We start from the raw sequence: 72,089 nt of genomic DNA, 5'->3' as shown, positions 1-72,089 counted from the left end.
AACTCGGGTACTGCATGGGCTTATATATGGTTAGATACAGCTCCTGCCACATTACCCTGACAGGGTGATCTTACTAGGTGTGTTCTACTGATCAGACCTTCCTGTGATTAAACCAATTTTGGCCCTCACTCCCAACATGGGGTCCAACCAGATGATGGGGCTCATATATGGAGTTGCCTCATGCTCAAACAATGTGTGCCTCAGTCTCATTGTTGGTTAAATTATCCACTTGATACTGTGGGGCATTTGGTGACATGTGGTTCAATGGTTTGGTCTGGAGGCATGCAATCCAATTGTCACACAGTCATAGAGTCATCGAGGTTTACAGCATGGGAACAGGCCCTTTGGCCCAACCTGCCTATGTCACCCTATTTTCTGAATTGAACTTGATCCATTTGCCTCCATTTGGTCCTCATCTCCCCATACCTATCCAATTCACGTACCTGTCTAAATATATCTTAAATGGTGAAATTGTACTCGCCTCCACCACTACCACTGGCAGCCCGTTCCTGACATTCACCACCCTCGGTGTGAAATAATTGACACTCTCGATCCTTTTGTACCTCTTCTTCTCACCTTAAAACGCAGCCGTCGAGATTTGGATTCCCCAAACATTGGGAAAAGCAATTTGCTATTTACCTTATCTATGCCTCTCATGATTTCATAAATTTCTACTAGGTCACCCCTCTGTCTCCTATGCTCTAATGAAAAAAAGTTGAACCTATCCAAACTCTCCTAATAAGCAAACGGTCCAGTCCAGGTAACAACCGAGTAAATGTTTTCTCCATTCTTTCAAGTTTAATAATATCATTTCTACTGTGGGACAACCAGAACTACAAAGTTAATAAATGTGTGGTCAATCATCTTGGTAGTTATAACAACAGATTGGAATATAATTTAAATGGTGAAAAATGGCAGTATGCTGCTGTGCAGAGGGACCTGGGTGTTCTTGTGCATGAATCACAAAAAACATTGGTTTGCAGGCCACACCTGAGGTACCGTGTACAGTTTTGGTCTCTTTACTTGAGAAAAGAATGTACTGGTACTGGAGGCAGTGCAGAGGAGGTTCACTGGATTGATTCCAGAATTGAGAGGGTCAACTCATAAGAACATAGAGTAGGTCATCTGGCCCTTCAAGCTCACTCCACCATTCAATAAGGTCATGGTTGATCTTTCTGTGGCGTCCGCTCCACTTACCCACCCTCTAACTATAACCCTGAATTCCTAACTTCTCAAAACAAAAGTCTATCTTAGCTTTACAAACTTTCAATGAGGAAATCTCAACTTCTTCATTGGGCAAGGTATTCCACAGGTTCACAACCCTTTGGGCGAAGACGTTCCTCCTCAATGCAGTCCTAAATCTGCTCCACCTATTTATGTGTTCATGTTCTAGCTTTACCCACCAGTGGAAACATCATGAGAAGAGATTGAGTAGACCAAGACCATTCTCATTGAAATTTAGATGAGTGGGGATCTTATAGAAACATATAAAATTTTTAAAAGTATAGATAAGACAGAAGCAGGGAGGTTGTTTCCACTGGTGGGTGAAACTAGAACTAGGTGAATAGCCTCAAAATAAGGAGAAGCAGAATTAGGACTGAGTTGACAAGGAACTTCTTCATTAAAAGGTCATGAATTGGTGGAATTCCCTGCCCAGTGAAAGCAGTTGAGGCTACCTTATTGAATGTACTTTTTAAGACACAGATAGCTTTTTGAACAGGAAATGAATTAAGGGTTAAGGTGAGTGGGTGAGATGGTGGTGCTGAGTTAATGAATAGATCAGCCATGATCTTATTGAATATTGGAGCGAGCTACATGGCCCACTACTCCTTCTATTTTCTTCTGTTCTTGTTTCATAACCGTCAGTCAATTTATATCACAGCAATACCACGCACAGGCGCAGTTCTACACCGCAGACACTATGCAAGTATACTTAAACACCGCTGAACCAAGTTCAGTGTCCCAATTACGCCAACACTGGATGCAGGCGCAACTCAGCACAGCAAAAACCGCGTTAGGTGCAGCATGCCACTGCTCAGCCAGTGTCGTGGACTGATCCTGCAGACAATGCGTGCAGGAACAAGTGAACAACAATCAACTGGTTCGTGGGCTGCGACTACTGACACCAAGCGCAGTTCCTAATGGCAGACCGCACAAAGGCGCACTGCTGCACCCCACTGGCCATCTGGGTATTTGCATGACATCATCACGCTGACGATTGGGTATATTTGGCACCAGATAAACTCAACTCCAAGAACTTTTTGCTGAAACAGCATTTCCTTGTCCACATTTTTTCAGCTATTTTTAGACTGGCCTCTGTGGAGATTCCTCTACATTTTACAGCTCTTCTCTGAACTTGTTCTGGGTCACTGGATTACATGTGCTCTCCAGCAGTGACTGTTTTATCCGTGTGTCAGCTCCTCCAAGAGATATGGGAGCATGTCTCTCAGGGTACTGACGAAAAATCTATCCATCATATTGGAAAATCACAGCCCCACTTCTCAAAGAGGAGTTGTGATCAATCGTGAAGGCCACTTGCTACAAACAAATTGGCACGTTGGTTCCCAGTATCTGTTTATAAATCAGACGTAACTGCTGTAGTCCATTGCTTTGAACTTTGATCCACAAGTGCTGTCTTTGAAGGAATAGCCGATCTATAAGATGACAATAATTAATCATAACGAACAAAAAATACCAAATGAAATATCCGATAGAAAATATAAGGAATGGATGTGCAAAACCATTTTCTTTACTGTCTCAGAGACTAATTAAATTAGATTATGTACAGTGTGGAAACAGGCCCGTCGGCCCAACAATCCACACCGACCCTCCGAAGAGCAACCCACCTAGACCCATTCCTCTACATTTACCCCTTCACCTAACACTATGGGCAATTTAGCATGGCCAATTCACCTAACATGCACAGTTATCGACGGTGGGAGGAAACTGGAGCACCCGATGGAAATCCACGCAGACACGGGTAGAAATATGCGAAGTCCACACAGATATTTGCCTGAGGTGGGAATTGAACCCAGGTCTCTGGTGCTGTGAGGGAGCAGAGCGAACCACTGTGACACCGTGCCGCCCACGAATGCAGGTTCGATTCCCCACACTATGGAACCATGCCATTCGTCCCAACAAGATAAGACCCCTGGTCCTCATGGCTCGAATCCTAGGATGTCAAAAAAAAACAGCTACACAGACAATAGATGCACTGGTTGTAATTTTACAAGACAACTTGCATTCGAGAGAAGTACTGGAGGATTTGAAAACTGTCATTATGTCGCCCAGTTCAAAAAGAGAGTGGGGCAAACATTGATAAATATAAGGTGACGAGCTGAATATCTCTTGTTAGAAGACACCACCTGATTCCCCAAAGCTTGAACACCATCGACAAGGCACAAGTCAGGAGTGTGTTGGAATATTCACTCCTCATTTGGATGGGTGCAGCTCCAACAGCACTCAAGAAGCTTGACACCTCGATAAAGCAGTCTGATTGATTGGCACCATATCCAAAAGATTCCTCTCCCTCTAATCACCAAAGCTCAGTACTCTCTGCAAGATGCACTGCAGAAATTTAGCAATGGTCCTTCGACAGCACCTTCATGAACAATGAACACCATCATGTATAAAGACATGTACAACATATAAAACAGAGCATTTACACCCTCTAGTTCCCCTCCAAGCCACTCACTATCCTAGATTTGGAAGTGTATCACTGTATGCAAATCCTGGAACTCCCTCCCTATGTGGGTCAAGCTGCAGCATGCAGATTGGAAAAGTTCAACGCAGCTCACCATCACCTTTTCAAGGGGAAACTGCGGACAAGCAATAAATACTGGCCTATTCAGTGAAGTCATAAAAACTGCTTTCATGACTCTTCTGGAATATGCACCTCCTCACTGTTGTAACTGAATTCTTTATAATGCAACAGCATCTCCTCTTTTCACATCTCCCCCAACCCCCGTCCTGCCTGAATATCCCATACCCAGAATGATGTTAGTCCTGCCTCACTCTCTATCCAGTGTCTGTAATGGCAATAACATCGCAGTTCTGTATATCAATCATCTTAACTCATCTGTCTCACGTCTGATATGCTCAGCAATAAAGTCAGGCCTTTCAGCCACACCTTACCCTTTGAATTTCAACATTTCCAGTGCGAGCAGCAGCGAAGGTAAGACCGTTTGGTTTTAAAAGTACTTACCGGTAGCGGGCAGCGGTGTTTTTTTTTTCTCTTTCACTCTCTCTTCACAGAAAGAGCGGGGGCACCAGGGGGAAGTGACGACGACCAGAGGGGCATCCGAGACCCGGAAGCAGTTAGTGTAAGCTTACCTGGGTAGGTTTTTTCCCCCTTTAAAAGCGCGAAGGAGAGGGAACTGGAGCTGGAGTTGGATGAACTTCGGATCATTCGGGAGGCAGAGGGGGTCATAGATCAGAGTTATAGGGAAGTAGTATCTCCAAAGATGGCAGATAGATGGGTGACAGTGAGGGGGACTGGGAGGAAGCAGCCAGTGCAGGGACCCCCTGCGGCCGTTCCCCTCAAGAACAAGTATACCGTTTTGGATACTTGTGGGGGGGATGACTTACCAGGGGTAAGTAACGGGGCTCAGGTCTCTGGCACGGAGCCTGTCCCCGTTACTAAGAAGGGAAGGGTGAAGAAGAACAGAGCAGTAGTAATTGGGGACTCGATAGTTCGGGGCACAGACAGGCGGTTTTGTGCGAACGAGAGAGACTCACGTTTGGTATGTTGCCTCCCAGGTGATGTCTCTGATCGTGTTGTCCGGGTCCTGGAGGGGGAGGGGGAGCAGCCCGAAGTCGTGGTCCATATTGGCACCAACGACATAGGTAGGAGGAGTGCCGAGGATGTTAGACAGGCTTTCAGGGAGCTAGGTTGGAAGCTCAGAGTTAGAACGAACAGAGTTGTTGTCTCTGGTTTGTTACCCGTGCCACGTGATAGAGATTCGAGGAATAGGGAAAGAGAACACTTAAATGCGTGGCTACAGGGATGGTGCAGGAGGGAGGGATTCCGGTTTTTGGATAACTGGGGTTCTTTCTGGGGACGGTGGGACTTCTATAAACAGGATGGTCTACACCTGAACCTGAGGGGCACCAGTATCCTTGGGGGGAGGTTTGCTAGTGCTCTTGGGGGGGGGGGGGGGATTTAAACTAACTCTGCAGGGGCATGGGAACCCAGATTGTAGCTTCAGGGTGCAGGGCCTGGAGTGTAGGGAGGTTAGGAACATGGCATCAATTTCAAAGGAGGGTGCCTGTAAACAGGAAAGTGGCTTGAAGTGTGTATACTTCAATGCAAGAAGTATACGAAATAAGGTAGGTGAACGTGCAGCGTGGGTTGGTACCTGGGACTTCGATGTTGTGGCTATTACGGAGACATGGCTAGAACAGGGACAGGATTGGCTGTTGCAGGTTCCAGGATTTAAATGTTTTAGTAGGGTCAGAGGTGGGGGTAAAAGAGGGGGAGGTGTGGCATTGCTTGTCAAAGATAGTATTACAGTGGTGGAAAGGACGATGGATGAGGACTTGCCATCTGAGGTAGTTTGGGCTGAGGTTAGGAATAGGAAAGGTGAGGTCACCCTGTTAGGAGTCTTTTACAGGCCTCCTAATAGTCCTAGAATCATTGAAGAAAGGATAGGGAAGGTGATTCAGGAGATGAGTGACAGTAATAGGGTGGTTATTATTTGGGACTTTAACTTTCCTGATATTGATTGGGAAAGCTATAGCTCAAGTTCGTTAGATGGGTCAGTGTTTGTTCAATGTGTGCAGGAGAGTTTCCTGACACAATATGTAGACAGGCCAACAAGAGGTGAGGCCATACTGGATTTGGTTCTGGGTAACGAACCAGGCCAGGTGTTAGAATTAGAGGTAGGTGAGCACTTTGGGGATAGTGACAATAATTCGGTGATTTTTACTCTCGTGATGGAGAGGGATAAGTGTGTACTACAGGGCAAGAGTTATAGCTGGGGTCAGGGAAATTATGATGCGGTGAGGCATGACTTAGGATGTGTGGCTTTGAAAAGTAGACTCCAAGGCAAGAGTGTAAATGATATGTGGAGCTTGTTCAAGGAGCAACTATTGAGTGTCCTTGATAATTATGTACCTGTCAGGCAGGGAGGAAAGGGTCGTGCGAGGGAGCCGTGGTTTAATAAGGAATTGGAATCCCTTGTTAAATGGAAGAGGGCGGCCTATCTCATGATGAGACGTGAAGGTTCAATTGGGGCGATTGAGAGTTATAGGGTAGCCAGGAAGGACCTGAAGAGAGAGCTAAGAGCAGCAAGGAGGGGACATGAAAGGTCCTTAGTCGGTAGGATTAGGGAAAATCCTAAGGCTTTCTATCGGTATGTTAGGAATAAAAGAATGACTAGGGTAGGAATAGATCCACTCAAGGATAGTAGTGGGAAGTTGCGTGTGGAGGTGGAAGAGATTGGGGAGACACTGAATGAATACTTTTCTTCAGTATTTACTCAGGAACAGGGCATTGTCGTCGATGTGTATACTCAGTCACAAATAAGTAGAATGGATGGCTTTGAGGTATGTAGAGAAGAGGTGTTGGAAATCCTGGAAAAGGTGAAAATAGATAAGTCCCCTGGGCCTGATGGCATTTATCCTAGGATTCTCTTGGAAGCAAGGGAGGAGATTGCAGAGCCATTGGCCTTGATTTTTATGTCCTCTTTGTCTACAGGAGTAGTGCCAGAAGACTGGAGGATAGCAAATGTGGTTCCCTTGTTCAAAAAGGGGAGTAGGGATAACCCTAGTAACTATAGGCCGGTGAGTCTCACTTCTGTTGTGGGCAAAGTCTTAGAGAGAATAGTAAGGGATAGGATTTATGCACATCTGGATAGGAATAATGAGATCAAGGATAGTCAGCATGGTTTTGTGAAGGGCAGGTCGTGCCGTCTTTCATTTAACAAGGGATTCCAATTCCTTATTGGATTCTTTGAAAAGGTGACGAAGGAGGTTGATGAGGGGATAGCGGTAGATGTGGTATATATGGATTTTAGTAAGGCGTTTGATAAGGTTCCCCATGGTAGGCTACTGCAGAAAATACGGAGATATGGCATTGAGGGTGAGTTGGAGGTTTGGATTAGGAATTGGCTGGATGGAAGAAGACAGAGGGTAGTAGTTGATGGCAAAGTTTCTTCATGGAGTGTCGTCACTAGCGGTGTTCCGCAAGGATCTGTTTTGGGACCATTGCTGTTTGTCATTTTTATAAATGACCTGGAAGAGGGGTTAGAAGGTTGGGTGAGCAAGTTTGCGGATGATACGAAAGTCGGAGGAGTTGTTGACAGTGAGGAAGGATGTGGCAGGTTACAGCAGGATATAAAGAAGCTGCAGAGCTGGGCAGAAAGGTGGCAAATGGAATTCAATGTAGCTAAGTGTGAGGTGATTCACTTTGGGAAGAATAACAAAAAGATGGGGTACTGGGCTAATGGTCGGATACTTGGCAGTGTGGATGAGCAGAGGGATCTTGGTGTCCATGTACACAGATCTCTGAAAGTTGCCACCCAGGTAAATAGTGCGGTGAGGAAGGCATATGGCGTATTGGCTTTTATTGGTAGAGGAATTGAGTTCTGGAGTCCTGAGGTCATGATGCAGTTGTATAAGACTCTGGTGCAGCCGCATCTGGAATATTGTGTGCAGTTTTGGTCGCCATACTATAGGAAGGATGTGGAGGCACTGGAACGGGTGCAGAGGAGGTTTACCAGGATGTTGCCTGGTATGGAAGGAAGATCGTATGAGGAAAGACTGAGACACTTGGGGCTGTTTTCATTAGAGAAAAGAAGGTTTAGGGGTGACCTGATTGAGGTGTACAAGATGATTAGGGGGTTAGATAGGGTTGACAGTGTGAACCTTTTCCCGCGTATGGAGTCGGGTATTACAAGGGGGCATAGCTTTAAATTAAGGGGGGGGGGTAGATATAGGACTGAAGTTAGGGGTAGGTTCTTCACTCAGCGAGTCGTAAGTTCATGGAATGCCCTGCCAGTAGCAGTGGTGGACTCTCCCTCTTTATGGGCATTTAAGCGGGCATTGGATAGGTATATGGAGGATAGTGGGTTAGTATAGGTTAGGTGGGCTTGGATCGGCGCAACATCGAGGGCCAAAGGGCCTGTACTGCGCTGTATTCTTCTATGTTCTATGTTCTATGGCTGAACTCTCTCTGCTTTGGTTCCTTTTTCAGAAAATGCTGTGTCCCTATTGTACAGATAATCTGTGTCCTCTCCCTCTGCTGAGCTTCTCCCAACAGTACTAACAAACCCACCCTCAAGAATTTTGATCTCATTCTGATTCACATCGGTCGATCTCAGCGTTCTCCCTGAATAGTTAGTTTTCCAAGTTGGTTTTCCACTGGGCTCCGTCTTTCACCAGATACAGACAGAGAATAGCAGAGTATCATTGTTATGAATCCACATTCTTCGCTCCTCTTTTGTTGTTCAAAATATTAAATTAATATCACTCATTAAGTATTCCTGAATTTAGCTTTTTTGTCTTTCTAATCTGAAAAGTTGCATGCAGCTCTTTATTCTCTAATAATTAAAACTTAGCAAACAGGTGTGAGTTAGCAAGGCCTTACACCTTTATTGGTGCTGACTCAGATGTCTTCTTTCAATGCCTTCAGATAAAATAGTAATGTTACTGCAGCCAGTTTGTTTCTTCTCTTTTGGTGACATGAACTTGCCTTGATCCAAGGTAAGGTGATCATGACAGCCATGAGAAACTCAGCAGCTCTGACACCAACCACGGAGAGAGAAATATAGTCAGTGTTTCAGTCTGTTAATTTTATTCTTCACAACATTGCCTGCAACGTTAAATTCTACTTTTAAGCGTCTCAATTCTTTCAAAGTGGACATGGAATACAACATGTACCAATTTAACAAAGCTTGTTCCCAGTGGATGTGGGGTGGAAGGAGCGCACAATGGAACAATATAAATTACACTTTTATAAGTTTAGGGTTGCGAAATGTGCCTCGAATTGTCTGGAAACATTCACACAGATTATTTCAAACCAGCCAATGTTTATCCTTCAGAGTCGAATTATTTTGGGTCTCTATCTGATCAAATCCACTCCCATATTTCATATTCAAATGCGTAATGTGGACAATAGAAGCAAAATGTGTTTTTTTTTCTAATATACACTTTTGGCCTTTTTCATTTGGAAACCTTCTACTTTCATTACTTTAAAGGTATTTTTCTAGTTTTCAGTTTCAAATAGCAAACCTCTGTGTAAACATGACGTTGGGAAAATACAGGCATGAAACTGGAATGCTCAAACATTATTTTTGGAAAATGGCAGGACAGTTTGACATTTGGATGCTCACATACATTTGTTCCAACAAAACGGCAATGTGCTCTCATCCCATGGATGAGAACATTGGTAATGAGCATTGGACATGGCCATGGCTAATGCCTACACCAAATCTACACTATCTTAACTTCAAATGGCAGCTCCGACAGGACAACAACGTTCCTAACACAGATGAGTGAATGGCAGGGCGATTAGGTTTCGGAGCCATGAGGTCATGTTGCAAGTGTACAAAACTCTGGTGCAGCCACGCTTGGAGTGTTGTGTGCAGTTCTGGTCATCACATTCTAGGAATCATGTGCAAGCATTTGAAAGGGTGCAGAGGAGATTTACCAGGATATTTTTTGGTACGAAAAGGTCTTATTAGGAAAGATTGAGGGACTTGAAGCTGTTTTTGTTGCAGCGAACGAGGTTAAGAGGTGACTTAATAGAGACATGCAAGATGACTAGAAGATTGGGTAGGGTGGACAGTGAGAGCCTTTTTCTTTGGATGGTGATGGCTAGCACCAGAGGTCATAGCTTTAAACCGAGGGTTGATTGATATGGGACAGATGTCAGAAGTAGTTGCTTTACTCAGATAGTACGAAGGGCTGCAACAGTAGTAGACTCGCTGAATTTAAGGGCAATTAAATTGTCATTGGATAGGCATATGGATGATAATGGAATAGTGTAGGTTATTTAGGCTTTACATTGGTTTCACAGGTCGGTGCAACATCAAGGGCTAAAGAACGTGTAGTGCAATGGGACTTTCTATGTTCTATAGTAATTACTCACCGTGAAATTGTTCCATTTCCACCCAAGTGATGCCAGGTTCCTATCTAAGTAGAACATATACGATAGCGCCGCGAAGAAAGTTTCAGCCAGCACAGGAAGTGAAGCTCCCTCTGCGTACTGGTTCTTCCAGGTCTCCATCTGAGTGATAGAGATGTCCAGCACAGAAACAGACCCATCAGTCCAACTCGCCCTTGCCGACCAGATATCCCATCCAGACTTTCAATTCATTCAGAAGTGGGGATGTATATGTTTTTCAATAAGTTAAACATAATAAGGTTTCCTCTGTTAACATGCTCTTCCCATATTTCTCACTCTAATTTTAATTATAGTGTGATAATCGACCTGATTTTCGGTGAAGACAAGCTCAAAGTCTTCAAGATGTTCCTTACTCATATTCTCTGCAAACATAGACAGACTGCCACTTTGATCATAATTGTTGTTTCATTTATCCTTGTACTTTATATAGTTCTAACTCAAAGAAATTGTTTTTTTTGTGTATCTTCTCCATACGTTTTCCTGATCTATGTTTGCTTTTCTTTCCTGAACTTCTTTTTGTAATTCACCTTTATGCTTATTGTAATATTGCTGATTTTCTGCAGTATTTCGTTCACTTTGCTGGATATTATTTTTCTTGCCTTTTTGAAATTGGATCCTTAATGCAGTTTCTCAGTAGAGCAAAGTATAGAGTTTGTTGTTCCATGCGTTTGATTGATCAGATCATGTTCAGCCTAAATCTCCTTCCTTACCTTTCTGCCAGCGACCTCTTGGACTATCACAGATTTCCATTATTGTTGCTATTTCCAGCTCACATGCTTCTCAACCAAGGACGTTTGAACTCCCCTGACAGAAAATTAACTTTTATTTTGCACATTTTTTCCCCACAATGATGCTAAAATATGTTCAATTGCGTCACCTACCACAAACATAAGCTCTCCTACTAATACTCAATTGAGCTGTTCCATCTCAGTCTCCGAAATATAAATTTGGAATTTCCAAAAGCTAGCAGCTGCACCATTGGATTGTCACGGCTGGTTAATAGTGTTGTATATTTAAAATCTGAAGTAGAGTATTCATGCAATTTCACTGACTATGTATAAATCATGTAAGGACTCATAATATTACTGTATTTGTATTCTTGTTTTGTTTTCAACTTACCAGGAACTTACCACCAACGTGTACAATTCCACTCCCTGAGTTCTTGCAAAATGGGTAATATCATTTTGTGAACGCATGTATCCGCCTTTGTGGATATATCACACATATCCTCCCCTTTCTATATTTTTTTAAAAATACTTTATTCATATTGCTGCCTGCAACTTTGCTTTTATATTATGAAACCCCGTCTTAAATTCTAGGAAATCAAACCTTTAAGATGTCGTTCATTCCTTGTTCTAACCTGTGACCATAATCGTGCCACGCATTTGCCATGCATTGACTATCACTAACCGAGAATCTAACCATCACCCCGTGACGGTCATCATTGAAAACCTCAGTGTCAAGCATCTTCATGGTATCTTTGATCAGATTCTGAACTGGTCGATCCATATTGGAATGGGTCTGTGTGGGTTACTCCTTGGAGGGTCGGTGGACTTATTGGGTCGAAGAGCTTGTGTCCATGATGTAGGGAATCTAATCTATTTATGTTCGAGCTGTGAGCGTAATTTCTCCCACCGTGGATTCCTTTACACTTTCAGCTGAAGTTTATGGGGTTTAAATCATTTTATTGATAATGCATTTTCAAAAATAGGACTCTCAGCTAAACCTCAGTCAACAATATCACTTCACACACTATCGCCTGCTTCCAGTGGAGATGTATTGCTGAGACAATAATACACTTTCTCAGACAAGAGACAAACCACAGGCCACATTCCATATATGATTTATTAATGCCCGCTGTCGTCTCACTGATGCCGAGTGCTTTACTGGTGTAATCCTTCTATAACGAAAAGTTCCACATCGTTTCACATTGCTAATTAACATTTTTGCTTGTTGTTAACTTATCTTCTTTCAGGTATAGCCCAAATATATCTCAGGCTTTCACATTTCAAAATATATTCTATTCTGTCTTTGTTTTACAATTCCACTGCTGAAGTAGTTTTCTTTTGCAGTTTGCCATTATATTCCATCTTTTGGGAACACTCAAGCAATCCGTCCATCTTCTTTTATCACTTCATTGTGTTTTCGTCCAAACACATCACCTTTGTCATCTGGCTACATGGTTAACTCACACTCAATGCTATCTTCTCACTCAGACAATAAATGGTTGTCTCAGAGTCCCAGGTATTTATTCGCCTGTTGCCCCAAAATTGAAATTTGACTTTTACTCCTGCTCTATCATTCCATCAATTCTCAATCTCTACTAACATTTTACCCATACTTCTGTGTACACCTTCACCTGCTATTCTCTATTTACATACCTGACAGAAACATACATATTGCAGTATATTGTTTTACATTAAGCTTTACTCCATCCCTACTCTGAATTCCCACAATCTGTTGATGACTAAGGTTTTCTATTGCTCTTGAAAATAATATGTTACAATTTTCCTCCCTATGCTTGGTGTTCATTGATGTGCCATCTTCTTGTATCTCGGTGACTTGACTGTGCCTTAAAATGTTTACGGTTCTAAAATCAAGTAACTGTTATTTTAGTGGTGTCCATTGTTCGTCCGCAGTCACATCTTGAAAGCGCTATTCCAAGATAGAATTGATAGTTTGTTCAATCGATCCCAAACCTACGTTGTTTGCAGCTTTTATCTTTCCTGTCATTGTTTCAAAGTAAACAACAGTACTGTTAAACTTAACGTACATTTATGCAATATTATATTCAGCCTTCCATAGGAAATATTTTTCTATAGAATTATCAATTAGATCTCTCACACTGCATCATGCTAGACTTAAAATAGGCAATCTCTTGTTTGCATGGTCAGCACTAATTATCTACAACACTAACTTGCATGTATTCGATTACCGACATGCATGAGACACATATCCTCTGAGGCATATATTTATGCTGAATTTTAATCACACAATTCTCAACTTCTCCATTGCCATTCTGGATGAAGGGAAACGAAAAATTGTTCATTGTTTGCTAAGTGACTGTAATTGATGGAAAGGTTAAAGTTGAAAATGTGTTGCTGGAAAAGCGCAGCAGGTCAGGCAGCATCCAAGGAACAGGAGAATCGATGTTTCGGGCATAAGCCCTTCTTCAGGAATCTGGCGTATGCCCGAAACGTCGATTCTCCTGTTCCTTGGATCCTGCCTGACCTGCTGCGCTTTTCCAGCAACACATTTTCAGCTCTGATCTCCAGCATCTGCAGCCCTCACTTTCTCCTCCCTGATGGAAAGGTGACACAAGAGGGATCCAAGCTATTCCTTTCGCTTCAGCCGCAGTTGTGCTATAAAATGGAAATGAACATTGAGAATTTTAGAAAAGATTCGTTGTTACTAAGAAACAAGGCAGAGCAGCAAGTAAAGATGTTCCGAAAGAATGGAAAGACAATTTATCCCACAAACGAAGAACATTTACTATCCCTTGCTAGTCGCAGTTCGTACTCCCGGTTTGTAAGTATACCCTGCTATAGAATAGCTTCTGGTTATCTCACTGATCTTGATTATGTTGCAGAGTATGTGAATATCCTCCTTAAAGAGTAATTTATATGGAAGGATATCTTGGTAACTGACAATGCTTAAATCTTGAGTTCTTGCAGCTGATGAAAGCTCTGTTGATCACTGCATTGAGAGAATTCAATGTTTAACATTGCAGAATACTCATAATATGAGATGAAAATTCGGATTCCTTATAAGTCCAATAGTTAATAAATAAACATTTTTTAAATGATTTGCTGTCGAGAATTCATTTGTCTGCCTAACATTTCTCTCCAATGCTATATCTATGGTTCGTCTCAACCTATCCGCTTGCTCCTTTCTATCAGCTCCCTCACCTCCTCTCATCGCCAAACTGTACAATGCACAGCGGTGGTCCGCTCTGATGAAGCGTCACTGGATCGGAAACGTTAATTCAAAGCAGCTGAGTTCCCCCACCAATTCCGGTTTTAGTTCCAATTGCTGATCATTTATCAACAAGCAACGCATTGTTTATTGGTCGAGGAGATATAGGAATTGCTGAAGAGGGCAAATTTTATTGTTTCCCATGATTGGTCTCCAGAAAGTGGTGGCGTGGTTTCTGTTAGTTCATTGCTTTGTTTCAGCCTTAAATTGTTTTGTTGACTGGAAACATGTACAATCTGCAGAAGATTTTGAAAGATAATGTTATTTTTGTTGAACAAAACAAAAATGAAAGAACTGCGGATGTTGTAAATCAGAAAAAATGCATAAACTTCTGGAAAAAACTCTGCAGGCCTGGGAGCATCTGTGAAGAGGAATCAGAATTAACGAGTCAGGTCCAGTGACAATTCTACAATTGTTTTTGCTGTTAGAAACCTTTTCCTGGATTGAATCACTGTCATTCCACTCGCAGCCTGTTACTTTTGATTAATTGCAACTGCGAAAATCTCCCATTTTGAAATGCGAATGAATGTTCATCTCTCATACAGTCACAGAGATGTACAGCATGGAAACAGACCCTTTGGTCCAAATCATCCATGCCGACCAGATATCCCAACCCATTCTAGTTCCACCTGCCAGCACCCAGCCCATATCCGTCCAAAACCTTCTTATTCATATGCCTTTTAAATGTTGGAATTGTATCAGCCTCCACCATTCCCTCTGGTAGCTCATTCCATTCACGTACCACCCTCTGAGTGAAAAGGTTGCCCCTTAGGTCTCTTTAATATCTTTCCCCTGTCACCCTAAAACTATGCCGTCTAGTTCTGGACTCCCCACCACAGGGAAGAGACTTTGTCTATGTACCCTATTCCATGCCCCTCATGATTTTAGAAACTTCGATAAGGTCACCCCTCAGCGTCCGATGCTCCAGGGAAAACAGCCCCAGCCTAGTTAACCTCTCCCTATAGCTCAAATCCTCCAATCCTGGCAACATCCTTGTAAATCTTTTCTTATCTTAATGAATTGACAACTTTCTCGTGCTGGTTGAGAATTATGTTAAATGCAGTTGTTCCTGTGATTCTCATCTCCAAATAAACTATAGGACCTAAGTTTCAAACGTATAGTTACCGCAAGGTCCCGCAATGGAGCCGCCCATCATTCGCTCAATGATCTATAATATGCATGTTGCATGTTCGGTTACATTTGATTTGAATACGGCAATGGATTATGTGTTCAGGTATATTTAAAGCAATTCGTTTCTTGAATTGACATCGAAAAATTAATACGTTACATTGAACATTTGGAAAACAAGATGTATTCAACCAATTCCAAGATAATTGCACTTCCAATAAATTTCATTGCCATAAACTTGGGCTCCCACAGTTTCCTCCCTTCTCCAATATTCCGCCATTAAAAATTGCCTTGTGCATGAGTCCTATATCTTCCTTTCTCGTTTTTCATTCTGACTAAATTTCCGGTTACCCGGCCTTTCTTTCTGTTCCACACGTGAGCTGTTGCCTCCGTTATCTGTCCATGTTTCCCGGAATTCCATGTTTGCACACCTGCAATAAAAAAACCCTGCTGCCAGACCACCAAAATGAGTCCTATGAAAAGGAAAGATTAAATTCTCACTGCTGTAAAATATTAAACTCTGTGTGTTCCTCCTTCTTGATTATGGCTTCACATCCTCGAATGTTTCCCGGAATTCTATGTTTGCACACCTGCAATAAAAAAACCCTGCTGCCAGACCACCAAAATGAGTCCTATGAAAAGGAAAGATTAAATTCTCACTGCTGTAAAATATTAAACTTTGTGTGTTCCTCCTTCTTGATTATGGCTTCGCATCCTCGAATGTTTTCAATTGCTCTGCAGCTGATTTGCTTCTGAAGACACCGGGTCGGTGTGAACTTGTTGGGCCGAAGTGCCTGTTTCCACACTGTAATGTAATCTAATCTAATCTAAACTGGACATACAACAGCAGTTTTCCGTGGATCCACATCTTCACTCAGTTTCTTTGCGATTATCTTGCAGGCCAATTGTTTATGTCTACACTCAGCTGCCTGGAAGGTCAGTCTCATGTTTCCCACAAAAATGAGCTTCTGATCACACATCCAGACAATCAACAGGACCTCGGAAATGTTCATTAATGTGGGTTGCAAGCTAACCCACCCACGACTCTCCCATTGTCAATACAAGACTTCCTGTTGAACCGTAAACTGTAACCACATTTGATAATCTAATTGTTTCATTTTGGAAAATCGCGATTTGTTTGGGTCGAGCTTCGCTGCCCAGGCCCTAACCTCTGCGACTGCCAACAGAAAACTCTCAGTCATCATTAACCATCACCAGCCACTCCACCCCCCCACAACCAACCCCTAATTTCAAGACATTCCACAAACTGCATGTTTTTGATGATGTAAAAGTCACTTATATGAATGTGTTTACACGACTCGCTCTACTTTATATTGCATCATGAAACGCCTCTCGTTCTTGATTCGGCAAATGGTCAGATAAAACGGTAAACTATAGATGTTCCTGTTGGCTATTTGGCTTTCACTCTGGTTAACAAAATGAATCCTGACTTGCGTCAAAATGTGATAGCAATGGAAAAGCAGATGGCAGATGAATTATTTCAATTTTAATTTAACAATTACCATTCCAAAATCAAACAATACCGTTACTCGCTGAACTAAATACACTTGAAGGATATTCCGCCAGAATTGATTTATCAACATTGAAAGAAGTACAATTAATAGTTGCCTATAATCAGAGAGGAAAAACGTTTACTGAATTCTCATTCAGATCATAAAAACATTTGATTCTGACCCGCAGGAAAGATGTTGTGAAACTTGAAAGGGCTCATAAAACATTTACAAGAATGTTGCCAGAGTTGGGGGGTTTTGAGCTTCAGGAAAAGGCTGAATAGGCTGGGGCTGTTTTCCCTGCGGCAGCTGAGGGGTGACCCGAAAGAGCTTTGTGGAATGATGAGGGCATGGATAGTGTAAATAGACAAGTTCTTCTTCCCATGACAGGGGAGTCCAAAACCAGACAGCATAGATTTAAGGTGAGATGGGAATGATTTGAAATGGATGTAAGGGTTAACCTTTTCAGGCAGATGGTAGTACGTTTGGAGAATGAACTGCCAGACGAGCTGGAGAACGTGGTTACAATTATGCATTTAAAACACATCTGGCTGGGTACATGAATAAGACGGTTTTAGAGGGATATCGGCCAAATGCTGGCAAATGAGAATCGCTTAGATTAGATTGGATGAGTTGGACCAAAGGATCTGTTTCCATGCTGTATGACTCTATGACAGATTGCCGCATAATATCCAAGACGATTTATCTGGCGCCTTCTTCCTTACCTCTCTTTTTCAGACGTAAACCTATTGACAATTGTGACCCTACGCAGAAGGCATTGTGGTCTCTCCAAATCGATTTCCATCTTCATGGTAGCCATGGCGACAGTAGATCTGCTGGTCACCCTATTTCATAGAATTGCGTTGCTGATTTTCAGCAAATGTCTCCTGCATTCATTCCACTCCCACACTGTCGGTTGTAGGTTTTTTGCTATACTTGAGTTCTGCCATCTCGATCTCAGTGCGTTACATTCTCTTTCACATTTGATAGTTGTGCAGCTATTTGTTGTCAGAAACGGAAACCAAAATATTGCATAGCCAAGACGGCATTAATTGTCATATTCATTGTGTCTATATTAATGTATTTCGAGACCATTCCTTTTTGGTTTGCATATGAACATAAACAAATAATTGACAACATATCTTGGGGTTTCCACCCGAGTGTGGCTTTTTTCATAGCAGCTGCAGGTAGAGCTTACTTTAATGTGCAAAGTGTTCTTGTTTCATTGATTTCTTTTGCTTATATATTACGGTTTAACTGTTTAACAGGCCGGTGCATTATTGTAACCAATAAGGCCCGCAGGAGACTCCATGCTGTTAAGACTGGGAATGCACGAGATGCTGGGATGCAGAGCCGAAGGAAATTTATTAATGTACGATTCGTTGTGTCGGGAAATTTCATATTATTAAGTCTCACATCGGTGGTAAGCCAATGGACTCTGCTCAAGCATTTCCGACTTGACTATAAAGCCCCTGCATATATTGCCACTTCATCAGGTATATGTTGACGTACTTGAAGTCTTGTGTAAACATTTGCATCTATACAGTGACGCAAGCTAAATTCCTTGGACATATGTTTTGACTTTGGTTAAAATGTTAAAAAATCAAATCAAAGCATTCCGTCTGACATAAAGTGCAATTGCAGTTCACGATTCCAAGCATATTAGTGATCTCCCCAACTACAACAATATAATTTGTCGATTTGAAATCAGTTAGACATCAGAAAGCATTTCCTGAACTGTAGATTTGCAATCCCATCAGTGTGCCTGAGTTCTATCCACAGCATATATCTAGTTTGACTCGCACGTATGTGTTCCACTTCAATTGTTTTTCAAACTTTCTGTCTCCACCACACCACCCTCACTGTTTCTTTTTCCTCTCAACATTACAGGATTTCTCAACCATGAATTTGAAATAATTATGTGTTTAGGATTTAAATTATGACAGTTTGGTATTATTCAAGTCACAAGAGCTGTTTTTGTTAGCTATCTATTCATTTCTTCATAACAAAAACAAACACATGGGCATAACGTTACAAAAACAGATTTCAAGAGTTAAGCTTACGGAAGTCAGGGGAATTGAGCCAAAGCAGTACATTTCTCCCCATTTCTTGCAGTTAATTATTTGATTGCTAATATTTGACTAATTTGACGAAGGCCTCTGATCATTTGTAAATTACACAACGTATTTCAACACTGGTAATGGAGATTCCAATCAAATAACTCAGTCCTTCTTTCATATTTACCCAACAAGACAAAATACTTTTAATTTCTCGTGCATTGTAGTTTTAGAATCTTGCAGCAAATCCATATTAGCAAACGTGAAATATTTATCACATGACAAGAACGAGAATGATTTCTAATGGAAGGTTTTCTCGTAAGGAATTCTACCTCAGCTTTAATGTAATCACGGAAAGTGTTCTGCTCAGATAATCAAGTACAGGGAATTAAAAGCAATTTAAAACTTGATTTGTTCTTGCTGAGTATTGCACCTGAGATGTGTCCAGCTGTTTTGAATGAAATGATGTTAGATGGCTCTGGAAATGAAAAAGCATAATTACACATTGTATGTAGTATTCAGAGTCCAATAGTATTTTGAGATGGATTTATAACATTGAGGAGATATGTGTTAGCTCTGCCATTTGCACTCTAGCCCCAGTGATAGACCAATGAGATAAGTGATTTTGCAGATTACGTTACATATCATTCGTCTTTACTGCATTGTTTTCCTTTCTGTTCGGTAATAGGTTTTTTTTCTAAGGCAAAATCAAAACTGCAGAAACTGTAATCCAAAATAGACAGGCACGAGGCTGGAAGAATACAGCAAGCCAGGCAGCATGAGGAGATGGAGAAGTTGAAGTTTCGTGTATAACCCTTCTCCAGTGCACCTCCTGATGTTGCCTGGCTTGCTGGTTCTTCCAGCTTCTGGCCTAGTTATTTTCTGTTAAGCAACTAAGCAACAGCTTCTGCAATGTACATTACATCTGTTAAACAGAGAGTGGAGTGGACGATTATTCAATTCTTGAACGTAGCAAGGGGGATTGTATTTTTTGTATCATTAAAGATTACACCATATGAAAGTATATAGTTTTTGCTCGTTCTTCAAAGGCAATGACAACATTTGGCTTTAATTTAAGCATTACAGAAATAAGGACATACCATGAAAGTTTACACTTATGGATTATGAGCAAATGTGCAACTGTAAATAAAATAAATCACATAAATTTCCATCGTGCAGAAATGAATTCCAACTTTAACCACAGCGTGTAACTTCAGTGCAGTTTCATAGTTCATTCAAAGTGGAATCCAAGGTAGACAGAACAGTGAAAAAGGCATTTGGTATGTTTGCCTTTACTGGCCACTGCACTGGGTATAGGAGCTGGGGAGTCATGTTGTGGCTGTACTGTACATTGGTTTGGCCACTTTTGGAATACTGTGTGCTATTCTCAGCTCCCTGCTGTGGGAAGCATAGCATTAAATTTGAAAGGGTTCTGAAAAGACTTACAGAGATGTTGTCAGAGATGGAGGGTTTGAGCTGTCAGGAGAGGCGGAATAGGCTGGGGCCATATTCCCTGAAGCATTGGAGACAAAGAAGTGACCTTATGAGGTTTCCAAAACCATGAAGGGTTATGGGTAAAATTACTAAATTGTTTTATGTGGGGTGGGCGAGTCAAAACTAGAGGGCATAGTTTTAAGGTGAGAGGGGAAATATTTTAAAGGTGTCTAAGGGGCAACTTATTAACACAGAGGGATGTATGTGTATGGAATGAGCTGCCAGAGGAAGTGGTGGAGGCTGGTATGATTGCAGCATTGAATGGGCACTTGGATGGGAATATGAATGGGAAGGGTTCAGAAGGATTTGGGCCAAATGCTTGCAACTGGCACTAGACTTATTGGTCAGCATGTACCAGTTGGACAGAAGGGTCTGTTTACGTGTTGCATATTTCCATGACCCTATGAATCACGTATTGGATAGATTATCAAATAGAAAAAATGAACATGCTGTGTAAAAATTGATTTTTCTTAAAATATAAATTGGGTTCAGATATTGAACTCAGCAAACCACTCTTCAATGTTTCCACTTCAACATCAACATGTCTGGAAGCAAAACAATACATAATTGCAGAATCCAGCTGAGGTCAGGCTGTGCCTGTTTGGCTGAGAGTGAACAGTTGAGGGGCCAACAGATGCTGCTTTTAGTTCTGTCGCCATATTCAGATAATAAATACTAACCTAATACATAGTTTGTCAGCAGAAATATATTCGAATTGTATCAGGCAGCAATTCCTAAGCAAACATATATCACCATGAAATAAAACAATATCCAGTGAATCACAATATCCAAACTTAATAGTAATATATTCAGAAGTTAACCTTTTTACAGCACTGTACTAAATTCATTCATAAATGACTGTAATTCCTAATTCTTGTTAGTACAAGGCTGGTGGTCACTATAATTCCTCCACTTAGTAATATCACTGTGTCTGTATGACATTGTTGCCTTTTCAAAACATTCAATCATTTCCTCCCTTGTATCAGTTGCCCCTAGAGAAAAAGACATTCCATTTACCAATACATATTTTAATTCTTTTTAATGGGACAGTTAATTTGTTGCTCTGTATACCCTCCACCACCATTTCTATTTGACCAATTGCAATGTTTTTTATGACTCATTCAGTTTGACAGAAACTGTTGTTGAAGTAACCCAATTTTAAGAAATATTCAATCTGCTTCTTCCGGAGTAGTTGGTTGACACAACTTAAAACACACAGAAGAATTTAAAGCATTTTTCTTCCCCCATCTTTATTTACATTCACCTGTATCTCGTTATTCAAAACAGCCATTGGTGAGACCTCTTCTGGAATACTGTGTCTAGTTCTGATTGCCCTGTTATCGGAAGGATATTATTAAGCTGGTGAAGGTTCAGAAGAGATTTGCTAAGACATCTCAGCGAACGATGGTTTGAGATACAGTGAATGGCTGGGTGTGCAGGGAGATTTTTTCACTGGCGTGTGGGAGGTTGAGAGGTGACCTTATAGTGTCATAGAGTCACAGAGAAGTACAGCACGGAAACACACCCTTCGGTTCAACACAACCATGCTGACCAGATATCCTATCCTAATTTGCCAGTATTTGGCCCACATCCCTCTAAACACTTCCTGTTCTATTCATATACCCATTGAGGTGTCTTTTATAAATGTTTCATAATTCATGAAGGGAAGAAATAAGGTGAATGGTGGGTATCTTTTCCCTAAACGTGGCCATTCCAATAGGAGGGGGCGTATTTTTGTTCTGATCTATCATTCCTTGATGCAGTTTTTTGGTCAAAGGCAAGCATATTTCAATGCCAATTCATGACGTGCACCCTTATACAAATTTCTCACACAGATCTTCACCACAATAGGTTGACGTTCATCACCGTGGAATAAATCATAAAAACGGTTTTATGGTTCAAAGTGATTCAAATAAGGGGCGGCATGTTGGCACAATGGTTAGCACTGCTGCCTCATAGCGCCAGAGACCAGGATTCAAGCAGAGTGGAGAAGGGGAATCCTTAGTTTGGGGGAAAAGGAGCTCATGCTCCCATTGGATAAGCGCTAAAGGATGGTCACACCATCAAACAGATGAAGATGGAGTAACAGCAGGAATAGACCAGCATCCTCACAGGGAGCAAGATGTGAGGAAGTGCATCTGAGGTAACCGGTGTGTTTGAACTAAGTTTTGGTTGACAACCATTCCCCAGAAATGGAAACAGAGAGATCAAGGAAAGGAAAAGTCAGAAACAGAGCAGGTGGCCATGGGAGAAAGATAGAAATTTGAAGCGAATTAGTGCATTTCTTTCTAATTCTGGCAAGAGCAGGGATAGCACTAGTCGGATCACCAATGTATTGGACAAAGAGCTTTGGGTGGATGTGAGGTGATGAACTTTGGGAATAACAACAGGAAGGGAGAGTACTGGGTAAATAGAAAGATTCTTGATAGTGTGGATGTGCAGAGAGATCTCGGAGTGCATGTACATAGATCCCTGAAAGTTGCCATCCAGGTTGATAGTGCTGTTGAGAAGTCATAGTGTGTTAGGTTTCATTTGTGGATTGATTGAGTTCCGGAGCCGCAATATTATACTGCAACTGTGCAAAACGCTAGTGTAGCCACACTTGGAATATTGTGTACAGTTCTGGTCACCATATTTCGGGAAGGATGTGGAAGCATTGAAAAAGGTGTCGAGGAGCTTTACGAGGATATTGCCTGGTCTGGAGGGAAGGTCTTATGAGGAAAGGCTGAGAAGGCTAAGAGGGGATTTGATAGAGACATACAAAATGATCAGCGGATTAGATAGTGTAGACAGCGAAAGTCTTTTTCCCAGGATGATGATGTCAGCTTGTACAAGGGGGTGAAACTACAAATTGAGGGGTGATAGATTTAAGACAAGTGTCAGAGGAAGTTTCTTTAGTCAGAAAGTGGTAAGGGCGTGGAATGCCCTACCTACCAATTTAGTTAACCCAGCCACATCAGGAGCATTTAAACAGTCATTGGATAAGCACATGGATTTTGATGGGATACTGTAGAGGGATGAGCTGAGAATAGTTCACGTGTTGGCGGAACATGGAGGGACGAAGAGCCTGTTCTTCACTGTATTGTTCTATGTTCTCCCTTAAATAGTACTGGACCAAGGAATGACCTTGGCATGGCGAAAGTGGATGGTGGTGGATGGGACTGTTCAGGTCTCTTATTGAGGAAGAAGCAAAGAAACTTCAGACCATCCTGATGGGAGATGAAAGTGCAGAGGGATTGCATATCTATGGTGAAGAGTAGGCACCTAGGTCCAAAAGCAAAGAAAAGAAACTTTGTAACTTGCTTAAAGTCTCAGAAGAACCGTGAATGCCAATGTTTCTTCCAAATGCCTTCCACTTCAGTAAACCAAGCGTTCCCATGCAATTATTTTCCGAGACAGGTCAAGCCTTTACTTTCTGCCATAATCTTTGATGTGTCTCGTTATATTATCATAGAATAATCGAATGTCTGCAGTGTGGAAACAAGCCATTTGGCCAAACAAGTTCACCCTGACCCTCCGATGAATAACCCACCCAGATCCATTTCCTTACCCTATTACTCTAAATTTACCCATGACTAATGCACCTAACTTACACATCCCGAAACAGTTTGAGCAATTTAGCATAGCCAATTCACCTAACCCGCACTTCTGGAGGAAACCAGAACACCCAGGGAAAACCCACGCAGAAGCAGGGAAAATACACAAACTCCCACATTCTCCTTATGTCTGCGTGGATTTTCCCTTAGTGCTCTGGTTGCCTCCCACCGTCCAAAGATGTGCAGACTAGGTGAATTGCGATGCTAAATTGCCCACAGTTTAAAAGAAAAACTAAGCCTCAGTAAATTCCTGTTCATCAATGACACATGTTACATCCTCAAAGAAATTCAATAGAAACACCAAACAATGTTGAAGCTGTCAGAAACTTGTACTGATCAATGTGTCCTGCTCTCCCTGGTTGACTAATACCTTCCAACAGATTCCATGTGACATGATAAGCTAACTGGCATATCTTTCCTGCTTTCTGTCTCCCTTTTTAATGCAGCTCCTCCACCTGTTATCTTCCAATACACAGGGCAGAACGATGAATCACCAGGACGAGCAACAGTTTCAAGAATTGGATAGTAAAGCTCTTCACTAATTGGTTGGTGGTTTCCCTATTCTCCATCAGAGTGAATGATTTATTTCGGGACTGAAATATTCTGACTGGTGTGTGGTCACATTAATGGAAGTGAGATTTTGATGTCCTGGCAGCTCGCCCTTCTCCACAGGGCAGGTGATGGGAACACTTCTCCAAAAGATCGTCCTGAGTCGGCTCTTCACCCTGGTCTTATCGCCCAACTCCTTCAGATTAGTAGTTACTTTTTCTTTCAAAAACATTTCTTTGGTGAAGAAACCAAACAAAAATCGCAGTTTGACTCAACCCTACCAAACAGTTAAAAAGCATTTCTTCCGTTCAAATGTCTATATTTACACAAAGATGACCTACCTGAAGGATCCCATAAATGATCAGATCCCACCTTTAAGTTCAACAGAAATTTCTCAAGCTGTGGTCTTTCCCCACTGTGCCTTGGTGGCTGCTGATCTGAGCTTTAGGTCTACATCCCACAGCATGTTGACCTGGACCAGGCAATGTGCCAGTCTGTGATATTCGGTCAGGGTCAACCCCTGGCTCTGGAAATCCAACAAATTCCAGGCAAACGAAAGAGTATATTTCACCGAGGTGATGCTCCTCCAGGTACAGTAAATATTTGTCTCAGTGTGCACCCTGGGGAACAGACCACATAGTACAGAGCCATAGAGATGTACACAAAGGAAACAGACGCTTCGGTACAACTCGTCCATGCCAGTCAGATATCCCAATCCAATGTAGTCCCATTTTCCAGCACTTGGTCCCATCCCTAAAAACCCGTCCTATTCATATACCCATCAGATACCTTTTAAATGTTGTAATTGTACCAGCCTCCACCACTTTGTCTGGAAGCTCATGCACCATACTTTGCGTGAAAAATATTTGCCCCTTCAGACTCTTTTATATCTTTCTCCTCTCACCCTAATTCATGCCGTCTAGTTGTGGACTCCCCAACCCTAGGGAAAACGCATCTATTTACGCTATCCATGTCCCTCATGATTTTAGAAATCTCTACAAAGTCACATCTCAGCCTCTGATGCTGCAGTGAAAACAGCTCCAGCCTGTTCAGCCTCTCCCTACAACTCGAATCCTTCAACTCTTGTGAATCTTTTCCGAACCATTTCAAGTTTCATGACATCTTTCCGATAGGAAGGAGACCAGAATTGCACACAATATTCCAAAGGTGTCCTCAACAAGATCCTGTACAGCTGCAACATGACCTCCCAACTCCTGTCATCAATATTCTGACCAATAAAGGAAAGCATACCAACTGCCTTTTTCACTATTCTATGGATCTGAAACTCCACTTCCAAGGAAGTATGAACCTGCATTCCAAGGTCTCTTTGTTCAGCAACATTCCCTACGACTTTACCATTAAGTGTATAAGTCCTGCTAAGTTTTGCTTTCCCAAAATGCAGCACCTCACATTTATCTGAATTAAACTCCATCTGCCACTTTTCAGCCGATTGGCCCAGTCTGGTCCAGATCCTGTTGTAATCTGAGGTAACCTTCTTCGCTGTCCACAAACCTCCAATTTTGGTGTCATCTGCAAACTGTACCTCTAATGTGTCATGCTATTGGTGTTGGGATAAACCTTACCAGAAGCCATGCATATTTTTCAGACTTCCTTTGCAAAATCACATTCCAGAAAGAGATGTGTGAAGGAGGACTCAGTACCACCGCCCCGAGGACCATCTCTCCTTTTAATCCAGTGCGTAACCTCACACGTACGTTCCCCATTGCATTCCAGCCGCCAACTGAACCTTCAGTGAATCCTGAACGAGGACTCACCCCACTGAGTATCTGTTACTATGTTTCAGGTCTGGCAGCATCTGCCCAGAGAGAGATAAAGCAGAGATAACGTTTCGAGTCACGGGGGCCGGCCGACCTTCGCGGCAATGTGTTTTGAGACTTGATGCGGAGACATACAATTCCTCAATATTCTTTCACCTCTCTGAATGTGAGGAGTTTTCATTCTGATCCATATTATTGTGTTTGGCCGCACCTGGAGTCGGCCGCTTTTGTGTTTTCTCCCCTGAAAGGTTTGTTTCTCTATAAAGAGTTTCCCTTGAAGCATCTGCTAACGGTCACTCGGGGCACGAGAGCGGCCGTTAACCGCCATCTCGCGGTGCCCGAGGGGGCGGGGCCTGGAGCTAAAATGGCTGCGACGGCTGGTCCCAGCCAGAAAGGAGCAGAGTCGGAGGAAGAGATGACTGTGTCCGTAAAATGCCGTTCCTGAAGTTAATGATGGTGGTTATTGGGGGGGAGAGCGGAGAGATTCTTGAATTTGTTTCTCGCTCCCTCACACTGTCCAGCACGAGGGCTATAATTATTGTCTCTCCCTCCTTCCCTCACACTGTCCAACACGAGGGCAATAATTATTGTTTCTCGCTCCCTCACACTGTCCTACACAATGGTGACAATTCTTGCCTCTCACTCCCTCACACTGTCCAACACGAGGGCAATAATTATTGTTTCTCGCTCTCTCACACTGTCCTACACGATGGTGATATTTCTTGCCTCTCACTCCCTCACACTGTCCAACAGGAGGGCAATAATTATTGCTTCTCACTCCCTCACACAGTCCAACACGATGGTGATAATTATTGGCTCTCACCCCCCACACTGTCCAACACGAGGGCAATAATTATTCTCTCTCGCTCCCTCACACGGTCCAGCACGAGGGCTATAATTATTGTCTCCCTCCCTTGCACTGTCCAACACGAGGGCGGTAATTATTGCCTCTCCCTCCCTCACACTGTCCAACACGACGGCGATAATAATTATCTCTCTCGCCCTCACACAGTAAAACATGAGGGCCATAATTATTGTTTCTCCCTCTCTCACACCGTCCAACATGACGGCAATAGTTATTGTTTCTCCCTCCCTCTCACCGTACAACACGAGGGCGATAATCATTGTCTCTCCCTCCCTCAAACTGTCCATCACGTGGGCGATAATTATTATCTCTCGCTCAGTCACACTGTCCAACACGAGGGCAATAATTATTGTCTCTCGCTCCCTCACACTGTCCTACACGATGGTGATAATTCTTGCCTCTCACTCCCTCACACTGTCCAACACGAGGGCGATAATTATTGCTTCTCCCTCCCGCACATTTCCAACACAAGGGCAATAATTATTCTTTCTCCCTCCATCACATTGTAAAGCACGAGAACGATAATTGTTGTCTCTCGCTCCCTCACACTGTCCAACACGAGGGCGACAATTATTGCTTCTCCCTCCCTCATACTGTCCAACACGCGGGTAATAATTATGGTCTGTTGTCGCGATCTCTTTGATTCGGCAACGTCACTGTTCCGCAAGCTAGAAATCTCTACTTTCCAGGAATGGTAACTGCAGCCACCTTGCAGAAATGCTCAGAGTCTGTTAGGGTCAATAAACAAGCTCATGTGAGCAAACAGATTATGTCTGTACACTGACAACTCAGTTTGTAATACGTTCAGATTGAGAAATAAAACAGGCTGTACATTATAAAGAATGTTGTTTGGATATTTGTAAACTTGTCCAGTTCAATTTTATTCAAAATTGAGCACAATTTTGCAAAATAATTAAGCATTAGTCTGAAAGAGTTGAAATAGAGAAAATGTTAATTTCATAATAAAATGTAAAACTCAGTACCACTGATTATTTTGAGGCTGGATCTGACACATTAATTCTCTTTCCCCATCTGTGCAGTCACTGTTGGAAGTCTTCAGTGTTTCCAATAGCTTCGGTCATTAATTCAGGTCCCAAAGGGAGCAGTATCTCATTTGTCGTGCTCCACAAATCCCTGTGCTGCCATCAATATGTAAATAAGGAATGGGAAGCAGCGGCGAGGAAATCTTTGAAGATGGAGAACGTGGCACTGGGAAAGCAAAGCAGGTCAGGCAGCATCCGAGGAGCACGAGAGTCAAAGTTTCAAGCATAAGCCTTTCTTCAGGAATTACGCTTGAAATGTTGTTTCTCCTGCTTCTCGATCTACTGTGCTTTTCCATCACCATACTCTCTCGATTCTAATCCCCAACACCTGCATTCCTCACTTTTTCCAAACCTATCTAGTCAGGTCCATGCCAACTAACAACCCACCCTCTCCTCCTGGCACCTTCCTCTACCGAGACAGATGTTGCAAAACCTGGGCCCATAACTCCTCCCTCACCTCTCCCCTCACCTCCCTCCAAGGCCCCAAAGGAGCCTTCCACATCGATCAAAATTTCACCTGCAGTTCCACACATCATTTACTGCATCTGTTGCTCCCGATGTGGTCTCCTCTACAATGGGGAGACAAGACGCCTACTTGCAGCGTGCTTCAGAGAGCATCTCCAGGACACCCGCACCAACCAATCCCACCGCTCTGTGGCTGAATACTTCAACTCCCCCTCCCACTCTGCCGAGGACATGCAGGTCCTGGGCCTCCTCCATCATCTTCCAACTTGGGACCCACCAACCCAATCGCATCAAGTTGGACTTCACCATTTTCCACATTTCCCCTCCTCCCATCTTACCCCGGTTCCAACCTTCTAGCTCAGCACTGCCATCATGACCTATCTATCTTCCTTCCCACTTCACCATGCCCTCCGTCGTATCACCATTACTCCCACCTCCCTCCACCTTTCACATTCTCAGCTAACTTCCCACCCAGCCCCACCCCACCTCCCATTTATCTCTGTACACTGGATGCTCCCAGCCTCATTCCTGATGAAGGGCTTTTGTCCGAAATGTCGATTTTCCTGCTCCTCGGATACTGCCTGACCTGTGCTTCTCCAGCACCATATTCTTGACTCTGAAGTTTCCGAGATACCGAACAGCGTTGCCTGGTTCCACATTGTAATTTCACAGAAATCATCATCAGAAAGATCGAGCAACAATCTGATGGATCTATTAGATACATTTATGCATTTCCAATAAATCTTATCTTGAGATTTTTCCTTTGAAATTGCTTTAAAGTTGCAACCTTGCAATGGCTGGAAATCAAATTCGGGTCAACTGCTTGGAAGGCAGCTATGTGCACCACTTTAACACCATCACTGACAGCGAGCTTGTCAGTATTCCCAAACACATTAACTGAACTGTGATCATCATCAAGTGAATTGGGCTGAAATAAAAACAGAATTGACTGGTAAAGGTCAGCTTTACCGGCAGCATCTTTGAAGTGAAATCAGAGTGAAACCGTTCAGTCACCGAACCAGAAACGTTAACTCTGATTTCATTTCTCAGAAGCTGCCAGTGCTGCTGAGCTTTTCCAGCAACTCCTGAGATTGTGTCATTGTGTTTCAGATTCCTGGACCCCTGGGAATAATTTCTCAGCATCTACTCTATCAAACCTTTGTCCTTCAGAATCTGATACATTCTAATGAAATTGCCTTCCTATTTTCTAGAATATAGACTCAATTTATTCTGGTACTCAGCGTAGGAACACATCGAGTACTCAATAGTGAAGATTATTTTTTAAGATTCATTAATGTATTTGGGTAACCACTGGCTGGGACACCAGCTATTTCTCAAACATAATTGCTGTGGGAAAGATGACGATGGGTTATTGTTTTGAATTGCTGCAATCATTTGGTGCAGGTTAACGCACCAAAGGAGGGAGTTCCAGGATTTTCAACCAATGGCACTTGCAGACTCAAGAATTTTTCTAAGCTGGGGGAGAGTGGCTTGATGTGGAATTGTCAACTGATGGTGTTCCTATGTATCTGATGTGCCTGGCATTCTAGACTATAGTGTCGTGAGTCGAGAAGCTGCCCTGTAAGGAACCTTGGTGAATTTCTGCAGTGCATTTTATCTATGGTACACACTGCTACTACTGAGTGTCGGTGATGGAGACAGGAGATGTTTGTGGCTGTGGTGCTGAGCAAGCTGCACTGCAAGTGTATTCTACCTAAATATAAAGAGCACAACTACTCTCCATTATCATCAATCCATTTCACAGATGGACATCTAATGGTTACACGAATCTGTTGTACAAGCCTGCTAATATTACAAATGATCATGAAATGTTACACATATTCACCTCATCCCCGAACAATGGTCTGAGGGACATCACACTACTGTTCCACTTTCTCATTTGTAAAAGCTATTGATGAGCTGATTGACACAGTTTGTGTTGCAGGGAACTCAGGGAAGTGTCAGTTATTGCATACAGACCCTATGTATGTGTGTGTGTGTTTCTGCATGAATGTATGTATATTCATGTGTTTTTCTGAATCTGTGTATGTCTGTGAATCTGTCTAATTATCTGACTATCTGCGCTTGTGTGAGTACGTGTTTGTGTGTTAATATGTCTCACAGTTGTACTAATATTTGTCTCTGTTTGTGAGTCACTCCTTGTCTGTATCTCTCCAGAATGGGCTCTCTGTTGTTTTGGGGTTTGCATCATTTGAAATGTCTCTGTTAATGTTTCTTGTGTTTAAAGTGATACGATGTTGTTGGTCATGTTGACGTGGATCTGCGTGAGTTGTGTGTGTGCCCACCTCTGCCTGGAATGGGACATAGTTTGTCCTGGAGTGAAGTTTGAATTAACTATTTGATTCATTGCTTTTTAATTGATGTCTCTGACTCTCCCTGTCTGTTTGTCCCTCTTGTGTTTAAAGTGATACAATGCCACCATTTACTGGCCTCGCCACCCACTACACAAGCTGAAGATTTTTGTTTCTGGGACAATTCGTTCTGTTATTTCTGACAGTCTCACAATGACCTGAGTGACGCAAAATCGCAAGAGGCTGCGCAGTGATGTCATCCCAAGACGGCCGCCCCCATGGAGAAGGACTGACAAGGAGGCGGGGGAGGAGGCGGGGGAGGAGGCAAAAGGAGACCAAGACAGGGCTATGAAGGCAAATCCTCTCCCCCTGGTGGTAAGGAGAAGGAATAAGCCGCCATTTACTCAAGGAACAAAACTTTTATTTCATAGAAATGTACACTGCGTCCTCTATCTTCCTTTCACCATTCTTTGAGAAGGCAGCACCTACCCCCTGAAATACCAACATGAATTATTTCAATGCTATAACACAGAACATGTGTCACTGTTAGGAGCCTCAGAAGTATGAAAACTTTCAACATTGCTGTCCATATTGTTCAGAGTTGTGCAGGCTAGCTGGGTTAGACATGGGCAATGCAGGGTTATAGGGATAGTGTGGGGAGGGGATGGGTCTGGTGGAATGCTATTCGATGGGCTGGTACGGATTTGATATGCCAAATGGCACCTTTGTGTCGTGACAGGATTGCATAATTCTCAAACAAAACATGCGGTGCGAGAAAAGCACAGCCAGTCAGCCAGCATCCGAGAAGCAGGACGGTTGACATTTCAAGCATAAGTCCTTCATCAGGAATTACTCCGCTTTCCCCGTTGTATGATTCTTAGTTAGCTGGATGGTTGCTTTGTGATATAGATTGATGCTCACAGCAGAGGTCAGTGCAGTCTCTCCTGGGTCAGTGACAAAGACACAGCGGCGTCAATGTAATCTCCCCTGGGTCAGTGACAAAAACACAGTGGGGTCAGTGTGGTCTCCCCGGTTCAATGACAGAGACACCATGTGGTCAGTGTGCACTACCCTGGGTCAATGGCAGAGACACAGTGAAGTCAGTGTCGTCTCCCAGGTTCAGGAACAGCGACACAGTGGGGTCAGTGTCATCTACGCTTGGTCAGTGACTGAGACACGTTGGATCAGTGTGGACTCCCCTGGGTCAGTGACAGAGACACAGTGTTGTCAGCCCTGGGTCAGTGATAGAGAAACAGTGGGGTCAGTGTGGTCTCCCCTTGGACAGTGACAGAGAAACAGTGGGGTCAGTGTGGTCTCACCTGAGTCAGTGACAGAGACACAGTGGGGTCACCCCTGGGTCAGAGGCAGAGACACAGTGGGATCAGTGGGCTCTTGTACGGATCAGTGACAGACACACAGTGGGCTCAGTGTGGTTTCACCTTGGTCAATGACAGAGGCACAGTGGGGTCGGCCTGCTGCCTTAACCGCTTCCACTTGTAGACAGGGATGATGATGCGTTTTCTCATGGATTCAGGCATGCTGCCAAGCAGAGTTCTGGTCTGACAAACCACGAGCGAGTCATGGCTGGTCAAGTCCCATCGAGACAAATGCAACATACTGGTTCACTGATTCTGGGAGTTTTATTCTTCTGAAAGAATTCTCCAGGGTGAGTGGTTTGTCCTGATCCTCCAATATGTTACTGTCTGTGCTGTCCGTGATGTCGTTTGGGAGTGGATGGGAAGCTGTGCTGTTTGGGCACTTCACCTCACACTGTCCTGCATTAAACAAATCTCAGATCTTTAATAATGTCAGTCTGTGGGAAGAGTTTGCTGGCCCTATTGCTGATATAATTGTATAATTGAAAGCCACGGGTGAGGTGATGAAATACTGGGTGGTGCCTGGTGGTGCCATTATTGAATAAAAGTAGGAAGGAAAAGCCAGGGATCGACAGTTCCGTGAGCATATCATCAGTGGTGGGTAGAATTTGACAAAATCAAAATGATGGATAAAAAAACAAAGGAAGGGGAGAGACGGTTTACACACAGAGCTTCCAGAGATCCTTCACATGGGTGGCTTGGAAAGGTTGTTTTAATCCAGAGATTAAAAGCCGATTGTTGGATTATTTGAGGAGGAGTTTTTTTTGTTCAGTTCAGTGTTTGATTTCGTTTTAATGTTTTAAATCTAATATTTTCTTATATATGGTTCATATTAATTTGTGATTTCATTTAGTTTTATATATAAGGTACTGTTGAGAGCTGCTTTATTAGTATTAATTTTATTGATTAGGTTCCATATAGCCCAACAAGTCCACACCGACCCTTTGAAGAGTAACCCATCCAGGCCCATTTTCCTCTGACGAATGCACCGAACACGATGGCCAATCCACCTGACCTGCACATCTTTGGACTGTGGGAGGAAATCGGAGCCCCTGACGGAAACACACGTAGACACGGGGAGAATATGCAAACTCCACACAAACAGTTGCCAGAGACTGGAATCGAACCTGGGATCTTGCGCTGTGAGGCATCAGTGCTAACCACTGAGCCAACGTGCCGCCATCCTGAGGGCATACAGGAGACACTGAGTGTGATGACAAGTATATTCAGAGAACAGATTACACAGCAGGGTCAGTAAGATAGATGATTGACTGTCAGGAAAGATAAGAGGGTAGACCAGACGTCTCCTATTCCTCTTTTAAAGAGATATTCAATTTTGTGTACTGTTGGAAGCGGAAGTCCCTCAGAGGAAAACAGAAGTACGAGTCAGATCTTGGGAACTCAGTATGAATCTTATGTTAAATGGGTTTGTGAAGATGTAAAGAATGATTGTTACAGAGAGCCGTCCTGTCAGGGGCACAGAGAAGAGATTTAGCAGCAGTAGGTGTGAACCCAGTATGGTGCCTGGGTGAAACATATATCAAAAGATGTGAAGCAGATTGTCAAAGCGGAGAGTGAGAAGCCGGAAGTTGTTGTATACATTGGGAGGGAATGACATCATCAGAACAAGGGTTAGGGCTTTGTGGAGTGAGTCGAAGAGCTTGGGTAGAAGGTGAAATAAACAGAACATCACAAGTAGTAATCTCTGGTTTACTTCCGGTCCCAATTTCAAATGAGGGAAGAACAGGGCAGATAAATCAATGGCTGAAGAGGTGGTGCAATGTGCAGGGATTCATTTTCGAGGATCATTGGGATGTCTTCTGGGACAGAAATGGCCTGTTCACAAAGGGAGGGTTTCACCTGAACAGGGAAGGGACCAATATCCTGGTGGGTTCTGTTTCGAGAGGCTATGAACCCTTTTGTTGGGGAGGGGGCAGGGTGGGGCTTTCCTGTGTAACATTGAAAATAGACAGAAAGATGTGAATGGTTCTGAATCGGAAAAGAACAAGATAATTAGAAAAGATAGACAACAGCAATTCAGAGCCCAAAGTATTTCTGAAGAATTAAACTGCATTCATTTCTATCTAGATAAGGCTGATGAACTCAGGGTATGTGTGGCAACATAGAACTAGCCTGTTTGAGTGTTTACAGAAACATGGCTGAGGCAAGGACAAGGCAATCTGCTCAATGTTCTGGGTTTCAGATGTTATAGGAAGGATAGAAATAGAGGCAAGGCAGGAGGGGGGATAGCATTTTTGATTGAGGAAGGGAGGAGGAGGATCAATATACAGAGTAACAGGTACCACAGAGTGAGTTCCAGGTTAGAGTATAGTCGAAGGGTATGGTATGGTTTACATCTGATTAAACATCACTCGGGAGTGAACTGCAGATTGGAATCTAACGGACGAGTTTAGGTTGTTTAGATATGGAATCACAGATACTCAATTACGACTGTACTTACTGCAGATATAACTGAGGGGCCATTTCGTGAAAATCTATGTTTTGAAATGGGAAATAAGAAAGGGATGTTCACCTTGATGGGATTGAACCACAGGCCCCCCAGTAGTTAGAAGGAAATGGAGAAGAAAACATGTTGAGATCTCAAACGTATGTAATAATAATAATGTTGTAATAGCAGGTGAGTTTAATTTTCCTAATCCGGCACCAACCTGAAAAGCGTGGTAAGGAGTGTTCGGACCATGTTGCTCCAGTCAGAGTGAAAGTCAATGCTGGTAAGATTATGGTACAATTGGTGAATAAAGGTATTGAAGTTCTAGTCAAAAATAACAAATAATCATATGTTGGAGACAGACAATTGGGATAAACTGAATCTCTTGAAGGCTATAAAGTGTATTGGAGCATTGTGAGGAAATAAATTAGGAAGGGAAAGAGAGATGTGAGATAGCCCTGGCAGATAATGTTCATGATAATCCAAAAAGATTCTACAACGACATTAAGAGCCAGACAGCATCTCCAGAGAGCAAGGCCTCTTAAAGATTAACAAGGTTATCTTTGTGTTGAAACTCAGGAGATTAATATTTTGCATTAGTTTTGATAGAGGACCGAGGGAAATAAATATTGATGTTTTGATAACAGGTTTAACATGACAGAAGAGAAAGTGCTGGAGGCCTTAGAACACATAAAGATAGATCAATCTCGTTGACTAATCAAGTGTATCCATGACATGGTGGGGCACGGGGGAGGAAGTTGTGGGGGTGGAGCAACAAAATTATTTGCATCATCCAGATACACGTTTGAAATACCAGACGACTGGAGGATGGCTAATGTTGTGCCATTGTTTAAGCAGGGATGTAAGGAGAAGCCAGGAAATTATAGACTTGTGAGTCTGACTTTGGTAGTGATTTTGAATGTTGGGATTTATATGCATTTTGAATGGTAAGGATTGAACAGGGATAGGCAGCATGGGTTTGTGTGAGGAAAATCATGTCTCACAAACTTGATTAAGTTTTGAAGAAGTGACCAAACTATTTGATGTAGACAGAATGGTAGACATTGTTTACTTGGGCATCAGCAAAGCCTTTGACAAGGCTCTGTATGGTGAGCAGATAGTAAAATTCGATCACATGTTATTCAGGATGAGCTTGCCAATTGGATACAAATTTGGCTTCATGACAGGTTACAGACAGTCACTGATAGCAGAGGTATTTTTTTGGACAGGAGGTCTGTGACCAGCAGTGTTCCATCAGGATCGGTTCAGGATCCACTTTTGTTTGTCATTTATATAAATGATTTTGATGACAATACAGAAAGCATAGTTAGTTTGTTTGCGGATGGCACCAAAATTGGTGGTGAAGTGGTCAGTGAAGAATGCGAGTAAAGATTACAAAGAGATCTTGATCATTTGGTTCAATGGACTGAGGAGTATCAGATGGAGTTTAATTTGGAAACGTGTGAGGGTTTGCATTTTAGTAAAACACACAAGGACAGGAATTAATGGCAGTGTTGTAGAGCAGAGAGGCCTCGGGGTTCAGGTACATAATTCTTTGAAATTTGAGTTAGAGGGTAGACAGAGTGGTTAAGAAGGCATTTATATTTCTTGCCTTCATTGCTCAGACCATTGAGTATAGCAGTTGGGAGGTGGAGGGATGACCTTATTGAGGTTTATACAATCGTAAGGTGTATAGATAAGGGAAATGATGAGGGTCTTTTCCCTACCAAGAGTCGGGGGCATACTTTAAAATGAGAAGAGAAAGATTTAAGAAGGATATAAGGGGCAACTCTTTTTTTTACACAGATAGTGGTTTGCGTGCTGGAATGAACTGCCAGAGAAAGTGATGTATGCAGTTACAGTTCTAACGTTTAAAAGGCAGAGTGTCATAGAAATCAACAGCAAGAGAAAACCCCTTCCGTCCAACTCGTTCCAGCCAACCAGATATCGTAACTAAATCTTGTCCCATTTGCCAGCACTTGGCCCATATCCCTCTAAGCCCTTTCAGTTCATATACTCATAAAGATGCCTTTTAAATGTAGTCAGGATTGTGGTGCTGGAAAAGCACAGCAGGTCAGGCAACATCTGAGGAGCAGGAGAATCGACGTTTCGGTCATAAGACTTCATCAGGAATGATCTGCTGTACTTTTCCAGAACCACACTCTCGACACTGATCTCCATCATCTGCAGTCCTCAGTTTCTCCTTGCCTTTTAAATGCAGTAATTTTACCAGCCTCCACCGCTTCCTCGGGCAGCTCATTCTATATTCACACCATTCTCTGCATGGAAACGTTGCTCCTTTGGTCCCTTTTAAATCTTTCCCTTATCACCTCTTGTTTGAACCTATCCATGCCACATGATTTTATAAATCTCTATCAGGTCTCTCCTCAGCCTCCAATGTTCCAGGGAAAACAACCCCAGATTATACAGCCTCAAAGTCTTCAACACTGGCAATATCCTTGTCGGACTTTTGTTTAACCCTTTCAGTTTTCATAGCATCCTTCCGATAAGAAGGAGACCAGAACTGATTGCAGTATTCCAAAACTGGCCAAACCAATGCCCTGTACAGCTGCAACATGACCTTGCAACTCTTATACTCAATGCTCTGACCAACAAAGGAAAGCATACCAAATGCATTCTTCACGATCCTATCTAACTGTGTCTCAATTTTCAAGGAACTGTGAACCTGAAATCCAAGGTGTATTTGATCAGTACACTCCCAGAATCTCACCAATAAGATTTGCCTTCTCAAGATGTGCATTTGGATAAGTTAATGAATATGAAATGTTTGGAAGAATACGGACCAAGCACAGGCAGGTGGAACTTCTTATTTTTGGAATATGGTTAGTGTGGACAGATTGGCCTCTAGGGTCTGTTTCTGTGCTGTATAACTCTCTGACATTACAGCAGGCAGTCAAAAGACAGGTTTGTCTCTACAATGCTCCTTTTGTCAGACACCACAGGGGAAGTGACATGGCATGGAGAGTATTGTGGATGGATGGAGACACAGAGGGTTTCTGATATACAGTGGATGTGTAATGGAGGAAGTACAGAATGGTCAGTTCAGGGGAAAAGAAAGACACACGGCATTAGACAGGGAGAATGGAAGGGGGGTGCTAAGTTTGTGGGACTGCAAAATTTGCCAAAGTGGGGTGCGCAAAATTGCTGTTGGAGGGCTGCAGTTTCAGGATTGAAAGACAAAAATAGGAAAGGAAAGAAAGATAGAGAGAAAGTGAAACAAGAAGATAGAAAGGAAGAGAGTGGGGAAAATATCCACAAGTTGAAAGACGAAGTAGGAGAGAAAAAGGCAAAAAAGAAAGGGTATCAGTAAAAAGAAAGAGATAGTGTGAGAAAGAAAAAAAGATTGAGAGAGACGTGGAATGTATGAGAGATGGGCAGAAAAGAGGAACACTCAGAGTTAAGGAAAGACATGATGAGATTAAAGTGGTGATACTCTCTATTCAGGTTGGTCCCAGCTCACTCGAGGGTCTCTCACACTCCCTCTTTCAGATTGCGGACATACCCTGCTCCAGGGGCTTGCTTTAGGAGGAGCTGGTTCAGGGAGGGAATGTGGGGTATTAAAGGATCAAACTGGGATTGACATTCAAACACACACCACACCATCACACACAGATACAGACAGAAACACACAGATACTCACTCCCTGCTCAGTGCACATGGTGAAAGGGACAGTGGCTGCCAGAACTATTTGAAATACCCCCAGGTCTGTCACTCATAGACGCCCATTCCACCCAAGTCCCAGCTCATCCAATCAGCTTCCAGCTCTCTCTCCATGTGGGTCGACTTCCCCAGAGATGGAACACAGCCAGAGTCATTTTTGGTGGGATTAGAAGGATTAGAAGGAGGGAGGGATGCGTTGTGGGAAAATATTGTCTTGGGATGAAAACTGTATATATTCTCATCCTGATCAAATTCCTCTTTTCCATTTCCGGTTGATCAATGTTAAAATCACAACTTGCCATTGCCGGGAATCAACCCCCGTACACCTGCTTGGAAGGCAGTTATACTCACCACGAAAGTACCATCACTGTCCACTTTAACTCAACATAATCCCCAAAGACATTTTATAAAGACATTTGACATGACAACTTAAACAGAGCTGATGTTCACCCACCGAACGTGATATTAGGTCAGGTGACAGTAACTGATATGAAGAGGCAGATTGGAAGGAGCATCTTAAATCGAAAGGGGAGCTGGGTCAGAGGGAGGTGCAGAGAGAGAGAGAGTCCAGGAGTCCGTCTGGTTGGCCTTGGATTCCCCACTAACCCATCAGCTGGTTCATGGAAAGGCAGGACTAAAGAAACAGAATGATACCAGGGATTGAATGGAAATGAAGTAAATTACTGTTGAAAATAAATTTACAATCAAAGGCCTCAGAATGTTTTTACAAGACATTATTTTCTCCTTATAACACTCTTTATGTTTTCCTCCCTTTGTCACGATGTGTGGATCAGTTAATTCAGTGAGGAAGAGTGGAGAGGACTCTGTCGCTGCGTCTTACACTCTGGGCCGATAGTGAACGATGATCCTTTCCTCCAGCTCATTTATTTATGTGTCCGTGTCACCTACTGAGAACGGATTGCTTTGAATGATTGTATCTTTGGTGCATGTCGAACTCCTCTTTCAGTTTTGCTTTTGTTGTCCAGCTTTCTACTGACTGTTGCTCCTTGCTGACTGTACTTTACACTTGCTTTGTTCCTGCAGTCGCTTTTGTTTTGTCCCTCAGATGGAGTCATTCCTTGCCCATTAGAAAATGAGTGTTGTCACGTTGGTTTTCCTCCTTCTCCTTCTGAACATGCCTCACGTGGACTCTTCATTCCATTATCTGCTGTATCTCATGTTATCTGTCAGTTAGTTGGAGTTATTCACCAATTGAATTATTTTTATAACTGGATATTTCGCTGCATACTTTAACTGGTCTCTGAATTTTTTCTGTGTCACCACATAAATAAGTGCATTTGTGCAGCAACTGAGGTTCCGCAGCATATATGCGACTTCTTTAAAGAGCAAATAATTAGCGGATTTCAAGGAATCACCAGCTCGAAAGAACTTTAAAACACACAGAAACCACAGAAGTATGAAGCTGGTGGTAATGGCAAACAATAAAATCACAGAATCTTTTCTGCTCTCTATCTCTGGATCATTTTCTGTTTTTCTCTGACCCCTCACTCCCTTACGCATCTTCACAACCTCGAAGATGTGTCTGGCAGTTAAGAAGTTGAGAAATAAAATAAAAGAGAATGGTAACATTGGTGTTAAAAAATGTTCAAAGTATTGAAAACTTTCCCACCGGTCATTATAATAACTGCGCCTTGTTTTACAGTGCCATGGAACATTGTTGATAATCTTTTGAGGTATATATCGAAAGAAGTTGGGAATGTTCTTTAAAGAAAAGAAAATGCAGATTGCTGCTACAACCCTCAATGCAGTTTTCTCTGTACAGTACGTAGCTTTCATCTGATGAAAACAAATCGCAACAAATCGGTCAAAAGAGAAAGCAACAGTGAACCAGACAGAGCAATCAATGAGCAAGAGGTGAAGGACATAGATAACAGTACAAACAGGAGTGATGTCCAGGAAACACAGTGGATAATAATAGTAAGGGAATCGCCGAAAGATGAAATAAACAATAGTGAACAGTAGATCAGACGCTGCCATGGCCACCAGATAGTGAGTGGTGCATGTAGAAAGACCACACTTCTGCCGAGCCAAGATTATAATCACCACTAGATTAACTGCAAGAGAGAGAGAGAGAGAGAGAGAAAGACTTTAAGTTAATGATCAAACATTCTCCGTGCCTGAGCTTAGACTTAAAATAATAGCACAAAGATAAATGTTGCTGCATGTCATATGCACTTTAAACAATCTGAACCACAGCAGCAAGCTCTCTCAAAATGAATCATTTGCAATTTAAAAAGAAGGGGAAGAATGAGAACGGCAAATTGTGCACACAAAACACCGTCATGAACTCAATGAATATTTTTGGGTTGGCAGTGGTTGATTTCACCTGGTTTATAGGTTATTCAGACTGGCTGGAGATTCTCCTGAGATCACAACAACCACATAAGGACACCTCAAATCAATAAAACAATGAATGGGATACACCTAACATGGACATTGATTGCAAAATTTCTGTCTTTGGTTTTGGATCCTCCACAGCTCAGATTGTCCCCTGAATTGTATACCCATACTATATGAACGACATTAAATCACTCCACACTGTCCAGGAATGAATGTTGATGAACAAATAATTGGGCATTGAGTCCCTCCCTCATGGACAGGATTGAGCATCCTGGCAATCTGTACCACAGAAGTATTCACCAATGAATCGAATCACCATATCACAAGCTGCATACCCACCGAAACCATAAGCACTGCAACATTTCACAGGGACTCTCCCACATAGCCGTACAACGTGTAGTACAACTCCCACCCAAATATAACCTGAATCCATGCTGCATTGTTCCTTGCGACTTTCTGGTTTAGAAATCACACATTTTATCAGAGTTGAAGCAAAGCTTCCTGCCTGGTGCCCAGGCTCATGTTCCCAAACTCCTCACCTTGTGAATCGAGATCCCCGTCTCAGATTCAGAGAAGACACTGGGGCTAGGAATCTTCATCACCTAACCAGCATTCTCCATGGCAATCATCAGAATCGAATCTGTTTCTATGATAGCATCATAGAAACCCTATCGTGCGGAAAGTGGTCATTCGGCCCATCGAACCTGCAGCACTCTTTTGAAGAGCATTCTAACCAGACCTCACCCAATGAATGTGGTTATATCATGATTAACTCACCTAACCAGATATGCTGGGCACTATTCGGAAATTTAGCTTAGCCAACCCATCTAATATGCTCAACTTTGGATTGTGTGGGGAAACCAGAGCACCTAGAGGAAGCTCATGCAGACACGGGGAGAATGTGCAAGCTTCACACAGACAGTCACTCAAGGATGGAATCAAACCCAGGTCCTTGGCACAGTGAGGCCGCAATGCTAACTACTGTGCCAATGTTAAATCTCTGTGGATTCGCACCATTACTAAAGATGTTGGAGGACAATGTCCTAATGGGACAATATCGAGACTGTTAATTCATAGACTTAGCTAATGATCTGGGTAGTTGGGTTCAACATTCCCCATAGCAGATGGTGGAATTGTAATGAGTCTAATGATGACAATGAAATAATTGACAGTTGTCAGGAAGAAAACCCATCTCGTTCACTAATGTCCTTCAGAGAAGACAATATGTCATCCTTACATCGTCTCGCCACCGTGTGACTCCAGCCCCACGACAACCTGATTAACTGTTACCTGCCCGCTGGGCAATTAGGGAAAGGTGGTGAATAATAACCAAACCAGCAACACTCACATCCCTTCAATGAAAAAATGAAAATGGAGCTCCACATGCACAGCCAACTCTGTACTGCCGCCAACTGCTCCCTTTTTAGATCTTTATCTGGGATTGGATATTCCATACTGAGTCCATTATCACAGATATGAAATGATCCAGTCCAAATTTGATCCAGTTTTGAAGACAAGGGATTGACCACTCAAATCAACGTAGTTTACCGGAGTTTGAAACATTAACACAAAGACCAGTACTTAGCAAAGAAAACTGAGGCAATAAATCGGTCTCCTGGCTTTGAAATCATTAAAAATTCGGAAATTTATGTGATTTGGTAAAATAAGCTATGATAGGGATTATCCGCTCAGTACCAAGCATCCACCCTTTTGGCCAAGACATTTCTCCTTCTCTCTGCCAAACGAAACATTCCCGACACACGAGCTACCTCTCGGGTTCAGAAATATCCTCTTGCAGATGTGGTAATGGGGGTTATTTTTAAATGCCCCACTGGAATGTGAGCTTTCGTGGCTGGGCCAATATTCATTGCCCAGCTCTATTCACCTTTGTGATGGGATTGGAGATCTACCTTTTTGAACATCTACATTGCCTGAGACACAGGAAGCCCAATGTGTTCTGGGGTACAATTGGAGAATCATGATGGCATGGTGGCTCAGTGGTTTGCGCTGCTACCTCACAGCACCAGGGACCTGAGTTCAATTCCCGCCTCAGTCGTCTGTCTGTGTGGAGTTTGCACATTGTCTGCGTGGCTTTCCTCCGACAATCCAAAAATGTGCAGGTCAGGTGAATTAGCCATGCTAAATTGTCATGCTATCCTAAATTGTTATGAGAATGCGTCTGGGTGGATTACTCTTCAGAGGGTCGGTGTGAACTTATTGGCCCGAAGGGCCTGTTTCCATACTGTAGTAAATCTAATCTCATCTTTTTACCCAGCAACAGTGAAGGAATGACAATATTTTTCAGTCAGAATTAAATCTAGTTTGAAAAAGAACTTGCATGTGATGGTGTTCCTCTGCATCTGCAGTCCTTGTACTGCCGAGAGATCATAGAAAGTGCTATTCAAATGAGACTTGCACTGGTTTGCATCATGTTGATGATTTTCATTTCTGGTCATGGTGTCATTGGTGAAGAGAGTGAGTACTGAATGATCTGTGTGCCAATCACTAGCACCGGTTGTCTGTCCTGTACAATGTGGAGAACTGTGAGTGTTACACTCAATGCTCCATTTGAGCTGCACTCAGCCAGTACATGGAGATCATTCCATCCCAGCCCTGACCTGTGCTTCTGGATGGTGGACATGGAGTTTTGAAGCGGTCAGGGAGCTTACTGTCACAGTTATCAGAGTCTCTGACATACTGCTGTGGCTACAGCACTTGTGTGGCTGGGCCAGGTCATTTTCTCGTCAATGGTTGGTCCAGGGTATTGATAAAGACAGAAATCTGTTGATTTTGGAATTAAAGCTACATCTACATCTCTAATTTTGAAATTATGACGAAGGAAGGGCATCGTTGAGGCAGCTGCAGATTTTAGGGTCAAAGTACCACCATGCAGAAGCCAGCAGAGATGTATGGTGACGAAGATGACTGACCTCCAAAACCCCTAACCAATTCCACCTAAGGTCAGGATGAAACAAAAGAGTGTTGCAATCTCATTGAGTTCAGTTTTTCCAGGGTTCCTTATTGTGAACATGTGCTCAGAATTAATATGTTTAAGAGCTGAAGATTTCTTTTCAGGAATTAAAAGTTAACTGGAAAAATCAGTGATTGAGGAACAGATCATCAATCCTTCTGTAAATGCAAGGCAAACAATTCTGAGTTTGGTGCATGACAGAGTTAACATGTGGAGATGGTAAGGATAGCAGATGCTGGAAGTCAGAGTGGATAGAATGTGGAGCTGGAAAGATCAGGCACCATGTGGCTGTGTCGGAAGGCCAGAGGTTACAGTACAATAAACAAGCAACGAGTGACAGAGTTTGGGCTCCTGGCCGAGTCGGAACGTTTATCACTACCACACTAAAGTAAGAGATATGCTCCTAATGCTGGAAACTGGACTTGTGAGCAATGTTATTGACATAGAGTACACAGACGGATCCAGATATAAAGAACTTTGTGACGTAGATATGGAAATAATATCTGCACTAATAAGAGAAATGGCAAATGAAGTTCATTAATGTGGAATACTTATTCAGCGTTAGAGCACTTGGTAGAAAGAGAGGTATATTAAAGCACCATGTTAAATGTTCGGAATTCTGGACTGTCAATTCGAGGTGATTCTCCCCAATTTAATTAGAAACCATAATCTTAATATTGCAGTTAGTAAAGTTAGTTATTTAGTGAAACAGACATTTGTATTCCCATTCATTGGTGTTTTTATTTTTATATATTGTCTCAAAGCTGATTGACTTTTCACTGATTAACGGTTCACTTCCTCCTCCCAAGGAGAACACACACCTCAAAGTGAAGAGCAGCGATCACTCGAAATTTAACTGTGGGCAGGTTATGAAAAGCAGATTCAACAATTATTCATCCAGTTCCAATCAAATACTGATGTGAAACAGTCCAGCAGTAAATCCATGCATAATAACGTAAAAGTAGTAAATTAATGTAGCCACATCCCCTTGCTTGTCCTAACCTTGCTGGAAGATTAATCAGTACCAAAAATATTATTTGGGTCAACAAAATATTTGTACAGGGCACTTCATTGGACTAATGTTGTTAATCTGCCATTTTAATTTCACAAAAAAACTATCACATCTGTTTATATCTACTGGGACATTTCACTTAGTAAACTGAGCGCCAAACATATGCAGCCTGCCGCAAAGATTTCCCATTTGCAATCCATTGCAAACTGTTCCTGGATCTGAAACGTTAACTCTGATTTCTCTCCACAGATGCTGCCAGACCTGCTGACCTTTTCCAGCAGTATCTGTTTTGTTGTTGTTATTGCTGTTGACTCAGTCTTCTGTAATGCACTAACCTGTGGCACTATGGCAGTCATGTTCTCTCATTCTTACAGTCTTATCGAATACCACATGAATTTCATTTGATATTCTTCCACCCAACACTCCAAAAATAACATTTTCTGTCAAGTGAACTAATTTGGAATTGAAGAAAGGGGAAGTTATTGCATCAAAGTGTTTGATCCACTGTGTTACTCCCCTGATGAAAAACACACTGCGCCAGATAACTCCCAGCCAGCAGGGTTAGTGTAGCAGTCCTGACATTTACAGTGTGCTGTGGGAATGAACAGCTCAGTGTTTACAATACTGCAAACATTTATAAACATCCAACTGTGAGCTGGCAACAACGAATCCCTTCGATACGAACTCACACCCACCCGCCCTACACAATTTCCATCCTTCAACAGCTAAAAAACAGTGTGCCTTTACTCAGTATCGAAATGTGACCTCCTATAACATCCCACCGATAAACCACATTCACTATTTGGACAGACATCCCGTGTGACAATTGGTGCAATGATGTGCCATGCTGTGGGGGCCAAGAACATCATTCAATCCAGGGTAATGAGGCAGTACAATATATATATCTTTTTGACAATCAAAGGATTCAACAATGTACATCTATACTTCATATTATTTTAGCAGCTGATGGACATGAATCAACCGGTGACCCAGATATATTATCCAACTCAACAAGTCCCTGAGTCCTGAACATCAGGTCAACTGAACATCCCAACAGCAGAGCTAACTATCAGTCCGTATGGCCGGATGTTTTTGATCCCGATTGGAACCTCGGAGCAACACAACAATAACAAATATCCTAAATCGCACACCAGTCACCCGAAACCAACTTGCCATTCATCAGTGAAAAACCCTATTGTACCACCCAATCTCCACCGTTCTGAGCCCCGTGGACCTGGTGGAAGAACAGAGATCTCACAAAGTTGACGGGATACTGCCCTCCATGGTGTAACTCTATGGCCTCACATTGAATTGGTTTTAAAATATATCCATAGGATTCACCTAAAGGTACGCACAAATAACCATAACAATAATCAAAATAATAATAACACTTATCCAAACTGGTAATCAAAGTCCAAATAACAATCCTAAACGAATGTACATGGGAGCCCCTTCACATTGACCAGTATTGCTCCAGGAGCATCAAAGGGTAACAGCAACAAAGTGCAACATGGGAAACATCCTGTTAGACAATGTTGTTTGATTCTCTGTATGAGAGCTGCTACCACTGTGCTCCAGATCTCAGTATTTGTCCTAGTAAACTCCACACCACAGCACTGTCCACCGTTTTACAAATGGCACAACTCTCTCGTCTTTTTGCCAATCAAATAATCCAACATTACACATCATAACTGGAATCCTATGTTCAACGGCCCTCCCAGTGAACTATCCTCACAAATATCATGTCCCCACATATCCACTGAATGAAAAAAAAAACACAGACAAGATGGTCAAAGCTATCCATGCTGACATTCTCTTCTCACTCTGCAATGACTTGTTCAACTCCATCGTTGCCCACCTGTTGTATCTGGGCCCATTTCGAGCGAGCTGCTTGAGCAAGACCCCTAGCACAATCCCTTCACATCAAGGAATGGAAAACACCAGGTATCACTAACAAGTGGGTTGTTATAAAACCCATCTGACCAATAGTAGGCTTTGGACTCCCACAGAGAGAGAGTGGTCTTGCTAAACACTTTCTAGACCAGGCAGGGCTGGTGCTCAGCACAACCCCATCAATGTGGGCTCAGGGTAAACCCATTCTGCACAGTATAGAGAAACAGGTAATGCTGCACATTACTGAGGAACCTACTAATCAAACAAATTTCTTTAAACTCAATAAGTGAGGATACTGGAATTTGGCATCAGTATTTGGATTGCTAAATGGAAATAAAATGATTAAGAGTTATAGAGTGGAATAAGTATGATTTAGTGCAGAGATGTACGCAACTTAAGTTGTTATAAGACTTACCAGGAATACCAACAACTGCAAGGATGGTGCAATATACTTTGACGACCTTATGTATTGCAAGATGCATTTTGTTGTTTGTGAAACAACCTCTCCCTCCTGCTGCCAATCTGTTGGAACGGGAGCATTCCCTCGAAATTGGAACTGACACAGTTCCAGTAATGTTTTTAGATACTGTATTGTATCTCCACAGAGAAGTTTTTATATCATTTTGAACAAACAAAGTATGACAACAGGTTTATTTTAGAGATATGATATCATTGAGATTTTCCTCTGTAATTGAATACCCTAAAGACTAGATTAATCTGAACCTATCAGGAATCAAAGTTAATTTCAATTTATGTTCAAATGAAAATACTTGCATTGTTCCATATCCTAACAATGCCATACATATCTAAATATCTTCTGATATTTTTTTCGTGAATGCCATACATATCTAAATATCTTCTGATATTTTTTTCGTAGAACCCTTAATTTTGCTGAGGTTATCCATTCATTCAGTACCTCATGCTGTCGAGCTCCTTGAGAGCTGTTCTACTGCACCCTGTTGTCCCATTGTTGTTCTTGTTCATTCAGTTTTCCAACACATTTGGGAAATTCTATCTGTGAACGAGCACTCTAATGCAGAATTTGAAGCTGATACTGATCATATCAAGAATTGGAACTGATGCTCAGACAAATACGAGAAAAGAAACTAATTCGGAATCTGCCCTTCAGAATTACAGAATGACAGAATCACATAGAGCAGAAATAGCTGGGCAGCCCATCATGTTTGTCCCACCGAAATTATACTGAATCCACATTCATCCTATTTTTCAGCACTTGGCCCGTAGGCGTGAATGTTATGACATTTCAACTGTTCATCAAGTATTGTTTAAAGGTTGAGAGGTTTCCCGTCTCAACTACCCTCCCAGTCAGTGCCCTTCCATCCTCGAGGAGAGAAGTGTTTTCCTCATGCTCCCCCCTAAGCATTTCAGTCTAAAATTATCCCGCCTTGTTATTGGACATTCAACAATTGGAAAACAACTACTGTTTATCCGCACTGCCCATGCCCCACATAATATTATATACCCCGATTCCTGCTCTAAAGAAAGCAGCCCTAGCTTATGAACCACCCTCTTCACAGCTGCATTGTGACACCCCCAGCAACATTCATGGAGAATCTCCTTTGCACTTCCTCCAGTCCAATCACATCCATCCTCTGGGTTCAGTGAGAACTGCACACAATTCTCCAACTCTGGCTGAAACAAAGTCCTGATTGATTCTGTTTTTTTGAAGTGGGAACCACGAGGTAGATGAATACTGTGCAATAACCATTTGCTGCATGGACTTAATCAAGATCTTTGATAAGGTATCGTATGGGTAGGTTGTTAAGTAACGTTAAATCTCATGGGATCCTTGAGAGCTCGCCAACTGGATACAAAATTGGCTTGATGGTAGGAAGTGTTATGAAGGTGTAGAGGTACTGAACCTTTAAGGGAGTTGAAAAGCTAACAAAACAACCTGATAGAGCATAAAGTGTTCTGAACAAGGTGACAATGTAACACGTGGTCGACACAAATAGAGCAGATAAGTTGCCATGAGACAAAATGCAATTCAAATTCGGCCAATCAATTTAAATTATGTCCAAAGATACCAAACTCCAATCAAGTTTGAATTTAATATTTTAATAACATTAAAACCAATGAAACGATCTGATGTTTTAGGATATAAGACGGGACATTGTTGAACAGTTGAGAGAGAACTGGCACGGCCACTGCTCGCACAAGAGGTCTCTAAAAGGTGCCTGTCTGGGGAAGGGGTTTGCACAGCAGAACATCGAGGCCGACCTGGTGAGAATCTGCAAAGGAAAATCTACCAAGGAGATGCAGCAAAGCTAACGAGGTTTGAAACGGGATTTTATTTTGTAAATCTTTATCAGGACTTTTTAGTCAGACTAGTTTTGTAGAGTGGGAGGAAAATGATAAGTTTAAGATAAAGAAGTTGTAAACAGATGTTGGTTTCAATATTCTCTGTTCGACTTAAAGAATAAAGTTGCTAATTTTTACTTTAAATCGTGACATCTGGGATCGTTCTTTGCCTCTTGAATTTTAACAGGTTACAGCACGGGGTGAATCTTTTCTGTGTTGCTGGTTCAAATTAGCAGAAGGGTTTACCCCATGCCATAACAGTTTGGGGGCATTTGTGCACGATTTTAACAGGTTTAGACAGATCCGCGCTGGGATTTGGACAGATTTCAATAGATTTGGGGAGTGTGAAAACCCAATGGATTTAACTACTTGCAGGTTACTGTCCTAGATCTTTAAATAAAATGTGGGTGGGACAATTTGTTTAATTTCAATGACTTGTGGTTGGTTAAACGACAAGTGAGAGAAATAGCTCTTAGAATTGCCAAAAAAAATTCTGGAATTTGAAGATGCTTCTCAAATTTGCCAAGAAAGTTTTAAAAGTAAGAAAAAGGCCATACATTTAGAATTAGTAAAGAAGTTAGATTTGGGTTTGACCAAGGATTAAATTAAAGCGGAAATTATAAGGGAATTACTCAAACACTTCGGTGTATTAGAGAAAGAGATAATTGCAGTCGAGGTGGAAAAACTTTAATTACAATTGAGGAAAATGTTGTTAGGATATAAACAAAGACAGAGAAAAGGAAGAGAGAGAAGGAGAGAGAGAAGGAGTAAGAGAGAGAGAGAACCAAAAGAGAAAAAGATAAGTTTCTTAGCTGAACAAAGCAAGAGAGAGAGAGAGAGAGAGAGAGAGACGAAAGGGAGAGAGAAAGAGAGAGAGAGGATTAAGAAAGAGAGAGACCGTTCTTCACTGAGCAAAAGGAGAGAGAATTTGAACTTGAGAGGTTGCGACTTCGTCAGCAAACGCAAGTTACCAGGATGGAGATTAAAACAGATGATAGTGATATATACAAATATGTCAAAACTCTGCCGCATTTTGATCAGAAAGATGTCGAAACATTCTTTATTTCATTTGAAACGTTGTCTGGGAAGATGGAATAGTCCCATGTTTGTTAAGACTAAACTGGGAGGAGGAGCAAGTCATGTCAGATGAGGGATCAAGAGATTATGAAGAGGTCAAACACGCTATTTTAACTGCTTATGAATTGATACCAGAAGAATACAGACAGTGTTGCAGAAACAAAAAGAAGGATCCAGGTCAGACTTATGCCAAGTTCGAAAGAATTAAAAATATCCATTTTACAGATGGCTGCATGCTTTAAAAATAGAGGATATGTCAGGACTTACGGGAGGCTATTCTGCAGGAGGAGTTTAAAAATTCTCTACCAGAAATGTTAAGAATTCACGTGGAGAACAGAAAGGTCAGGAAGTGAGAAGGGCAGCAAGATTAGCAGATGGATACATGTTGGTGCATAAGTCAAGCTTCCGGCCAGAATCTTGTACTGTGAGATACAGACGTTGGGAGAAGTGAAGATCCTACACTGCAAAACCATGAGAAGAGAGCACTGGTAAGAATTTACCACAGGACAAAAAAAGAAGCCAAAGAGGGTGGACAGGAGTTGAAAGGCCTCAGGTGTTTCCACTGTGGTAAAGTGGGACACATAAAGTCACAGTGCTGGTTGTTGAAGAAAGGCACTGTGGGAAAAGATGTGGTAAAATAAGCTAAGCCAGTAGCATTAGTGAAAGTACAAAAGGAAACCCCAAGAAGAGCCGAGGAGCTGCAGGAGAGTGCACAGTCTGGGCAGGGGCTGGGTATGGAGTTAGTATCTGATCTCTACAACGAATTCACCTCTGTGGGTAAAGTTTACTCAGAAAGAACAAGGGGGAGTAGAACAAGAAGTTATGATTTTGAGAGATACATAATCTAACCAATCGCTGATAGTAAGAGATGAGTGAATATGCACCCTTTCTGAACTGTTCCACGAGAGTGTGGCAATTTGTGGAATAGGTGGAGAGAAATTTAGCGTTCCCCTATGTTAGATCTATTTTGAAGTGCCAACTGAAGACTGGGTAATTTGCAGTAGGAGTGATTGACAGAGTGTCAGTTCCAGGAATCCAGTTTGTTCTTGGGAAAGATTTGGCAGGGTCCAAGGTGGTCCCTTGATGAGGAGAAGCCCAAGGAAGAGCAAGAAACTGAGGAGTTAAAACAGAAATATCCTGGCATTTCCCCAGACTGTGTGGGAACCAGCTCCCACTTTCATAAATCACAGCACCAAGTAAAAACTAAAGAGAAAGCTGAAGGAGTTGAGGTTCAGTTAGCGGATATCATGTTTGATGAAATGGTTCAGGAAAAAAAAAACCTGAACAGGTAGAGGGTCAGACAGATGTGTTTAGGCCTGAAAGGCTAAGGGACTTGCAACAGGAGAACAAGATGAAAAAAAAAATTATATATGTGGATGTGTAATCTAAAAAGGATGCAGCGAATAATTCTGAGGATTTTTATTTGAAAGATAGAATCCTAAGACGAAAATGGAGACCATGGCAGGTTCGTACAGAAGAGCAATGGGCCGAAGTGCACCAGATTGTGTTGCTGGTAGCATATAGACAGGATGTGTTACGGATAGCAGATGGACTACCAGTAGGACGTCACCGAGGGGTATAAAAGACTCAGGCTCAGATACAAAATAATTTTTATTGGCCTGGAATGCACAAGGGTGTGGTTCCCTTCAGCTGTATGTGTTGTTAATGCCAAATGGTAGGTAAACCACAGGTGGTAATAAAAACAGCAGCTTTGTTGCCAATTCCCACATTTGAAGAACCTTTCATGCGGGTTATAACCTGTATCAGGCATGCCATGTGAAGATATTGAATAAGTGTTAGACTGGAGAGAAAAAACTGGAGAAACACGTGTTATTTACTGCCCCGCAGAGTGAGGAATCAAATCCAGATGGTGTGGATTTTTATATGTATTAAAATGTTTTAAATATGAAGAAATCCTTAAGGAGTGGGATTGGTTATTGATATATCTGTCTCAGGAACAAAGAACACAGTTGGAAGATTTGTCACTGAATATGAGGATATATGTAAGAGTCAGATAGACAGGGCGAATGCTGTTGTACATGAAGTAGACGTAGGGAATACTGTTCTGATAAAATAACAGTCCTACTGGCTTAATTCTCTCAAAGGCAGACAGGTCCAGAAGGAGGTGGAGGCCGTGCTCAATGACAATTTCAAAGAACCAAGCCAGAGCAAGGGGAATTCGCCGATTGTCTTGGTTCTCAATGCAGACGGGACTCAACGGCATTGCATAGATTATCGGAAGGTCAATGCTGTTACAAAATCAAACTCATGTCCAATTCCGAGATTGGAAAACTGTATCGAGAAAGTCCAACAAGCCAGTTATAATCACCGATTTGGACTTACTGCGGGGTTACTGGCAATTACCTTTATCAGAGACAACAAAGGAAATGTTTGCGTTTGTCACCCCAATGAGCTATATCAGCTTAAAGTGAGGCCTTTTGTAATGAAGAACACACCCGCCGCATTTCAAACACTCATGAACAGAGTGTGCCTGGGTTAACAAACTGTGCAGTCTATTTGGAAGATGTAGCGATCTTTAGTCAGCACTGGAAATATCACATGGTACAGTTGGCCGAGCCCTTAGAATGACGCTGAGAAGCAAAACTCGGAATATACTTAAACAAAACTGAATTCGTGAAAGCAATGCTGACATTTTTGGGATGCATCATCGGTCAGAGAAGATTGAACACACAGAACACAAAAACGAAGGCCATCGAGGAATTTCCATGACCAACCTCGAAGAAAGAGATGCTTGGTTTTCTGGGACTCAGTGGATTCTATTGGAAGTTTGTTCCATACTTCAGCAATGTAGTGGCACCGCTGATAGATTTGCTGAAGAAGAACACAGAGTGTCACTGGACAGAACAATTCCAGGACGCATTCAACCATTTGAAAGCAATATTAACTACCAAACCAGTTCAGCTACACCAAACCTTTCGAAATCCTTCAAAGTTGTCATTGATGCTACTAACAGGATTTGTAGCTGTACTCCTGCATGAAAATGAGGATGGGATTGAACTGCCAATTGGTTACTTTTTGAAGAAACTCAACATCCACCAGAGGAAATACTCCACGATCGAAAATGAACTGTTGAATTTGGTACTGGCCTTACAGCATTTTAATATGCATGTCACAAATGACGTGTCAGAGTTGGTTGTGTGCAAGGATCATCGTCCCCTTACATTCTTCGAGTGCTTTAAAGACAACAGCATAAGACTATTTCACTGGAGTCTTATGTTACAGACTTTCAATTTACAAATCGTGCATATTGCTGGTCGTAAGAATGTCATCGCAAATGCGTTATAATGGATTTAGCTGATAAAGTATAGATGTGATTGGTATCTATTCAATGTTTTATATATATGCGGGAAGCAGTTAAAATCAACTTAGATTAAAGTCATATGTATGTTGTATTAATGTGGCGAAGGGATAGAGAAAAAAAGATGCCATGTTTTCATTATGAAGACTCTTTTTTTTTGTTTAGGGGACGGTGGTATGAAGGTTTAGATGTGTGCTGTACCTTGAAGAAAGAGAGGAAGCTGGCAAGGACTGACTGAAAGCACAGAGTGTGCTGAACAATTTAAAAAGGGAACATTTGCTTGAAACAAATAACTGGAGTTGCGTTGCCAGGGAACAAAAACAAATTCAAATTTGTCCAATCCGTTTAAATTATGCCTCAGATATCAAAATCCAATCCAATTTGAATTTTACTCATGATTTGGAAATGCCGTTGTTGGACTGATGTGTACAAAGTTAAACATTACACAACACCAGGTTATAGTGTAACAGGTTTAGTTGGAAGCACACTAGCTTTCGGAGCGACACTCCTTCATCAGGTAATAATGGAGGACTCGATCGTAACACAGAGTTTATAGCAAAAACTTACAGTGTGATGTAACTGAAATTATCCATAAAGAAATTGATTGTATGTTAAGCCTTTCATGTGTTCGAATACAGTAATAGTTTCACTTCTTTCATGTGTAAATCACAAAACCTTTTTTTTCAAGTTGCATTCGCAGGTTAGCTGTTCACAGTGGTGATAGCTAGACAATATGTTGACGGTGTTGGCCACCTGTGTTCTCTGTCTATGCCATTATGTTTAGATTGATTCTAATCTAAAAAGTGAGATAACAAAGTTTTAAATAAATTCATGCAGATTTTGAGCTCAGAGTTCTACATGAATGCATTCAGTTTTTGAGCAAAGTACAATGTAAGTCTGCAAGTACAAATTCACCCCACAAAATATATGTGTGCATGTGGGTCTTTGTCTGTCTGTGTGTGTGTGTGTGTCTGTCTGGGGTGGGACTTGTGAATGTGAGAAAGTGTGTGTGTGTGTCTGTAGTGAGTGCAGAGGGTCTTAAGTCTGTGAGGGAGTGCATGCGTGAGTGTGGGAGTGTGTGTGTCTATAAGGGTGTGTGTGGGTGTCTGTGTGCGCGTCTGTGCGTACCTGTGTCCGTGTGTATGTGAGAGTGTGTATGTGTAGGAATATCTGTGTGTGTGTGTAGTGCAATGGTGATCACCTGTAATGTGACATGAACCCAATGTCCCGGTTGAGGCCCTCCCTATGGGTACCGAACTTAGCTTTCAGCCTCTGCTCGGCCACTTTTCTCTGCTGCCTGTCCAGAAGTCCACCTTGGAGGATGGTCACTCGAAGGTCTGAGGCTGAATGTCTTGCACCACTGAAGTGTTCCCCAATTGGGAGGGAACCCTCCTGTCTGTTGATTGTTGTGCGCTGCCCATTCATCCATTGACGAAGCCTTTGCTCAGTTTCCCCAATGTACCATGCCTCCGGGCATCCTGGTCTGCAACGTATAAGATAGACAACGTTGGTTGAGTCACATGAGTACTTGCCATGTACAAGGTGGGAGGTGTTCCCATGCCTAATAGTGATGTCTAGCTCTCTGAATGGTACCTGTCAATAAGAAACGTTGTGCAAGAGAAGACGGAAGAAAAGACGACTCGGGAAAATACAGAGGAAAATCTACAATGCTGGCTAGTTTTGAAACATGATTTCTTTTGTAAATCTTAATTCAGTTTTTTAAAAAAATTGGACCAGTATTGTAGAGTGAAAGGTGAAAGATAGATTTAAGAGAAGTGAGTTGTCAATAGCTATTGCTGTAAGGTTCTCTGTGGGACTTAAAGAATAAAATTGTTAGTTTTTACTTCAAATAGTCACATCTGGGATAAATCTTTGCCTCTTGAAATGTAAAAGTTTATGGCACACGGTCAGCTTCTGTGTGTCTGGTTTACATTCGCAGAGGGGTTTATCCCGTGTTGTAACAACTGATAAATTTCAGCCCTGTCTCATGGGCGGTTGAGCCATAGGCTTGATGTGACGGGGAATTTGGTGACACCGGGATCACTGATTGGCAATCCAATTGTCTTGTACCATAGGCTCTCACAAAGTCAAAGAGCCATGGAGGTTGATAGCATGGAAACAGACCCTTCAGCCCAACATTTCCATGCCCTCTAGTCTGAGACTTTCCTATCATGGGGACAAGCGCTTGGCTGTCAACTTTCTCCACGCCTCTCATATTTTACTCCAATAATCCTTTGATTTAGTGACTTGACCTTTGGGGATGGGTGGACAGACAGGGATTGTTCCTGCTGGAGTTCAGACGAGTTAAGTATCACCTGATCAATGTCTATAATGTCCTCTCATGATCTGGATATGGTGGATGGGCAATGGATGTTTCTCCTTGTTGGTGAGTTCAGACTGTGGGCACGGTTTGAACATTAATGGGGCGGGGGTCACCCTGTTTGGACACAGATGAGAATTTAGTTTTTAGGGCTGTGTAACTTTGGAACTGATTGTCCCCATCCCATCACTTTCTGGGACAACGAATATATTTAAGTTACAGGTAGATGTATTCCCTTGCATAATAAGAATCTAACGTTACTCTGGGACGATGGGTATGGTGAATTCTGAAATGGTGGAGTCAGTTCCAGCACGCAAGTGACCGACTCAATTCCAGTTTCATGTGTTTCTGTGTAATAATTCGATATCTGAATTTTTATTATTATGGTTAATAGCAGTAATTTTGAACCCTGTTATTTTACATTTGTGTGTGTATATTAGCGGGAGAGTGAGTGTGTGTGTATTTCTAATGGTGTTCCTAAGTATGTTGATGTGAGACTGTGCCTGTCTGCCTGCATGTGTCCATCCGAGTGCACAGTCTGAGTGTCGATGATCCCATGGTGTAACTGTCCATAACCCCAACCTGTCTCTGCCCCAGTAATAATACACAAAACATACAGACCACTGTACAATCAAACATACTCTCACAGTCTCTCACACTCGATGCCACTGCTCTCACTGTATCACACACAGTCACTGACTCTGAAACACCCACATACTCTCTCAAACTCAATTTCCTGCTCTCAGTCTCTCATACTTTGCAGCGAAAACCCTCACACTCACACCCCCTCACTCTTATTCAGTCACTCTCATTAAATGACAGAGTGCACTGTCGGCACACGCGTACACACACACAATGCACATTCTTGTCCTTGCTCACTCAAACACTCACACAGATGTAATCACATGCTCTTACACACTATCACACACCCTTGTGCAGAGACACATTGTCACACATGCACACAGTTTAATCTGATCAACCATATGGTCAAATATCTTGACTGAAGAGTCAATAACAAGGGGCACACTTATAAAGTGAAAGGCAGGAGTTTTCAAAGTGAATTTGAAGATTATGTTCCCACCAGAGAGCGGTGGGACCCTGGAATTCACTGTGTGAGTGGGTAATTGAGATGGGAAACTTCCCAAACTTTAAAAAGCACCTGGTTGGTCACATGTTGCAGTCAAGGCTCTCGGCCTAGTGTGGAACATGGGATTTGTTTCGGGATGAGTGTTCTATTGGTGGCAGAGACTTGTTGGATAGAATGTCCTCTCCTGTACGGTATTAATCGATGATTCTATGATATCACATTCTCAACATTCTCAACTGGATGGAAGCATTCTATACATTCACTGCAAATTTCCTTGTTTGATTCTCTCCGTTCTGCTCTGTTAGATTCCCGTTTCCAAATGTCCACTTGAACAGTTTCGATTATCTGGGAGGGGAATCTTGAGCCTGACCGAGCTGGATGAATTTCCTGTTTTAATCTGACACACAGGGATTGCAGAAATCTAAATAATCCTTTGCATTCAAAGTTCCTTTGAAACTGTATGTGTGTGTGTATGTGTGTGTGCGTGCGTGTGCATGTGCTTACATGGATGTGTGTGCGAGTGTCTGCATGTGTGCACATCACCACGCTGTCTGGACAGTTTATCCTTCACACGATGTTAGAGTATTTCCTGTGCGCTGTTAGAGTTAACGATAATGCTAGATTTTGTGCAACGCCAGGAATATGAGTAGGTGCCAATCAAGAGTAATCTTACATAACAGTTCCCATCAATGCTAATGACGTTACACAATGCATTGTACTGTGAGGAAATTAACAGCAGATCAGTATCATTATATTACACTGTCATTCGTAGACTAAACAATATTATTAAATAACATTTTATTGAAGATTTTCTTAAATAAGCATCATTCCACAACAGCAATGATGAGTGGAATGATCTATCCAGCCTTCACAAAATATTCCTACACTTTGGGTTCATCTTCCCTTCCTCTGGGGAACACGCACACACAGACACACACAGACACACACAGACACTCAAAGAAGCTCTAACGTTTGGGAATTCATGGCCTGAGCTTTGTAATTAACCACCTGATGAACCAGCCACGCTGAGGTAGAAAGCCATCCCTTGTTTGCTAATGGACTGGCACTAATTGTTTTGACACAGTTATTATATGGTCTCATTTAATCTGAGGGAGAGATGGCTTGATTTATAAAGGAGGTGAAATTAATGACCTCAGATGGATTTCACAAGAAGCCAGATAATGTAAGGGTTTTTTTTTATTCTTCATGGAACTTTGGTTAGAATTCTCCAAATAAAGAACATTTACTATCCTCTTATTGCAGCCTTTGGTGTTCTTGGTAAGACAATGTTATTTTTCTTCTTGGACAGTGAATGTCATGGTGTTCATGGAACAGATTTTAGTAATAATCCTCACAGCAGAGTCACTTATCCATCAGGAGGAACTGGGAAAGACAGACTCAGTGATGCACATTTATTGAGCAGCTCCTCCAGGATAGGTATCAGCAAAGAAAATCAATTCTTGGATGCTCATGCAACGATTGTGTCCAAACAGAATGTTTTACTGGAATCAAGAAATATTTAGCAATTATCTAGAATTAATTTCTAGAATATATTTCTGCCAAGAGTAGGCCTCGCCTGAAGGTGATATATAAAAGGCCATATTGGAGCGACAGCCCCAGGCAACGCTTGAAATTATTCAGCTGGGGTCATAGGCAAACTAGAAAAAGAAATCAGGGCAGACAGCGTGATTGAAATCACAGTGATAGTTCTCACTGTGCAGTAGTTTAATTTGAACTTCTGACAACAGATTGTTACAAACCGGGAAATTGCAAAGAAGATAGGGAACCACACAGACATATCCAATGTGGCAGGATTAACACAGAGAATGATTTTACAAACAGCATTATAAAGTTTATTGGAAGAGCACAGACTTTAAATTTTCAATGTTGTTTTGACCTCAAAATGTCAGTCCGTTCATCTACATTATACACAAATCTTTGGGAAACTCGCAGTAAACTCACCTCCAACTATTTCCCAAACATTTCCGTGATATTTCTTTATGGAATCCGACTTCTAATCTCTTCTCTTTCATTCTTACAGCAAACCTACTGACCATCGTCAATCTCTCCAGTGGAAATTATGCACTTTCTAAATGTATCTTGCCTTACATAATTGCCATGGTAACTACAGATTTCCTGGTGACATTTTTTAATGTAATTGTGTATCATATTTTGAATTATCACTTTCCACATTCATTTCTATCCTATAATGCTGTTTGTAAATTCATTCTCTGTGTTAATCCTGCCACATTGGATATGTCTGTGTGGTTCACTATCTTCTTTGCAATTTACCGGTTTGTAACAATCTGTTGTCAGAAGTTCAAATTAAACTACTGCACAGTGAGAACTATCACTGTGATTTCAATCACGCTGTCTGCCCTGATTTCTTTTTCTGGTTTGCCTATGACCCCAGCTGAATAATTTCAAGCGTTGCCTGGGGCTGTCGCTCCAATATGGCCTTTTATATATCGCCTTCAGGCGAGGCCTACTCTTGGCAGAAATTTATTTTAGCTGCATGGCTGCCTTTTTGTTTGATATTATTGCTTAACTCTTTGACATTCCAGCGTATTTTAGTGACCAGCAATGTATGGAGCGCACTGTGGGGTCTCAGAAAAGAGAATAGCACTGACCCTGAGATGAAAAGCAGAAGGAAATCCATCGTGTTACTGCTCAGTGTATCAGGCAGTTTTGTCCTATTATGGCTAACAGCAGTCGTTAACTTTTTAACCAGCGAGCTCACAACAACAGCGTATTACCGAGGTGATAACACAGCTCCAACATATTTTGCCACTGAATCTGGGTACATTCTCATGAGTTCCTGTACAAACCCACGTATTTATACAACTAAAAAACCAAATTAAGGGAAGAGATGACGAAGATGATGAAATATCCTTTCCTTTTGATATTGACGTTGGTTAAGAAAAAAGTTAAACGAAACCTTTCTTCATAAACTAAGTAAATATCAGCCCGTGTTCTCACTCAGAACAGCCTATTCTGATGTGGCTGAGGATTGCACTTGTGAATATTAAATGTTCTTAAAATACTTTTTTTTTCATGCTGTACACCGGCTCATTTCTCAGGGGGAAATAGTCGTCATGGTCTTTATCCTCTGTTCAGTCAAATCATTATCACTGTTTTACCTGCCAGGGGCTAACATCACAACGACCTATTTTCATTCAGCAGCATCGCTGTTTTAATCCTGAACAGTCATTCAGTCCTCTGAATTGCACAGCCTCACCTTCATTTGCCAGATGGATGGCACTGCCAGCTTCTGATTCTATTCTGACCTGAACCTTCTTAGAGAAGGTTGGTTCGCTATCAGCTGGTTTATGATGCACACTGATAACAACAGAATGGATTCAATCCCTATCACTGACTGAGGTTCAATCACTCTCACTGACAGAGATTACTACAAAGTACACTCCTCCTCAAAAAAAGGATGGGAATCAGAACCAAGAAATAATGTCTGTGTCAGTCTAACAGTTACTGTCAGCGAAAACATTGCTACAACGCGTTTTTAAAGGAAGTTGTTGCAAGATATTTCGAATTGAAGCAAAGCCAGCAGTGTTTTCTGAAAAGCAAAATGTGGCTAAATAGTCCATAACCTATGAGGATAAATCAAGCCAGATGGATAAAGAATGGCCTGCAGATGTAGCGCATTTGAGTTTCTAAAGAACATTTATAATGTTACAGCCCATTCTCGAAGCACATGGTGATGGGGTTAGTATGCTAGTTTAGAGCGAGAATTGAGTCATGATGAGAAACAGATTGAGGAAAAATGGGTCATTTGCAGATCGTTAAACTCTAACGAGACATCAGTGCTTGTACATTCATCATCACAAACTGTACTCACACGAATACAGAGTCAAGAAGGAAATTGGTGAGTTGAACAATAAGTCTCCATCAGGAACATTTAGTGAAGATGAGTAAACAAAAAATAGCAGATGGAGTATAATATTGTGCATTGTCCATCTCGTATTCAACATGGACAAGCAAAATATTCATTAACTGAAGATGACTGGAGAATGTTGAGATACAGGACAGTCTGGGTGGCCTATACAATCAAATAATAGTTTTTGGACAAGCATATCAAACAATTATGAAGGAGAAAGAAAAGCTTTTATTTGAGAGTTGAAGAAAATCTTGGAAACAGACCTTCAGTATTGACCAACTTTATTCACGATATATATTTCATGGGAAGCAGTCAATAAAGTGCTCCAAAATACAATCGGCTACAAGGATTTATAAAGTATTTCAGCTGATACAATACTAGCAAATAGCCACTAGATGGCCTACTCGCACTTTCCTTGGATAACATGGGGTCTTACCAGAAATATGTAGAGTCATAGTTATAGATTTACAGCATGGAAACAGACCCTTTGGTCCAACTCTTCCATACCGACCAGATATCCCAACACAATCTAGTCCCACCTGCCAGGGCCTGGCCCATATCCCTCCAAACCCTTCCTATTCATATCCCCATCCAGATGCCTTTTAAATTGCACCAGCCTCCACCACTTCCTGTGGCAGCTCTTTCCATACAGTATCACCCTCCATGGTGGTTAAAACGTCGATTGATTTCGGCTTATGCAAATAATATGTAGTTACATTGTTGATTTAATGATATTCTATATCTAAAACGTTTTATGATTTATGCAGAAAAGCTAACTTGTAACAATGCTTGCTTTCTTATGTGCAAAAATTCAATCTCTTTATTTCTAAGGTTGGGTCAGACAGTCACTCATAATCATTGTCACACTGTTTGTAGCACTACTCAGTTTCTGGTATTGAGACTGGCTCTATAATGATGGGTACGTCAGGTTCCCAAACACAAGCGATCGATTACTCCCGGTGCTCAAAACTAGTTAGGGTAGGAATAGGAGGATAGGGCCGAATGCATGCGTGGCTGAGGAGCTGTTGCATGGGAGAAGGATTCACATTTTTAGATCATTGAAATCTCTTCTGGGGTAGAAGTGACTTGTACAAGAAGGACGGATTGCACCGGATCTGGAAGGGGACTAAGATACTGACAGGGAAATTTGCAAGAAGTACTCAACAGGATTTAAACTGGTGAGTAGGGGGATGCTACCCTTGGAGATAGTGAGGAAAGAGATCAATCTTAGACTGGTACTGTTGAGAAAAGAAGCGAGTCAAACAGTCAGGACAGACAGGGACAAAGCAGAGAACAAGGTAGGACTGATAAATTAATATATTTCAATGCAAGAGGCCGAACAGGGAAGGCAGATGTACTCAGGGCATGGTTAGGAGCATGAGTCAGGGATATCATAGCAATTACAAAAACATGGCTAAGGGATGGACAGGATTGGCAGCTTAATGTTACAGGATAGAAAGGCTACAGGAAGGATGGAAAGGTAGGCAAGAGAGGAGGGGCAATGGCATTTTTGATAAGGGATAGTGTTATAGCGGTACTGAGGGAGGATATTCCTGGAAAGACATCCAGACATGCTGCTTGGGTGGAACTGAGAAATAAGAATTATATGATCACCTTTTTGGGATTGTATTATAGACCTTCCAATTGTCAGGAGGAAATTGAGAAACAAATTTGTAAGGAGATTTCAGTTATCTGTAAGAATATTTGGTTGATTATGGTCGTGGATTTTAAATTTCTAAACATAGACTGGGACCGCCATAGTGTTAAAGGTTGAGATGAAGGAGAGAAATTTGTTAAGTATGCACGAGAACATTTTCTGATTCAATATGTGGATGTAGCTACTAGAGAAAGTGCAAAACTTGATCTTCTCTTGGGAAGTAAGGCAGGGCAGGTGTCTGAGGTGTCAGTGGGGGACACTTTGGGGTCAGCCACCAATATTCCATTTATAATTGTCTAGAAAGGAATATTTTGATTGGGGATAGTCAACACGGTTATGTGAAGAACTTATTGAGTTCTTTGAGAAGGTGACCAAACAGATGCATGGGGCAAAGCGGTTGAAGTGGTGTATATGCATTTCAATAATGCTTTTGATAACATTTCCCATGGTAGGCTATTGCAGAAAATGCAGATGTATGAGCTTGAGGGCGATTTAGCGGTTTGGTTCAGAAACTGGCGAGCTGAAAGAAGATGGGGTGGTGTTTGATGGGAAATGTTCATCCTGGAGTTTAGTTACGAGTGGTGTACCACAAGGATCTGTTTTGCAGCCACTGATTTTTGTCATTTTTATAAATGACCTGGATGAGGGTGTAAAAGGATGGGATGGTAAATTTGTGGATGTCACTCAAGTCGGTAGAGTTGCAGATAGTGCTGAAGGATGTTGCAGGTTACAGCGGGACAAGGATAACCTGCAGAGCTGCGCTGAGAGGTAGCAAATGGAGTTTAATGCAGACAAGTGTGAGGTGATTGACTTTGGACGCAGTAACAGGAATGCAGAGTGCTGGTTAATGGTAAGATTCTTGGTAGTGTGCATGAGTAGAGAGATCTCAGTGTTCATGTACATAGATCCCTGAAAGTTACCACCCAGGTTGATAGGGTTGTGAAGAAGGTATACAGTGCGTTAACTTTTATTGGGAGAGGGATTGAGTTTCAGAGCCACGAGGTCATGTTGCAGCTGTACAAAACTCTGATGCGGCTGCACTTTAAGTATTAGACTATACGGGCAATTTAGCATGACCATTTCATCTAATCTGCACATCGTTGGACTGTGGGAGGAAACCAAAGCACCCAGAGGAAACCCACGCAGACACTGGGAGAATGTGCAAACTCAACATAAACAGTTGCCCAAAGCTGAATTCGAACCCGTGTCCCCGGCTCTGTGAGGCAGCAGTGCTAACCACCGAGGCACCATGATTCCTTAAAGGGCCTATACTGCGCTGTAATGTTCAATGTTGCATGAGTGTAACTTTCATTATTAGCCCGAGCGGTTCCATAAAGGGCCTGTACTGCGCTGTAATGTTCTATGTTCTACACTCTAACGTCCTTTATTATCCCAGCTGTTCCATAAAAGGCCTGTACGGTGATGTAACGTCCTTTGTTCTATGAGTTCAGCCTCCTTTATTAGCCGAGCGGTTCCGTAAAGGGTCTGTCGTGCGCTGTAATGTTCTATGTTCTATGAGTCTAACTTCCATTATTTGCCAAGCGGTTCCATGAAGAGCCTGGACTGCACTGTTCTGTTCTATGTTCCATGAGTCTAACTTGCATTATTTACCAAGTGGTTCCATGAAGGGCCGGTACTGCGCTGTCATGTTATGTGTTCTATGAGTCTAACTTCCATTATTAGTCGAGCGTCTCCATAAAGGGCCAGTACTGCGCTGTCATGTTCTATGATCTATGAATCTAACTTTCTGCATTTGCCGAGCGGTTCCGTGAAGGGCCAGTACTGCGCTGTCATATTCTGTGCTATATTAGTCTTACTTCCTTTATTAGCCGAGCGGTTTCATAAAGAACATTACAGTGCAGTACAGGTCCTATGTTTTTTGTGTCTAACTGACTTTATTAGAAGAGCAGTTCCTTGAAGGGCTTGAACTACGCTGTAATGTTTTATGTTCTATGAGTAGAACTCATTAATAGCCAAGCGGTTCCATAAAGGGCCTGTACTGCACTGTCGTATTCAAAGTTATTTTAGTCTAACTTCATTTATTAGCGAAGCTGTTTAATAAAGAACTTACAGTGCAGTACCCTGCCCTATGTTTTATGTATCTAACTACCTTTATTATAAGAGTGGTTTCTTAAAGGGCTTGTACTGCGCTGTAATGTTCTATGTTGCATTAATGTAACTCCTAGTCTGACTTCCTGTATTTGCAAGGTATTCCATAAATGGCCTGTTCTGTGCTGTAACGTTCTATGTTCCTTGAGTCTAACTTGCTTTATTATCCAAGGGGTTCCATGAAGGGCCGATATTGCGCTGTAATGCTCTACGTTCTATGAGTCTAACTACCTTTATTAGCCAAGCAGTTCTGTAAAGGGCCTGCACTGCGCTGTGATGGCCTATGTTCTTTTAGTCTAACGTCCTTTGTTAGCTGAGCACTGTCATGGTTTTAATGTTCTACGTGTGTAACTTGCGGTATTAACCAAATGGTTCCATAAAGAGCCTGTGCTGCGCTGTCATGTTCTATGTTCTATGAGTCTATCTTCCTTTATTGTCAGACTGGTTCCACAAAGGGCCTGTTCTGCGCTTCCATATTCTCTGTTGTATGAGTTTAACGCCTGGCACTAGCCGACCAGTCCCATAAAGATCCTGTACTGCGCTGCGTTGTTTTATGTTTAATATGTCTCGCTTCCTTGATTAGCTGAGCGCGTCCATAAAGGATCTGTACTGATCTGTAATGTTCTATGTTCTGAGTCTAACTTCATTTATTAACCGAACAGATCCACAAAAAGGCCTGTACTGCGCTGTTATGTTCTATGTTGTATTATTCTAACATTCATTATTAGCCGAGCAGCTCCATTAAGGTCCTGTCCTGTGCTCTAATGTTCAAAATTGTATTAGTCTAACTTCCTTTATCAGCCGAGGATTCTTTAAAGGGCCTTTGTTTTGTTCTATGAATCAAAGTTCCTTTATTCACCGAGCAGTTCCATAATGGGCCTGTACTGCGCTGTGATATTCTGTATACTATGTGTCTAACGTCCATTATTATCTAAGCGGTTCCATAAAGGGCCTGTGCTGATCTGTAATGTTCTATGTTCTGAGTCTAACTTCATTTAATAGTCGAGCAGTCCCAGAATAAGGCCTGTACTGTGCTGTAATGTTCTGGGTTGCATGAGTCTAACTTCCTTTATCAGCGGAGCGATTCCATAAAGAGCCTTTACTGCGCAGTAATGTGTTTTGTTCTATGAGTCAAACTTCCTTTATTAGCCGAGAGGTTCCATAGAGAGCCTGTATGACGTTGGAACATTATAAATTGTATTAGTCTGGCTACCTCTACTAGCCGAGAGGTTCCATAAAAGGTCTGTGCTGTGCTATAAATTTCTATGTTCTATGCGTGTATCTCTCACTATTAGCCGTTCCTGTACTGCGCTGGAATGTTCGCCGTTATACGAGTCTAACTTCCGTTATCAGACGCGCGATTCCATAAAGTGCCTGTACTGCGCAGTGATGTGTTTTGTTCTGAGTCAAACATCTTTTATAAGCTTAGGCTTTCCATAAAGAGCCTGTATGGCGCTGTAACATTATATGTTGTATTAGCCTGACGACCTCTACGAGCGGAGCAGTTCCATAAATGGGCTGTACTGCGCTGTAATGTTCTATGTTCTGTGAGTATAATCTTCATTATTAGATGAGCGGTTCCATGAAGTGCCTGTACTGTGCTGTCATAGTCTATGTTGTAATAGTCTAACTTCCTTAATCATCCATCAAGGGCCGATAATGCGCAGTAATGTTCTAAGTTCTATGAGTCTAACTTGCTTTATTATCCAAGCTGTTCCAAAATGGGCCTGTACTGTGCTGTCATACTCTATGTTGCAATAGTCTAACTTTCATTATTAGCTGAGCGATTCCATAAAGGACCTCTACTGCACTTTAATGCTTGCGTTCTATGAGTCTGACTTCTTTTGTATGTCAAGCAGTTCTATAAAAGGCCTGTACTTCGCTGTAATATTCTATGTTGCATTAGTCTAACTTCCTTTATTAGCTGAGTGGTTCTATAAAGCTACTGTGCTGCGCTGTCACGTTCTATGTGTCTAACTTCCTTTTTTTAAGATTAGATTACTTACAGTTTTGAAATAGGTCCTTCTGCCCAACAAGTCGACACCGACCTGCTGAAGCGCAACCCACCCAGACCAATTCCCCTACATTCGCCCCTTTACTTAACACTACGGGCAATTTAGCACGTTCAAATCACCGAACCTGCACATTTTTGGATTGTGGGAGGAAACCGGAGTACCCGGAGGAACCCCACGCAGACACGGGGAGAATGTGCAAACTCCACACAGAGGCAGGAATTGAACCCGGATTTCTGGCGCTGTGACGCAGCAGTGCTAACCACTGTTACACCGTGCCGCCCACTCTATTAGCCAAGCGGTGCTACAAAGGGCCAATACTGCACTGTGACATTCTATGTTCTATTAGTGTAAATTCCTTTGTTAGCTGAGTGGTTCCATAAAGGGTTTGTGCTGCGCTGTCATATTCGATATTCTATGAGTCTAACTCCCTTTATTAGTGGAGTGGTTCCATAAAGGGCCGGTACTGCGCTGTCATATTCGATGTTCTATCAGTCTAACTTCCTTTATTACCTGACCGATTCCATAAAGGGCCTGCACTGCGCTGTGATGTTCTGTGTTTTGTGTGTCTAAGTTCCTTGATTAGCCAAACGGTTCCACAAAGGGCCTGTACTGCGCTGTAATGTTCTATGTTGTATTAGTCTTACTTCCTTGATTAGCTGAGCGATTCCATAAAGGGCCTGTAATGTTCTATGTTGTGTTAGTCTTACTTCCTTTATCAGCCGAGTGATTTTATAAAGGGCCTGTCCTGTGCTGTAATGTTCTAAGTTCTATTGTCTAACTTGCTTTATAATCCAAGCGGTTCCATAAAGGGTCTGTACTGCGCTGTGATGGCCTATGTTCTCTGAGTCAAACTTCCTTTATTAGCCTTAGGGTTCCACAGAGGGCCTATATGGTGCTCTAATGTTACATTTTGTATTAGTCTGACGTCCTACTTTAGTCAAGCGGTTCCATAAAGGGACTGTATTGCGCTATAATGTTCTATGTTCTATGAGTCTCCTTTATTTGCCAAGCGGTTTCAAAGGCGCCCTGTACTGCGCTGTCATGTTCCATGTTGTATGAGTCTAACTTCATTCATTCGAACGGTTCCATAATAGGCGTGTACTGCACTGTAATGTTTGACGTTGCATTAGTCGAACGTCCGTTATTAGCCGAGCAGTTTCATAAAGGGCCTGTACTCTGCTGATATGTTCGAAATTGTATGGACCTAACTTCCTTTATTCGCCGAGCAGTTCCATAAAGGGCTTGTATTACGCTGTCATATTCTATGTTCTACGAGTCTACCTTCCTCTATGAGACGAGCGGTGCCATAAAGGGCCTGTACTGAGCTTTATTGCTCTTCGTTCTATGAGTATAACTTCGTTTATTAGACGAGCACTTCCATAAGAGGCCTATTGTGCGCTGTCATGTTCCATGCACTGAGTCTAACTTCCTTTATTAGCCCAGCGGTAAGGTAAAGGGCCTGTACTGATGTGTAATGTTCCATGATCTAGGTCTAAATTCATTTAATAGCAGTGCATTTCGACATAAGGGCCTTCAGCGCGCTCTAATGTTTGATGTTGTATTAGTCTAACTTAGTCTAATGTGTTTTAGAGCATAGAACATAGAACATAGAACAAAGAACATAGAACAATACAGCACAGAACAGGCCCTTCGGCCCACCATGTTGTGCCGAACATTTATCCTAGCTTAAGCACCCATCCATGTACCTATCCAATTGCCGCTTGAAGGTCGCCAATGATTCTGACTTGCCACTCCCACAGGCAGCGCATTCCATGCCCCCACCACTCTCTGGGTAAAGAACCTACCCCTGACATCTCCCCTATACCTTCCATCCTTCACCTTAAATTTATGTCCCCTTGTAACACTCTGTTGTACCCTGGGAAAAAGTTTCTGATTGTCTACTCAATCTTTTCCCCTGATCATCTTATAAACCTCTACCATGTCACCCCTCATCCTTCTCCGTTCCAATGAGAAAAGGTCGAGCACGCTCAACCTATCCTCGTACGACCTATTCTGCATTCCAGGCAACATCCTGGTAAATCTTCTCTGCACCCTCTCCAAAGCTTCCACATCTTTCCTAAAGTGAGGCGACCAGAACTGCACACAGTACTCCAAATGTGGCCGAACCAAAGTCCTGTACTGCTGTAACATCACTTCACGACTCTTGAATTCAATCCCTCTGCTAATGAACGCTAATACACCATAGGCCTTCTTACAAGCTCTATCCACCTGAGTGGCAACTTTCAAAGATCTATGAACATAGACCCCAAGATCCCTCTGAGCCTCCACCTCACTATGAACCCTACCGTTAACCCTGTATTCCGCATTCTTATTTGTCCTTCCAAAATGGACAACCTCACACTTGACAGCGTTGAACTCCATCTGCCACTCCTCAGCCCAGCTCTGCATCATATCTAAGTCCCTTTGCAGCCGACAACAGCCCTCTGCACTATCCACAACTCCACCAATCTTCGTATCATCTGCAAATTTACTGACCCACCCTTCGACTCCCTCTTCCAAGTCATTAGTAAAAATTATAAACAGCAGAGGACCCAGAACTGATCCCTGCGGAACTCCACTTGTAACTGGGCTCCAGGCTGAATATTTACCATCTACCACCACTCTCTGACTTCGACCGGTTAGCCAGTTTTCTATACAACTGGCCAAATTTCCCTCTATCCCATGCGTCCTGACTTTCCACATTAGCCGACCATGGGGAACCTTATCAAATGCCGTGTAAAATCCATGTATACTACATCCACTGCTCTACCCTCATCCACATGCTTGGTCACCTCCTCAAAGAATTCAATAATACTTGTAAGGCAAGACCTACCCTTCACAAATCAGTGCTGGCTGTCCCTAATCAAGCAGTGTCTTTCCAAATACTCATAAATCCTATCCCTCAGTACCCTTTCCATTACTTTGCCTACCACTGAAGTAAGACTAACTGGCTTGTAATTCCAGGGGTTATCCCTATTCCCTTTTTTGAACAGGGGCACAACATTCGCCACTCTCCAGTCCCCTGGTACCACCCCTGTTGACAGTGAAGACGAAAAGATCATTGCCAAAGTCTCAGCAATTTCCTCCCTTGCTTCCCACATTATCCTAGGATATATCCCGTCAGACCCCGCGGACTTGTCTGTCCTCAAGTTATTCAAAATTTACAACACACCTTCCTTCCTAACAAGTATCTCCTCTCGCTTAACAGTCCGTTTCACGCTCTCCTCTTCAACAATACGATCCCTCTCGTTTGTCAATACTAAAGAAAAGTACTCATTCAAGACCTCTCCTATATCTTCGGACGGAATATACAGTCTCCCACTACTGTCCTTGATCTGACCTACCCTCGTTCTCGTCATTCTCATGTTTCTCACATACGCATAAAATGCCTTGGGGTTATCCTTGATCCTATCCGCCAAAGATTTTTCATGCCCTCTCTTAGCTCTTCTAATCCCTTTCTTCAGCTCCCTTCTGGCAATCCTGTATCCCTCCAATGCTCTGTCTGAACCTTGTTTCCTCAAACTTATATAAGCCCCCTTTTTCCTCTTTACAAGACATTCAACCTCCCTCGTCATCCAAGGTTCCCTCACACGACCATCTCTTTCCTGCCTGACAGGTACATACATATCAAGAACACGTCGTATCTGTTCCTTGAAAAAGTTCCACATTTCCACGACATCATTCCCTGACAGCCTATGCTCCCAACTTATTCTCCTCAGATCCTGTCTTACAGCATCGTATTAACCCTTGCCCCAATTGTAAAACCTACCCTGTTGCACGCACCTACCTCTCTCCATAACCAAGGTGAAAGTCACAGAATTGTGGTCACCATCACCAAAATGTTCACCGACTAACAAGCCCATCACTTGTCCCGGTTCGTTACCAAGTACCAAATCCAATATGGCCTCCCCTCTGGTCGGACAGTCTACATACTGAGTTAGAAAAGCTTCCTGTACACACTGCACAAACACCGACCCATCCAATCTACTTGATCTAAAAAGCTTCCAATCAATATCTGGGAAGTTGAAATCACCCATGACGACTACCCTGTGGCTTCTGCACCTTTCCAAAATCTGTTTCCCAATCTGTTTCTCCACATCTCTGCTGCTATTGGGGGGCCTATAGTTAACACCCAACAAGGTGACTGCACCTTTCCTATTTCTGACTTCAGCCCATACTACCTCCAAAGGCAGATCCCCCTGGAACTGCCTTTCTGCAGCCGTTATACCATTTCTAATTAGCAACGCCACCCCCTCCTTTTTTTACCACCCTCCCTAATCTTACTGCAACATCTGTAACCAGGAACCTCCAAAAACCATTCCTGTCCTTCTTCTATCCACGTTTCCGTGATGGCCACAACATCGTAGTCCCAGGTACCGATCCACGCCTTAAGTTCACTCACCTTATTTCTGATACTCCTTGCATTGTAGTATACACACTTGAACCCATCTCTGTGTCCGCAAGTATTCCCTGTCAATGCTTCCTTCTCCACAGCCTCCCTACATTCTTGGACATCCTGACAAACAGCGAGCGTACTTGATGGACTACAAGTCCGGATCCCATCCCCCTGCCAAATTAGTTTAAACACCCCCGAGGAGTGCTAGCAAACCTACCTCCCAGGATATTGGTGCCCTTCTGGTTCAGTGCAACCCGTCCTGCTTGTACAGGTCCCACCTTCCCCAGAATGCAGTCCAATTGTCCAAATACCTGAATCATTTCCTCCTACACCATCCTTGCAGCCACGTGTTCAACTGCACCCTCTCCCTATTTCTTGCCTCACTGTCACGTGGCACCGGCAACAACCCAGAGATGACGACTCTGTCCGTCCTAGCTTTTAGCTTCCAGCCTAACTCCCTGAGCTCCTGAATGACCTCCCCACCCCTCTTCCTACCTATGTCGTTGGTGCCAACTTGCGCCACGACTTCTGACTGCACACCCTCCCCCTTAAGGATTCTGAAGATAAGGTCCGAGACATCTTAGACACTGCCACCCGGGAGGCAACAAACCACCCGAGAGTCTCGCCCATGTCCTCAGAACTGCCTGTCCATCCCTCTAACTATAGAGTCTCCAATAACTAGCGCTCTCCTCCTCTCCCACTTTCCCTTCTGAGCCTCAGAGCCTGACCTCGTGCCAGAGACCTGGTCACTGCAGCTTACCCCTGCTAGGCCTTCCCCCCCAACAGTACCCAAAGCGGTATACTTATTGTTGAGGGGAACGTCCACAGGGGATCCCTGCACTGCCTGCTTCCTCCTCTTCCCACCTCTAACTATTACCCAGCTACCTCTATTCTCTGGCGTAAGTATGTCCCCGCAGCTTCTATCTGTCACCCGCTCAGCCTCTCTTATATATCAAAGCCTCTCAGCCAATTTATATATCAAAGTTGTGAATTGGAGCTGCTTCAGTTTATGTGTATAGATGTTATTTTGTGTTGGAGTTGCTCCAGTTGTTGTATAAGTACAGTTGTGTTTTGGAGCCATTGCTGTTTATATGTAAGAATTAGTGTATGTTGAAGTTGTGGCTGCCTCCTTCTTATCAGCAATACTATATCTGATGTGTGGTTCGGCTGCTGAGCCCCTCCAGTGCTTTGGGGTGAATTTGCTGCACCAGTGCCCGGCAGTGGGACGGCAACAAAGAGCAGCAGCTCACACG

At 42.4% G+C, this 72,089-nt stretch overlaps 1 pseudogene; it reads left to right on the top strand.

The window, feature by feature from the left end:
- The first annotated feature begins 24,372 nt into the window (after nucleotides 1-24,372).
- Nucleotides 24,373-59,717, top strand: LOC148138433 (uncharacterized; annotated as a pseudogene).
- Nucleotides 59,718-72,089: the final 12,372 nt, after the last annotated feature.

This window comes from Chiloscyllium plagiosum, unplaced genomic scaffold (genome assembly GCF_037043375.1).
Source record: "Chiloscyllium plagiosum isolate Xiang-an unplaced genomic scaffold, Cpla_swu_hap1 HiC_scaffold_40, whole genome shotgun sequence".
Classification (NCBI taxonomy): domain Eukaryota; kingdom Metazoa; phylum Chordata; class Chondrichthyes; order Orectolobiformes; family Hemiscylliidae; genus Chiloscyllium; species Chiloscyllium plagiosum.
Note: the sequence above shows the minus strand (reverse complement) of the source record. Positions and strands in the feature narration are given on the sequence as shown.